This window comes from Neolamprologus brichardi, chromosome 3 (assembly GCF_056152115.1).
Source record: "Neolamprologus brichardi isolate AB-2024 chromosome 3, ASM5615211v1, whole genome shotgun sequence".
Classification (NCBI taxonomy): domain Eukaryota; kingdom Metazoa; phylum Chordata; class Actinopteri; order Cichliformes; family Cichlidae; genus Neolamprologus; species Neolamprologus brichardi.
The window spans coordinates 8,640,984-8,713,072 of NC_142106.1; the positions used below are offsets into that span (position 1 = coordinate 8,640,984).

The window sequence follows — 72,089 nt, forward strand, 5'->3', positions numbered from 1 at the left end:
ATAGTCAGTGCAAATAAAAATAATTATTTTAATTATTGCTGTTAAAACAATGTTGCTCATTTTCAGAGCTGCTTTTTAAAAATGCCAAACTAGAGGTACAGGAAAGAGAATGTTCGAGAGATCTTTCAATAGTTGCTGTTCAGCAACTGCTGTTGAAATGATTGTAGTATTAGAGGCATCATAGCGGTCCAGTTGTTAGTGCTGTTTGTGTGGAGTTGTTCTTTATGTTCACCTCAAATCAACCTGAGTGTCATTTCTCTTTAGTTCTGATCTCACTGCTGAGCTGCACAACAAACCAAGGTCAGTAACCTTCTTCTGTCACAGTTTGAACCTGATAAACTCTGACAAGTTTTACACATTTGGATTAAAACTTTCAGTAAAGATCTCAAAGACATCATCAGTTTTTCATTTGATAAAAACAGATCATCAGTTTTTCATTTTAACCCTCACAGCTCGTCTGACTGTGAGTCCCAGCAGCTCTCAGATCTTTGAAGGAGACTTTGTGTCTCTGAGCTGTGAGGAGGACGACAGCTCTGCTGGATGGACTCTGAGGAGAAACACAAACAGACAACAGAGGAGTCAGTGTGGAGATGGGTGGGGAAAACCAGCTGGTTCTTCCTGTACCATCACTTTGATGACACTTCATGACAGTGGAGTTTACTGGTGTGAGTCCAGAGAGGGTCCCATCAGTAACATGGTTAACCTGACAGTCACTGGTAAGCTGAGTGTGTGGAGTTAGTGTTGATGAAGCTGTGTGTAAATGGATGAAATGCTGTAGTTTGTCTCTGTGTTGAGGTGGATCAGTGATCCTGCAGAGTCCTGTCCTCCCTGTGATGGAGGGAGATGACGTCACTCTGCTCTGTAAAACAAAGACCACTCCCTCCAACCTCCCAGCTGCTTTCTATAAAGATGGCTCCCTCATCAGGAAGCAGCCTACAGGTCACATGACCATCCAGCATGTTTCCAGGTCTGATGAAGGCCTCTACAAGTGTGACATCAGCGGTCATGGAGAGTCTCCATCCAGCTGGATCACTGTCACAGGTGACACACTCACCTGTCTGTGTTTCTGCAGCTTTCAACATTCACAATAAACTAATGATTATTGTTTGTCTATTTAAGGGAAACCTCTTCATGTTGGGACAACATATTCGCTTCATGATGAAGTGTGTCTGATTGTATTGAAAGAAGATGGCAGCTTTGTGGACACCAGCTTCCTTTTTCACACAAAAGCCGGCAGTTCCTCTTATTCAGAGGTGTTAAAATGAGAAAAAAAGCAAAAACCTGCTGCTCTCTGTAAAAAAAACGTGTGATTTTTTTATAGACATTACAAATAATAAAGAAAATGTGCAGATTTCATACCTGCTGTAATTTAAATGTGTTTTATTTTGCAGAGATTTATACAACTGTGGTTTACTCAGCAGTGAGAGCTGAAGACGTCAGTATTGGAGACAAAACCATCAGAAAGAGGAGTCCAAGGTACAACTGCTCTTTAACAGAGACAACCCAACCGCACAAACTGTTTCCACACATCATGCTAAGCTAAGCTAACCACATCAATGCTCAGTCTTCGAGCTCAGACTTGTGAGCTCTCCGTGACAAATGATTTCCTGTTAAGTTGTCTAGTTCACTTAAAGAACCATGAGCAGCAAGATGTGAGCTTCATTAAATTCACCCTGTTGGTATTGAAACAATGCTGAACAACAACTATGATATTACGTTTTTATCAACTTTTAATACATTTTTATACAACAAATATCATCACAGTAATAATAATAATAATAATAATAATAATAATAATAATAATAATAATAATAATCATCATCATTGTGAGTCAAAAGCTCAGAAAGCAGAGTGCTCCAAACACTCTACCACAGTCTATTTTTATTTGTTGTTGTGTGTGAATGATGTCACAGAGGCAGGGTATCAATATGTCCATCTCAACCATTAAAGCCCCACCCACATGCTGTTTAATCAACCAATCAGAAGAGAGTTTTGATTAAAGGGACAGGAGGGAACACAGTTGGCTGCACAAAGGCCCCATGTAAAGAAGGATTATACTAAACTGTGAATCATGCAAAGCTACTGTAGTAGAAAAAAAAACATGCAGCTGGAAATTGGCAGAAAATGTCCACTTCAAATGTAGAAATACAGCATCTGTTATGTAATATCAGATTAAAGATACTCAAACTTACAGTGATGTTACAGACTGTTGTTACAGTGTTACAGTGATGATCAACAGTCTGAAGACAACCTGCACAAGAGCCAAAAGCCTCCATAAATGATATAAATGACTTTCTTGGCCTTTTCTGGGGGAAATGTACTAACGGAGTAGAGAAGGTCGTACAAAAAGGTCTCTGAGTTGGTAAAAATAAGGTGAATTGCTGTGAATATCTTATATCAGAACATCAACCAACATCTGAATTAGACTACAATGTTATTCATATGGAAGCTCTGTGTCACGGTCCTGGGTCGGTTCACCCAGCATTTTGAGTTTCTTATGTTTTGGTTTCTTTTTGCATTATGGATTAGTTCTTATTCTCTGGTGATACTGTTTTGATTATAATTATATTCTGATTCTTTAGTTATCCGATGATGATGATGATGACGATGATGATTATTTCTGGTTTAGGTTTTGTTATCTTGCCCTCATGTTTGGTTTAGGTTGCCTGTGCTTATTCTTCTCTGCCCGTATGTCCCTCTGTCTGTCCGTGACGTCATTATGTCTGTTTACGAGTCTGTGTCTCTGTCTGTCGTGTGCTTCCTGTTTTATTTTGTAGGTCTGTGTCAGTGCGTTCAGCTTTGTGCTCTCCCTTGCTGTGTCCCAATTCGGGGTATGCACGCTTGAAGTGTGCTACGTTCTACGCGTACTACGTACGGTGCGTACTATAAGTACGAGAAGTGCGGAAGTGAGAGGCTTGTGAAATGGGACGGTATATGCTTCGTCGCGCTGTTCAGGTTGCCTAGCAACCATGATACTAACCGCGAGACACGCTACATACAGCTTTGTTTGACAGAAATGAAGGAGAAAATTGTTTTGTTGGTCAATCATTTTTGTCATGACATCACTTTGATTAGTTGAGTATCTGAGGCTGAGACCACAGGACCGTAAAACATGATTGTTGGCCTTCATTTCTGTACTGAACAGTCATTTAAGATTAGCTAGTAAATAATAATTAGTTAATGTTGTTCATGAGACTAAAATTATCTCACTGTGGTAATGTAAATATAATATGGCCAATATTATAGTATTGTCAGATTATTATGAGATAGATAGATAGATCACTGACTTTCAGCTTGTTGTGTTTGTGGATATATGACTGACTTTATTTATCCATAAAATCATCAGATTCTCTGTAAGATTAAGGTCGACTATATGTATATTTAGAAGTAGAGGCTTTAAAACCAAGTTAACGCTGAAAGTACAAACATCACTAGTGTCACATAACTTTGCCGACATGTGTCCAACAGCAATGTTTTAATGTTCTTCATTATTAAACATTCGCACATGAATAAGTGACGTCATATTCAGTACTTACTTTTGACAGTTCACTCTTGGCCGCTCCCTTCTGCCGTATTTTGCGGCAAAATTATCCACACCCACCGCCGCGCTATGAATTGTGGGATATATGGGACCACGAAGCGTGCACCGGACCACGCTTGATATTTGGGGAAATCGACGGCGCATTTGGAGTATGCATTTGAAGTACACTTCGAATTGGGACAGCCGTTGTCGCGTGGCGGTGACGTAACCGCACTTAAAATGCGTACTTCAAGCGTGCAGACCCTGAAATGGGACACAGCTTGTGTCTTCCCCTACTCGGTGTCGTGACGTTAACGTCTGTTCACCAGGGCCGTGCAGAGAGGTTTAAAGGGGCAGGTGCTCAAAGTTAAAAAGGGGCACATTGAACCAGGCTGAATAACAACAACACACATTCATCAAGAATCTAATATGGGAAGGGCAGGGCTGTGCTGATCTGAGACTGTAGACATTAAAAAGTCCATAGGAGAGATGGTAGCTGATTAAACAAGTGTCATGAGATAATAACAAAATGCAAAGATTGGTGACAGCGCTTGGAACCATAAGGCAACAAAAAACTGTGAGAAATAAACTCGGCTCTGCCTGTGAATCACTCTTTGCTTCTCTTCTTCCTTCCATCCCATCATTTCATATATCACTCTCCACTTGCTGTCTATCTGAGAACAAGGCACAACTTGCTATTGCAATAAACTATAATCTAATTATCCACACCTAACAACTCCAGCACTTAATCTATAATAAAATGATGATAGAAAAATGTTATAGCACTGCCTTTAGTAGCCTCACACAGCTCCTACTGTTCCCTCCTCATGTCCTTACCAGGCATGTCTGGACAATGTTATATCATGAGTAATAATTTAAAAAAATCCATATACATAAAACACACACATGCACGCACACACAGTGACATTTTAGACCTTCTTCAGAATACTGTATATACTATGGGCATCATGGTGCTGATCCAGAATCCTTACATTATTATTTATTACTAGAGCTACAAGGCTAGTAATAGCTGGAGGGGCGTGATTGGGAGGAACGGCCTCCCTGATCTGAACCCGAGCGGTGCTTTGTTATTGGACTTCGGTGCTAATCACAGTTTGGCCATAACGAACACCTTGTTCGAACATAAGAGTGTCCATAAGTGCACGTGGCACCAGGACGCTCTAGGCCGTAGAGCGTCCTGGTGCCATTTATATAAATAAAAATATAAAATATAAATAAATATTTTTTTTTTAAAAAAGTTGCCTCAACAAAAGGGCACTTTGGGCACCCATCAGGAAAGGGGCGGGTGCTCAAGCCCCTCTAGCCCCCTCCTCTGCACGTGCCTGCTGTTCACCCTCATATCTTATCATATCAGGCATATAAAGGATAAACCATTTCACGCTGCACAGAGCTGAGCAGGAGGACAGGAACAGACTTAGAACATTTAATGGAAATCTGTGATTTGTATCTGAGCTGGTTCCCAGTAATGTCTGAACTGGGACTGTGTGTGATGCAGAGAGGTGGAGATTGGAGATCTTGATTGAACTACAAAGCTTGTAATTATGTTTCCTGTTGTTTGAACTGTGTGTGTTTGTGTTCAGACTTTAAATCAGAGCCAGACGTCGTCTACTCTTCACTGAAGTAGTCCACCAGTCCAACCACTGATGTCCAGCTGCTGGTCTCTAACTGGTCCCCCCAGCACCTCAGACCAGAGGACATCCACAGATTTTTACATGTCTTAAGCCTTTTTTTTTTCTCACTGAGAAAACCCATAGACCCATAGGACTCATATATTGCATCATGGATTTTTTAAAGTGTCCTTTAATAAGGAATCACAGCTTCATGGTTTTATAAAAATGTTTCATGTCTTCAAAAAAATGCTTTTTATGTGTTTTTTATGAGCCTCTTTTGTAGAAGTGAAATGAAAAAACTCAAAAAAATACATACAATACATGGAATTAAAAAAGCATTTTGCAGCAAATCTGCAGTAGGAAAATAAAAATGTGATTTGTATTTCTTTTTTTAATTTCTTAGCACTTATTCCCACAGCAAACGCCTTCCTTCTGAGGGTTTGTTCTCACTTGTTTTAAACATTGATGCTTCCTGATATATCTGGTTTCGTTATGATTTAATTATGATTATATCACCGTCAAATTTCAGCATATCCAGACAAAGCTGCTGAAGATGATTCACATACACTGATATTAAAGTATCACAGACCAACAGCAGACAGTCAAACAAAGCAGAAGTCATTTTGGGGGCCCAGGGTGAGGTGTGAACTGTATGTTCTCTTCATTCAAACATGGAGATTTGAATCTCTCTGTTTTAAATCTCCACTGCTTTTTCCAGCCTTAACATTTTTAGCAACATCATGTTTGTCTTTATTGCCAAGAGCGATTTAGTTTTGATGAAAGGGTGCAGTGCTAATTTATTAGCTAGTGTCAGATAGCTTGGTTATCAAGCTGCTTCCATAGACTGTAAGGAGTCAACAGAAAGGCACTGATAGCTGCTAAATAGAGCTTTGTAACATAAAAACAAGATCCTAGATTTAAACTTACCAGAACTGCTAATGTTTGTTTATGCAATGAGCCACATAGTATTGGTTACACATTTGCATTAAAAATACCCCCGAAGCACAAAGATGGTCCAGAGGTCCAATTGGCTGAGGTGAAGCCTAACAGACAGTTGGCAGTTACAGCAGCCTGTGTCCAGCCACCTCTCAAAGAGGCCACGCCCCTAATAATGCAAACTTTCAGCCTCATTAACATTTGAACAGGTGAGTTATAAAGGCGTGTTAGCTATAGAGACCAAATATATTTTTAATAGCAGGTTGTATACATTTTTATTTCTGCTGTAAAGTTGAACATGTTCACATGAGTGTCTATGGAGAGTGACTGACTCTATAAATCTCCAGTGGACATTAGAGGAACTGCAGCATTTGGTGCTCTTGGTTTGTTCAGTGTTGTAGTGGGAGGAGTCAGAGACACTGAGCTGGACGGAATTAAGATTTAATGTTAAATTAGGTTGACATTCAATTAGATTAAGATTAATTATGTCATAGAAGCAAAAGTAGCTGAATTTAAGAAACTGGTGATGATGTGTAAAATAAACCCAGTTTGGATTATGAGTAAATGATTTTACATTTAACAGCATGATGGTATCAGTCAAATATATATTAGTCTGTCTGTAGATGTTCACACCATGTTAAGTTCTGTGTGTTTGTCCTCTGTGGTTAACACTAACGAGTCTGTTTCTGAGAAAGAAAAAGAAGCTTCATCTCCTGGTGTTTGAACACAGAGGTGTTCATTTGAAATAGAGGAAGAAACACATGTGAGTTATTTGTAAGAGCATTTCTGTAAACTCACACAGATCAGAGACTGTTATCATATTTACTAAATATGCATTCAAAACTATTGAGCCAATATTTTCAACTTATATGCCTGAAACATTTTCAAATGATGAGCTTCCAACAATGAGTTAAACAGTAAGAGCATGTGGAGAGTTTGGAAAAATCACATTAAGAAAGAGTCATCAAACATTTGGATTCATTTTAATGAGCTCAGACTTGTTGAAAATGCAGAGGAGCTGGTTGTGAACTGAGCTTCAGTTTATTAAAGAGATTTTGTTCATCTGGATGGAGGTTTTTCAGTGGGAGAAATGCTTTGCCACTCATCCAACTTATTTCTCCGTCTCTCCAACCTTATAAACAGTACATTTTTATATCATTTATATATAATGACACTAGCACCACTGACTAACTTTTTGTGACTATCTCAGAGTGACACTAAAAACTCGTTCATGCATTTATTACTTCCAGGCTGGACGACTGTAATTCATTATTATCAGGAAGTCCTAAAAACTCCCTGAAAAGCCTTCAGCTGATCCAAAATGCTGCAGCAAGAGTCCTGACAGGGACTAGAAAGAGAGAGCAGATTTCTCCTGTTTTGGCTTCCTGTTAAATCCAGAATTCAAAATCCTGCTCCTCACATACAAGGTCTTAAATAATCAGGCCCCATCTTATCTTAATGACCTTGTAGTACCATATCACCCTATTAGAGCACTTCGCTCTCGCTCTGTGGGACTTGGATACAGTCAGTGTTTCTTTTTCACTCACTGTGTATTTATACCTCTCTACATTTAATTATTACTTATTATTAATCTCCAGCTCTCTTCCACATGGAGTACAAAATGTTCATCATACTTCACCCCAGCTGTTTTAATTGGGTTATATAAATGAAAAAGATCAGTTCATTATAAAGGCTGGAGTTTTAGAAACAAAGAAACAAATAACCTTTAAATAATTGATTTTTTGTTGCTCTTTGTTTGAGGTTTTTATGGCTGATGAAAAATTCTCACCATCCATCACTTATCCCAGCTTACCTGAAGTAAACATGAATCAATTTTAATTCTTTTTTTCACTTTATTAAAGTCGTAATAATTTAGAGAGCTTATATAAGATCTACATTCTTCGTATGATTTTCAGGTGTTGTCAAAAGTTCTAAACTGATCTACAGGTTACAGCACAAAACTTATTATTAATATACACACAATCATTTAAAAAATGGTGCACAGCTATGAATCATAGGATGCAGTTGCCTCCTGTTGCGTCAAAAAGGATGAAGCCTTGTTTCCTCTGCTGAAGGATGACATAAGCACTGAAGCACCTTTCTGTGGCATTGGGACAATTCAAACAGCTCTCATTATGGCTGCCACCCAACTAATAACAGGCCACTTGTCTTAGCTGGGAAACTTCCCAAGCAAGACTGAATATTCGACCGCACCCACAGGTTGCCATACACCCAGACTTGTTTTCACAACCAGGTTGAGAGCAGTGGAGTAAACATTTTCATTACAACCTGTTTAATAATGAAGACGTTTTTAGGCAAACATGTTTTATTGTGTCTTATTTTTATAGTGTGTTTTTACCCTTTTTAGCAAACCTTATTCAATAGTAAAAAAGCAGTGATTTGTGATTAAAAACAGGCTCTGTGATCATGTTATGTTAGGATTTTATTGTCTCCTGGCTGCTTTCAACCTGTTGTGTTTCTCACTGTCGTCACTTTGAGTTTGCAGTCACATAAAAGCTCGTTGTGGTATTTCATGTGGTCGTTTTGTGTCTCTTTTGTGGCTGAGGTCCTTCACCATCTTCCTGGCCTTGGTCCAGCACCGCCTGCTGTAGATTGAGTGCAGGTCAGGGAGCTCGGAGCGGATGGTGCGCTCAGCTGATCGCACGACCCTCTGTAGAGCTCGTCTGTCCTGCATGGTGCTGTTCCCGAACCAGGTTGAGATGTTTCCCGTCAGGATGCTCTCTATGGTGCAGGAGTAAAAGTTCCTGAGCACCTTGGAGGGCAGCTACAGGTTGTTTTACGATCTGTGACAAAATTATAAAAAAATCTATTCAATCTGGGAATTAACAAACTATAACTTAAGTGTGGCCTACAAAATGACTCAGAGCAATAAAATGTGTCCATCCTTCCAACCCGGTCAGGAAGATGAACATCCCAAAACAATGAACAGTCCCGGAGCTGAAGGACAAAAGCAACACACAGAATTATAAATGTGTCAAATGTTAAAAATAGTCACAATTTACATGCTTACTTAAGACCCTTCCTTAATAGAAACCACACCTAAACTAAGGCTACGTCCACACGAGCCCGGAGAGATCTGAAAACAGCGTTTTCGTCTGAAAATGCTCGGCGTCCCCACCATTGAGTTATGCATCCACATTGAGCACAAGTGTGAAATGCAAGGCCTGCCTCAGCTGGCGGGAAAATGTTGAGGAAAAGCACCGAGTTTTTTAAATGGACTAACAATGAGATGGAGTTGTTGCTGCGAGTAACACAAAAGTACAAAGTGGCAAAAGCGAGTGAGAGTTAGAGAGTTTGAAGAAAAGCTATCTGAAGCATGCACAAACTGATAGGGCTGTCAAAACTGAGAGCAAACAAAACAACTGCTGTACGATGCCCTCTGCTATCTACGTTTAATAGGTCACATGACTGCATCACATGACTAAAACGTGTCATTGTTTTCATTAGTGTAGACGTAGCCTAAGTCCTTGTTCTTATTTCTCTGCCTCACACACCTGATTTCATCTGAGCTCATCCTTTCACAGATCAAACAGGATCAGTTAGAGGTCAGAGGTCAACCACAGCAGGTTTAATGTGGCGTTTTTCTGTCTCTGTAGGGCTCTGAACTGTGAGGAGAGTTCAGCATATCCACAGGATCTTTCTGTTATCTGGATTCACACTAACATCATCAGTCAGGAGAAAAACAATCACACCAACCTGATTAGCAACTCGCTAAGTTAACCCTGGATTTTCCCCGGTGATGGCAACATCTGACCAACCACAGCCGTGGATCAGTGTACAGACAGCAGAGCGGCAGATGTTACAAAGGAAGATAAAATTACAATATCAGAAAGTATGAAGAGGTTAAACACACAATGAAGACTGAAAGTAAAACCCCTGCTGTAGACAGAGCAGCTGTGAGTGCTTTAAATGTTTATGCCAGTAAGATGGGAGAAGAGCTGCTATATCAATAAAGTTTAACCTGTTTGAAGCCTGGAATGAAAGCTGTGTAAGTTAACGGGCTCATCAATATCACATCTTAGATCAGATTAGTTGAAACTTTATTAATCCCTCGGGTGGGTTTAGGGGCGATTCTAGGATCAGAGCTTTGGATGGAGAGCTGCCCATCCAGTCAAGGTAAACTTTACTCGTCACGATGAGACGTCTTCCCCGTCTCTGTCAGTCCCTGCATCCTTAAATGTCTCCAGTTGTCCCGAGTTCTCTCTGACTGCCTCCTTGGTGCATTTAAACCCCTGTTCCTCTCTGTCCTCATCGTCTGTTGTCTTCATCTCCGTTATCAGTCATCATAATTTTACCATCTCTGTGCAAGTCTGTAAATTTCTTTATTAAATCATAAGATTTAATAATCCTGATAATAATGACTTGCAGTAGTCAAAAGTGTTGATATTAAAACCTAAGAATTTCAGGAAGTTTGTTTTACAAATAAAGCTCTGTGGTCTCTGTAGTTCCATCTTCTATAGACAGATGAACATCTATAGTCTCCAACCGTTAACCTCTCTGCTCTGTGTTGTTTTGTCTTTTAGATCAAAAAAACACCACGGAGGACACACAGAGAATGGATCTCTAGTCCTACTTGTTGGTCTGTCAATTTTTGCTGTGCTTCTTGTTACTGATTTTGTTGTTTTTCTGATCTACAGAAAACATAAAAAGAAGCAGAATCAGGATTCATAGCAGCCTCCTGTTGAATTGCAGGCTGTTTGAAATGTCTCAGAGTTTTTCTCCTGCTGCTGTTCAGACTCTCAGTGTTGTCAGTGAACATTCAGGTACAGACAGATGATCTGATCATCCAGCAGACAGACATCAAACACGTCCAGAGTTGGTTTGATGATAAATTTCTCTGATTATCATCAAACCTGTTCAGACTGTGTCAGTGTGTCTCTGTCTGTCAGAGACTCTGTGAACTACAGAGTTTGTTCATCTTCACAGTTTTTATAGGATTTGTTGATGGGAATTTCTTTTGGCTTCCAGCTGCTCATCTTATTGTACTTTTCTGTAGCATAGGTTTTCATATTTATGTCCTGTATTTGGAAATTACAGGATTTGTATTTTCAAACATTTTTTTTTCTGTTGATAGAGATTAAAAAAAAGTAACTTCAGCCTGTGAACACAAAATATTCCTTTATATAACTCATATTAAAACAAATTCAAGCCTCACAGAGATGAAAAAACTTAGAGAAACCTGCTGTATACTGTGGGTGTAGTTCAACACACAGTCAATCATTAGCTGGCTTGACAAACCTACATTAAATCTCCAGCTGCAGATGGTTTCAGAAAGGTTATCGATGTCTGTTCAGCTTTCTGCTCAGACTCCTGTCTGCATTCACATTAAACTTGTTTTGCAAGTCATGTGACCCTTCTTCCACACAATAACAGTTGTTATCTGTCACGGTTCTGGGTCAGGTTGACCCAGTATTTTGAGTTGTTATGTTTTGGTGTTTTTGCATTTTGGATTCTTTTCTTATGATGATGATGATGAATCTATGTTTCAGTTATTCTTGTTTAGGGATTATTTATTTTAATAATTATTTAATAAACCACCTTCACACCTTTACAAGTGCCTGCGTTTGGATCCTCCTTTATTATTTCCACACGGCTCACTCTACTCGCCGTGACATTATCAGATGGTGATGAGAAATATTTTAACTACTTAGCACACTCTCTGTGCTGCTGCTTATTTCTAAGGTGACGGCTGCACATTAGAGCTGTGGATCTTTACACTGGACCCCTTTAAACATTAAACTTTATGTCCCACAGCCTGATAACAGAGATGTGTAAATCACTTCAGTTTGTCTCAGGTGAAATTAGTTTTATTGATCGAACAGCTTTACCTGGTGTTTGTTCTGTGTTCTAGTAACTGCAATTTTTGTGTGTATGAGACTTGACAGCAGATTAGAATCAAGTACAGCAACATTTATACATTCTCCAAATAACATATGCACATGTCCATAACATTAAAACCAGAGATGGGCAGTAACGCGTTACTGTAATCCGATTACTTTTTTCAAGTAACAAGTAAAGTAAGGGATTACTATTGCAAAAACGGTAATTAGATTACCGTTACTTTCCCGTAGGAACGCTGCGTTACTGCGTTACTAAAACCGTGATTTTTTGCGAGAATGTCTCATGACAGTGACGTAAGCGAGTGCGACGTTCGTGACAACAGCTGTGTGCAGATCAACAATGGATCATATATCGAGTGCAGAGAGAGTATGAGCGTGCAGCGTTTAAAGCGTGGAAGTACTGACCTTACTTTGAGTTTGATTCCATAAAAAGTGACAAAAACATTAGTGTCCGTTGTGCGTGGGAAGAAAACTTCTTTTTACAGCGAAAAAAAACCCTAAACTTCCGAGCAAGCACCGAGTAGCTACGACGTAATGGGAAACTCACAGAGAAACTCGCGGATTCTTCCACTGACCGCTGCACACCTGCACCAGGATAAACCTCCGCCTACCCCACTCCTGCTTTACAGGTGAAAATAGAGCAACAGGACTGCTAGTCTTTGACTTTATTTATTTTCTGCTGTGTTTTACTTGCATCAATTTGAAAGACTGAGTGTAAACACACAAAAAAACATTATTTTATTTTATGTGCTGGAATGTGCAGAAAATAGGTTTAAATATTAAACAAATTTCTTCCAGTCAGAGAATGTTGCATATAATTAAATTTTTGCTTGATGCATAAAGTTAAAAGATTAAAACTAATAAAACAAGTTTTAAAAAGAGACATTTCCATTTGATTACATTTTGTATGATGATTATGCAGAAAAAGTAGAATTGGGCTGAAAGATCTATCACTTTATCACCTATTCAGGTTGTAAATCATGTTTTTAAAAAGTAACTAAGTAACTAAGTAATTAATAACTTTTGAAAATAAGTAATCAGTAAAGTAACGGGATTACTTTTTGGGGGAAGTAATCAGTAATTAGTTACTGATTACTTTTTTCAAGTAACTTGACCAACACTGATTAAAACCCACAGTCGGAGCTTTGTTTAGTGTTTAGTGTTGTCTAGTGTACGGCTTAACAACTCGCTCGTAGCAGAGAATCTCTGTCATGCTTAAAACCTGCTGCACATCAAAGAATCAGTGACGTAGATGAACTTATGATTGTTGCTCTTTATCTGTACATGTTGGTGGTTGGTTAACTTGGACGTGTGAGTCCAGAACAGTTCTGTTTGGTAACAATAAAGTCCATCGAATAAATAAATGTTCAGATGGTGGTGATTTTTTTTTACATTACTGTTACTGTAATCACATTACTGTTACTGTAATCACATTACTGTCATTTTATTATTGACAAAATATTAAAGAAATGTTGATGACCTGTTTATATCCATGTTAGTCTTTAAAGTCCAACATCTCCCTCTAGTGGCCATAAATAAACCATGTGGGAGGAAATACATTTATTCATTAACCAAACTACAAGATGTTGACACAAGGGGACAATCGATGTCTCCATTAAACAGATGGATAATTGTTGGCATTCCTGGAGTGGCTTCATCTCAGGAGGTAGAGCAGATCATCCACTAATTATAAAGCTTGTGAACTGATCCCTTGATGCTCCAGTCTGCATGCCAAATATCCTTGGACAACATACAAAACCTAAGTTTTTGTCTGATGCATCCATCAGTTTGAATGTTAGACAGAAAGCACTTAAGAGAGTAAAATTGTGGCATATAAGTACATATAAATATTTACCACAAAAACTCAGATTATGTTGAAAAACTACTCAATGATACATTTTTTTTAGCTTTTCTAGATAAAAGCTTCATGTTTGAATGTTTTTTTTTTAGTTGTCTTTTCACAAAGAAAAAACGTAGCCCTCCACCTCTGTGTTGGAACCAATAGAAAAGCTGGTGCTCAGAGGAAGACGGCTTTACTTGGCACTGGACTGGATGATGCCGTCATTCACCTCCTACATCGTTCCCTCTCTCACCTGGAGACCGCTGGGAGCACTGTGAGAATCATGGTCTTTGATTTCTCCAGTGCCTTTAACACCAATCTTCCCACAGTCCTGAAGGACAAGCAGGAGTGGACCATCAACGCACTACCTGGATTCTGGACCACCTCACCGACCGACCACAGTATGTGAGAACTTAGGGATGTATGGCGGACAGGGTCGTCTGCAGTACGGGGGCCCCACAGGGAACGGCTCTGGCTCCGTTCCTCTTCACCATCTACACTGCAAACTCCACCCAGTGCTTCCTGCAGTAGTCCTCTGATGACTCTGCAATAGTCGGCCTCGTCACTGATGGGGACGACAAGGAGTACAGAGACTTTGTGGACTGGTGCCAGCGGAACTACCTCCAGATCAACACTAATAAAACCAAGGAGCTGGTGGTAGACATCATCCCTGAGCAGCTCCTTCAGTGGCTGCAGCACCCTACTGGTGTTGGCCAGAGGGGCCGATGGCGCGATATGGCAGCCTCGCTTCTGTCAGTCTGCCCCAGCTGTGACTACCACTGTAACTTGCCTTCACCAGTGTGTGAATGTTAGAGTGAACCAATTGTAAAGCGCTTTGGGTGCCTAGAAAGCGCTATATACATGCAATCTGTTATTATCATTAAGAGCATTTCTTTAACCTCTGTCAGATCAAAGACTGCTATCATATTTACTAAATATGAAAATATACTTAATAACTCACTTCTTTAATGTTCTGTGCAATTAACTAACATTCGGTTCCTCACAGCTTCATTCAGCTGCTCTGAGGAAACTGAATGTTAACCATTCAGTTCCTCCTTTATCAGGTCTGTTTATCTCACATTTGACTTCATGTTAAACTATTTTAACATGAAGTTAAAATAACCTGAGCAGTAACTGAAAACACTCTGAGTGTTTCATATAAAGATTTGTGAGTGGCAGCAGTTTCATGTCTGTTCTCAGCTGTTCTGTCTGCAGTGACGTCCTCTGTGTGTGTTTTACTGTGCAGACACTGATCCAGCTGCACTTTACTCAGCAGTGAGTAAACACAGCAGGAACTATGTAGGTCCTCCAGAGTTGGGAGAAGCCATCCAGTAACCCTGTGGAGCTCCTTTTTCTGTGCAACAGCAAAACCACACACAGAAGCAACATGCTAACATGTGGAGCCATGGTATGGGGATCTTCTTGAGGACCCTCAGGAAAGTCTCTGCTGTGTCATCTTAACCAGCTCTGTGGTGTTTAGACCCTGGGTCATTTCTGCCTGAGGTAAACTTACAGAAACAGGAAGTCCTGACCCTCTCTTTGTGGTTCCAGCTGTCTGTTACTTTTCTTCTTGAAGTCAGTGATCAGGTGGTTTGTCCTGGACACTGTGGTGTCATCAGGGTTCATCAGATTATAGAGCAGGGGCTCAGCACACAGCTCTGTGAGGATCCAGTGTTGAGGCTGAGAGCTGCAGAGCTGTGTCGGTCCAGTGTGGGGACTAAGTAACGCGTTACAGTAACTACGTTATTATTGTGGTAACGAGCACGGTAACTAGTTATTATGACAAAATCAGGAACGTGTTAACCGTTACTGGGATTTAGATAAGGTCGTTATTTGTTACTTTGTGTGGTGGCTATCACGGAGCTTCCACAGATTCATTAACATTAGCAAGTGGTGGAGGCAGCAGGTGGAGGAGGGAAAGGGGAGGAGCAGAGACCCGAGGCGGCCGCCGGTCCGAGCGTCAGGTGAACTGAACTTCAGGTAAGAAGTTATGACCTGCAGTCTATCAGGGTCAGATATAAACCAAGACGTCGTCTACTCTTCACTGAAGTAGTCCACCAGTCCAACCACTGACGTCCAGCTGCTGGTCTCTAACTGGTCCCCCAGCACCTCAGAGCAGAGGTAATCCACATGTTACAGAGATTTTTATGTGTTTCACTTTCATTTCTCTCTCAATTCGACTCACACAAGTCAAACAATGTATTCTATAGTTTACTTACATTTTTAAAGTGCGCTTTACTGAAAAATCATCACTGTGTGTTTGATGCTGAAGAGTTTTACTTCCTTACTCAACAACAAATATACCAGGAAGCAGCTGACATTGGAAAAACAAACAAACAACAGATTTAAAAGTTGTCAGTTTCTGGTAGCAGCTTAAATGTTTTCATGAGTAGAAACAATTTTTTTCTCCTTTTTGTATTTGTTTGTTCAAAACAAAAACAGCAAAAAAGAAGAAGCCTAATTACAATGTTACAATTACCAGTAAACGAGGAGAAAAACCGGCTTCTGTCACCACGTGGTCGCCAAGTTTTGTTTTTTTTACTTCATTCTTCCTCCTGGAGGAGAAGCTCAGTATAAATCTGCTGCCATCTACTGGTTACACTGAGTGTTACAGCAGAGCAGCTGCTTTATAAATGAAAAAAGGACAAGAAACCAGCGTTACTCTGCCATCCAGACAGTGGCGGTCTCGTCTCTCTATATACTGGACTGTATGTAGTGGAGATGACAATAAAGTTTACTTTGACTTCAGCAGCGAGCAGGCGCACCGAGGGCTCACTTTTCATGTTCAGAATTTTGAAAAAACATCGGTGCAAATTATAAGTCTGTATCATAATGTCTGGTGTTTTCATGTTTGTTGGTTTGTTTTTATTTTCTTTTATTTTGAGACTTGGTTATTAGATGCTGCTCCAGCCAGCCAGTGAATCCCCCGCCGCCCCGCCCTCTCCTGTGCCGCAAGCAGAAGGCGCACCTCGCAAATGGAGTGCGCTCTTACTCCCAGCAAATGGGCGATAGAAAACCGATCAGTGCCTGTACCATTCCCAATAATCGCTGGCTGACGTCGGGGCAGCATGAGTACGAGCATTTTTTTTTTTTTTGCCGATGCCCGTGATGCCGCCCACTACCACGATGCCGCCCTGGGCAACCGCCCGTGTCGCCCGTATCTAAAACCGCTACTGGCAGTGTTTGCTTTATTTTAGACAAACACACCTCCTCCTGATTCTACCTCCATCACTCTCTCCTCCTCTTCTCTCTGTGCTGTTGCCTGTTGGATCAGTCTATGTTGTGGTTCTACTGGTGTTACTGGTTCTGCTGGTGAGACGATGTGTTCACAGGAAACTTGAAGGTTTGTACATATTCATTCTTATTCATTGTGGTATTTTGTTTCCATTCTGTCATCATAATTTGGTCCATTTAGATTCTTAAATCATAAAAGTGTTTACTTCAACTCATTTCAGCAGATGGAGAAGATGACATCACCAGTGACATCACATACAGTGTTGTGAAATCATCAAATCATCAACACCCTCCAGTCAAAGAAACCAGAGATGGAGGTTTGTGTGTTCACCCAGGTGTCATCCACATACCTGAACCAATGACTTGGTGGTGTTTCAGGGTAGGATAGCAAAGCCCTCTTTTCCACGTCTTCCATATACAAGTTGCCCACAATGGGTGAAACTGGGGAGCCCACGGCACACCCATGTTCCTGCCTGTAGAACTGACCCTTGTATGTGAAACAGGTGGAATTAAGACACAGTTTCAAAAGCAAGCACACCTGGTCCAACAGCCTTGTCTTGTTCTAACTACTTCAGACAGTCTGTCACCCTCGTCCTGTGACCACTTCCTGGGTCTCTTTCAGTCTTCAAATATAAAGTTTTTACAGCTTATAGATTTTAAGTTCTGCTCCAATCATTTGGGTAAAGATAATAAACACTTTGATGGCCTATAAGTGAAAGTGAAAACGTGATAAATGAATAATATAAATAATAAATAATAAATAATTATTTTTTTATTATTATTTTTTTGATAAGTGAAGTTCACTGAACTGAAAGGAAAATTTGGTTTGATGATGGTTGACATGTTTTCCAAATGGAAGTTTTTCCTCTAGTAAGGAGATACAGGTGCAGCAGAGCATTGCTGGAAGAAATGATCCCAAGGGTGGAATCTCCTGAGAAATCTTCAGAGACCCAGCGAGAAGTAGGGACCATAGCTGACAGCCCAGGCAGGGGTTGAGGTCAAAGGTCATGCTGTTTGGGGACCTACTGGTCATCATGAGAAGATTCTGGAACCACAGCAATGACCATAAAGCTGCATTGGATGGAGAGCTGTGCCACAGGGCTTTCCAGAGGTAATCACGAGGAGATTGAGGACAACAGATGGAGATCTGAAGGATGAGGGGAGCGTTCCAAGCTCCAATCGACCGTGCAGAGAGGAAGTTCAAGGATGGCATCATTATTCTGTGAACAGAAACCAGAAGCTATGGTGGTGACGGGGAATGACTGACAGCAATTTCCTATGAACATCACCTAATGCTGTGTCACTGTGCTATGCATACTTTGACACTCTGAAGAGGGTCTTCCTTTGTGTCATTGTTGTTGTCATTTGCATCATGAACAAGACTGCTGAAGTGACTCAACAGGTGGGGTTATAACGGCAGTAAAAGAATTGAATCCAATACCCTTTCCAAAAAAGGTTTTCTGCAGAGACGAAAGGACAATAGAGGAGTCATAAGTATCCCCCCACAGGAAGAATGCATGAAATGAGGTGATGAGGGTTGATAGAGGCCATAAAACAGGAGTGCTGACAAAGGCCTGCAGCCTTGAAGATAACTGAAAGCCACATTGACAAACAGCAAAACTAACTGGTATGTTTGTTATACCCATGTCTGCATACATTTGGACTCTGGTCATATGGACAGTGATAGAAACAACTGGAAGAGACATTTATGAAGCTCTGAGGAACTCAAACCACTCTGCATGTGTGATTTACACACCTGGAGGAGATGCACCACAAAGCTGGAATGATTTTGCAAATGTTCATTTCTATGTTTGACTATTAACATTCATTTGCTTACTTGGAGGGAACGATGCTCGTCACAGTTCTCTCCCTCATGCACGAGCAACACAAAGAGCTCTGGTGACTTGCGTCTTGTTTTTGCCATTGTAGTAGAATTGTCTTGGCGTTCCAGCAATAGGTCTGTGCTAGATGAACGTATCAGCAACCTTCAAACACGTGTGGAGAATTCATTATTTCTTTGAAAGATTTTTGACTAAAGAACAGAAAAAAGAAAGTAAGAGAAAGAGATGTCAGAGATGAGTGTCAGTAACACAAAAGTAACACTCAGTGTCATGCAGTGACTTTTACACAACCAGATCAGATGAACCAACTCACACTAAAACATGCATTTTGCTGCACTCTTTACACTTATTTCTTTTCTTTCTGCTCTTTTATATATTTTGTAAAACCACAAAATTTTTTTATATCAGCAGCAATTTTCCTCAAACTGCTGCATCACAGCTTTCATGCTCTGACCTGCATGTGAAATGAGATAAAAGCTCTTTATCAGTAACTTTTACAACTTCTGGCAGGTTAATGTCCGAACTTTGGAGTGAAACACACCCTTAGTTACAAGAAATAACACCACTGATTCTTCTGAGACTCACACTTATCGTTGGACCAAACTAGCAGCTTCCTCTGAGTGAGTCCTGCTACAGGAGAGAAAAGTGGAAAACTCCAACACTGCTGCTTCAAGCTGCTGACGCTCCACACACTGAATGTGAGTTTGAGCAAAAACACGACTCAAAGGAAGTTTCAGTGAAGGTGGTAGAGGAGGGAGGGGAGCCAGGACTGACTGTACTTCCTGTCTGCTGTTTTCAGCTTCACTCACAGACTCAATGGCTTCCAGATCAGAGGAGGATCTCTGCTGTCCGGTCTGTCAGGAGGTCTTCAGAGATCCTGTTATTCTGTCATGTAGCCACAGCTTCTGTAAAGACTGTCTGAAGAGATGGTGGAGAGAGAGACCAACACACGAGTGTCCAGTTTGTAAGAGAAGATCTTCAAGGGAAGAACCACCTTTAAATCTGGCTTTAAAGAATCTGTGTGAGTCGTTCTTACAGGAGAGAGATCAGAGAGCTTCAGAGGCTCTCTGCAGTCTGCACTCTGAGAAACTCAAACTCTTCTGTCTGGACCATCAGCAGCCAGTGTGTCTCGTCTGCAGAGACTCAGAAAAACACACCAATCACAGATTCAGACCCATCGATGAAGCTGCACAACAACACAAGAAGGAACTTCAGGAAACTCTGGACCCCTTAAAGAAGAAGTTAAAGGTTTGTGAAGAAGTTCAAGTGAAGTTTGATCAAACAGCAGAACACATTAAGGTCCAGGCCCGACACACAGAGAGGCAGATTAAGGAGCAGTTTAAGAAGCTTCACCAGTTTCTAGCAGAGGAAGAGGAGGCCAGGCTGGCTGCACTGAGGGAGGAAGAGGAGCAGAAGAGTGGGATGATGAAGGAGAAGATGGAGGCTCTGAGCAGAGAGATAGCAGCTCTTTCAGACACAGTCAGAGCCACAGAGGAGGAGCTGAGAGCTGAAGACGTCTCATTCCTGCACAACTACAAGGCTGCAGTGGAAAGAGTCCAGCGCTGCCCCCTGCTGGATGATCCACAGCTGCCCTCAGGAGCTCTGATAGACCAGGCCAAACACCTGGGCAACCTGACCTTCAACATCTGGAACAACATGAAGGACATGGTCTCCTACACTCCTCTCATTCTGGACCCAAACACTGCTCATCCAGAACTCATCCTGTCTGAAGATCTGACCAGTGTGAGACGAGGAGGAGAGAGGCAGCAGCTTCCTGATAATCCAGAGAGGATTGATTTGGACTACTCTGTCCTGGGCTCTGAGGGCTTTAACTCAGGGACTCACAGCTGGGATGTTGATGTTGGAGACAGTACAGGGTGGGGACTGGGTGTGTTAGCAGAGTCTGTGCAGAGGAAGGGAGACATACTGTCTGGATTATGGACAATATGGTTCTGTGACGGTGAATACTCAGCACTCTCACCATCAGCTGGTGTCACTGATCTCTCAGTCCAGAAGAAGCTCCAGAGGATCAGAGTGAATCTGGACTGGAACAGAGGAAAGCTGTCGTTCTCTGATCCTGATACTAACACACACATACACACCTTCACACACACTTTCACTCACAGGATGTTTCCATTCATTCACACTGATGATGAAGTGAAGGTGTGTCCGTTGAAGGTGTCAGTGTCAGTGCAGCAGATGAGTTGAGGATGATGATATTTCTAATGTTGTTTCCTGTCAGTGAATTGAAGCTGTTAAACTGCAGCTGTCCTCCTGCTGCCTCGTTGTTCCAAAGCTCTTTGTTTCTCTTTTAGTTCTCACTGTTTCTTTCTGTTTCTGCTGTCCACCTTTTCACATGGAAAATCATTTCACTGTTTCTCACTGAATGACTCCCCAAACTAGATTTGAAATTCTATCAAGTTTCTAATCATTACAAGTGATTCATGTTTCTATTTGATGTGTAAATGGAGATGATTTAGTTTGCTGGGATTTGGACTGACATGTGTTGAATGGGAGGAGCAGTTTGTTGTTGTCTTCTTGTCTGTTTATGACAACAATAAATCTATTGTTGAAACAATGATTCATGTTTAACTCCATATATGAAATGTTTCTGATCTTTGAATTCTGTTTGATTAAAGACTTTCTTCATGACACAAATGAGATTTCAGTGTATTAATAGAACTAAATAAGCTCAGAGTTGAAAGGCTGGAGTATTATGTACGTGCTTCACTGTCAGTATCTTCAGGGGGATTCAAAGGGAAACATCAAACATCAAAGATTTAAAAAATAATAAAGATAATAAACACAAAGGTCAAAGGTCAGAGTCACAGGAATTAGGAAACAGTTCAGTTTCTTCCGTTTGAAATGTTTCAGTTTCTTTGCTTGATCAGTTCACACTTCTCTCTGTGAACGACTTCAGTGCTTCGTCCATGACTCCTGAAGGTAAAGGGCCCAAAGAGCCAATCAGCAGCTCTGAAACAGGAAATATGACTCATGGAGAAGTTCACAACAGTTTCAGCTGCCAATTGTACTCATCACCATGGAGACTGATGCATCAAATCTAAATAAAGGCTGGATGGAGGCAGAGTGAGTGTTGTAGATGCTGCATTTTGAAGCCTCAGTGTTTAAATTGTGTCCACAGCCACGTAGACAGAGTGGGTGGATTTGCTTCTAGAAGGACTTTGTTGCAGCTCTACAGCAGGTATTTGTTGTTGGATGACATCACATTCAGCAGTGCTGTGACTTAGCCATAAATGTCAGGGCTCAGACGAGGCCCACACATGCGTGTTTGTCGGTACACACAGTTAAGATATGGAACATGTGAACATGAGACATATAAAGAGACTGAACAGATAAAACGTCCTTTATATCCATCAGTGACTTGATGGAGCTTCTTGCTGCAGTGTGTTTGGGTTTGGCTGATAACACTGGTCCTGCATGTTTCCTTCATGCTCTGTGGTAAAAGTGCATCAGTCTGCAGCTCTGTGGTCGTCCTTCTTCTTTTTCTCAGAAACATCCTGATTTCTTTGTTCTCACTGTTTTGCAGAGGTGTTAAGATTAAAAAAATAAAAACTGTGAAAAGTTGCTGCTATTTATAAATTTATAAAAAGACACAATTTAATGCTTTTAATAAGCTTAAAAGAACAGAATGAAATGTCTCCATCGCTGTAGTGTAATAATATCACAGCACTGTTGCAGTAATTTTAATGTGTTTATTGTACAGAGACTGATTCAGCTGTGGTCTACTCAGCAGTGAGAACTGAAGACGTCCGTTATGGACAAACAACCATCAGAACAAGGAGGCCCAGGTACAGCTGCTCTTTATCTTTGACTGTGGACAGAGACAAGCTAGCTGCTCCCCCTGTTTACAGCCATCATGCTAAGCTAAGCTAACCAAACCACATTGTGACTCAAGCCCAGAGCTCAGACTTCAAAGACATCAAACGTCTCATCTTTCTGTCGATTGATATGTTTATTGATTAGCATTCAAATATCTCAGTGAAGACAGAACAAAGATTTACCACAAAGCAAGAAAGCATGAGACAAGGCTAATCAAAAGGTATTGGCTGAAGCATTTGCTTATTACGCCAACCCTTTTAACAAAAGATCTTTTAGCATGCAGCTCCTGTACACAGGGCTCGAAGCAAATAATAAAATTCAATTCAATTTCATTTATATAGCGCCAAATCACAACAAATGTCGCCTCAAGGCGCTTCATAGATACAGAGAGAAAAGCCCAACAATCATATGACCCCCTATGAGCAAGCACTTTGGCGACAGTGGGAAGGAAAAACTCCCTTTTAACAGGAAGAAACCTCCGGCAGAACCCGGCTCAGGGAGGGGCGGCCATCTGCTGCGACCGGTTGGGGTGAGAGAAGGCAAACAAAGCAAAAACAAAACAAACAAACAAACAAACAAGAAAAAACACCACCACCTTAGTAAGTAACTACATCAAAGCAAAAGAATCAAGAGGTTTTCTGTTTTTTGTTTTTGTTTTTTTTTTTTTTGCTCTTTTCATTCTTGATATATATATTTTTCTAATACTCTATTTTTAAGCATATTTTTAAACAAGGAAAATGAACTGCACCAAATTAAATCACTGTCATAACTATTCCACAGGTTAACTCCTCTAACAGAAACACATCTCTGCTTTATATTTGTCCTTATCTTGTTTTTTTTAAAGAAATCTGTTCCCCTTAAGTCATATTGACTCTCTCTGACTTTGAACAGCTTCTGAGTACTGGGGCAAAGCAAGTTATTTTGTGCTTTATACATTATCTGTGCCATTTTATATTCAACTAAATCATAAAATTTCAGGGTATTCAGATTAATAAACAAAATGTTAGTTGGTTCTATATAGTTTGATTGGTTTATAATTCTTATAGCTCTTTTTTGCAACTTGAAAATAGGAAGAGTGTTCGTTTTATATGCATTACCCCATATCTCCAGACAGTAAGTCATATATGGAAGCAACAGAGTACAATAGAGTGTGTATAATGATTTTTTGTTCAGGACATGCTTTGTTTTATAGAGAATAACAATGGTTTTTGACATTTTTGTTTTCACATGGTTTATATGAGACTTCCAACTCAGCTTATCATCAATTATCACTCCAAGAAATTTATTTTCGTACACTCTTTCAATTTCAATTCCATTAACCCTGATTTTAGATACATTTTTCATTTGTCTAGTGCCAAAAATAATCAATTTTGTTTTCTTTATATTTAATGATAACTTATTTACATCAAACCAGTTTTTTAATATATTTAACTCCTTTTCCGCTGTAGTCAGAAGCTGTTCTAGGTTTTTACCTGAGCAATACAGAGTGGTATCATCAGCAAACAATACACATTTTAACAGTTTGGAAATGCTACATATGTCATTTATGTATAATATAAATAATTTAGGGCCCAGCACAGAGCCCTGAGGAACACCACAAGTTACCTTCAACTGCTTAGATTTTACATTATTGAATTCGACATATTGATATCTGTCATCCAGGTAACTTTTCATCCACTTGTATGCTAACCCTCTTATGCCATATCTCTCTAGTTTATTCATTAATATAGAATGATCAATCGTATCAAACGCCTTTTTTAAGTCTATAAAAACACCAACAGTATATTCCTTATTATCTATAGCATTAGATATCCCTTCTACAAGTTCCATCACTGCCATCGAAGTGGACCTTTTCACTCTAAAGCCATATTGGTTATCACTTAGGAGATTATGCTTCTCAATATATTTATCAAGTCTATTAACAAATAACTTTTCTAAAATTTTTGAGAACTGTGGGACCAGTGATATTGGCCTATAATTGGTAAACTGACTTCTCTCTCCGTTTTTATGGATTGGAATAACTTTTATACACCAGTTTGAAAGGACAGATTACAAATGTATGCGAAAGGTTGCACTATATATTCTATAATACTTTTAACTAATATCATGTCAATACCAAAACAGTCAGTGGACTTTTTATTTTTAAATGTCTTCACAATGTTAATTATTTCTCTATGAGTTACAGCACCAATAAACATGGAGGACACATTCTGAGTAATATGTTTATTTAGGTCGTTATTATTTCTTGACTCTGGAATTTCTTTTGCTAAATTAAAGCCAACATTTACAAAGAAATCATTAAATTCATTTGCAATGTCTTTAGTTTTATCAAGCACAATATCTTTATCTTTTTTAAAATAATCTGTATAATTCTTACTTTTTGAGCCCTTTTTGATTATACTATTTAATATCCTCCATGTTTCTTGTGTGTTACTTCTACTTTGCTCCAATAATTTGTGGTAATATTCTTTCTTACTTGTTCTTATAATATTTACTAATCTATTTTTATATAACTTGTACTTTATTTCAGCATCTTTTGTCCTCTGTTTTATGAATCTCTTATATAGATTATTTTTCTTTTTACATGCATCTTCTATCCCCTTTGTGATCCATGGCTTATTTGATCTGTGATGCTTTCTAGTGATTTTCATTAAAGGACAATGTTTTTCATATAGTGAAATTACAGTTGATAAGAATGCATCATATGCACTATTTGAATCTTCATTTGCAAAAACCTCATTCCAATTGTGTTCCTTTAAGTCCACCTGGAGGGCAGCAATGGCTCTTGTTGTTCTAAGTCGTATCATATCAAATATTTGATTCTTTTGTTTAGTTTTAATCCCAAAATAATTTTGAAAAATTGCGAAAACAGGAAGATGATCGCTTATATCAGTTATAAGAAGTCCACCTACTATTTCATAGTCAATTTTATTTGTGAATATATTATCTATCAATGTAGCTGTATCAATTGTTATTCTACTTGGTTTTATAATTACAGGGAAAAGAGAGTTACTATACATTGTATTTATGAAATCTGTTGTTTTCTGATGTCCATTTGGGTTTAGCAAATCTATATTAAAATCACCACAAATTATTTGCACTTTTTTATCATTTAGGTTGCTAAACATAGCAGCAAGTTTTTCATTGAATGTCTCAAGGCATGAACCTGGTGTCCTATAGATGCAACTTATAATTATATTGTTAGCTTTTTCAACATGGATTTCAATAGTGACACATTCCAATACGTTATCTATGGTGCTTGACATACATTCAATCAGACTACATTTCAAAACTTTATCTACATATAAGGCAACACCGCCTCCTTTTTTATTCACCCTGTTCATTGTAAATAATTCGTATCCTTCCAGTCCCATTTCACTAATTTTCTCATTATCGAGCCATGTTTCTGATATTGCAATTATATTAAACTTTTTTAACTTACTTAAACATTCTGTAATTTTAGAAAAATTTTTATACAGGCTTCTACTATTGAAATGTATGACCGTCATTAAGATGTGTATTAGCTAGCAGTTTTTTTTTCACTTTCTGTATATTTCAGTTACTAATAAGAAATAGCAAGGAGAAGCCTTGAGAGAGGATAAGGCTTTAAAGGATCTTCATTAAAAGCAAGAAAAGCAAGCCTTGTGTGGAAGATCTCGTCTATTTTGTTCGCTAGCTGTCTAGCTTCACATGGTCACGTGTCGTGAGGGCAGCATAACGTATATGATTAAAATTTCGATTATTAAATTTAAGTACCTGGGACACTTTATTTATGTGACTCTTGAAGGATAAGGTTGGGTCTAGAATGACCCCAAGATATTTACATTGGTACAATGACAACAAAATCTTTCATATTTTGTTGTCACGGTCATCAGATTTTGTGTATTAAACTCTTGGTTTAAATATATTTGACCTTTGAGTGCTGTTTGCTTTTTATTCTTTCTGTTTGACGTGTTTTATAAGTGTAGAAAATGTGTGTCTGAGTCTGCAGAGGAGCACTGGGCCATCAACGCTCAAATATTGTACTAACATATTTTGTTGGTGGACACAGCTGAAGCTGGTCAGGAACCAGTTACGTACCCTGGCCTCTATCAGACCATGAAGAGGTCAGCACACACAGAGAACTGACTACAATCGTTCCCACACAGTAACATACAGTGTGTCAGCACTGAGATCAGCTCATCTACACCTTCAGGTACTGATGTGACGTTCTGTATCGCGGCTTCGAAGCTTGTGTCGAGTAATTGAGGGGGCGTTTCCGCGATGCGCGTATCAAGGCTTGCTTCATTTATGGGAGGAGCTGAAAATGATGACGTCCGAAGCCTCGCTGCCCGGCTGTACCACGTGACTGGTTCCTGAAGTGGTTCGAACTTTGCCGCGAGATATGACAGCGATATGAACCCCTCAGACTTCATTCAAAATGTAGGTGTTTGATGGAGAGTTGTGGTTAGTGAGAGTTTGGAGAGAGTTTGGAGGTTTATGAGAGTGAGGAGAGAAAGTCAGGAGAGAATGGAGCCAGCTAAGAAGAGGAGGATGTCCTCCCCTGTGTGGGAACATTGTGATTTTATTCCTCCCAACAAGGTATGTAAATTTCTACAGAAGATGTATTTTCATAATACTGATGGTGCCATAAAACATATGTTAAGCTGTCTTTACTTTTTGTACAAGGTGAAGTGTTTGCTATGTGCCAGGGAGCTGGGATATAACAACAACACCTCATCCATGCTTAGGCACTACAGAGCTTTGCATGAGAATAACACCGATTGTGGAGCAAGACCAGGTGAGCCATCAAATGTCATGATAATATAGCATGCTGTAATGTTATTAAATGATATAACATTGATATGATGATATAATGATATAATGATATTTTAAGCATTTCCAAATAATCATTTTCCATACTGCCAGTATAAATATACACAGTATACTGCATCACTACAATATAAATGTTTTACACACTCCTTTTGATGTTGACATTTACAGGCTGTGTGCAAAAGGCCACACTCTTCCAATTCATGCCATCTAATATTTTTACGTCCAGTAGGTGTCCTACTAGAGCAAATTAAGCTTCAAGACGCTTTGTGCTGGGGTGAACCAATTGGATGAAAAGCTTCAGTACTTCATGAAGCTTCATCTGCCCATCACTACCTTCAGGTGACGCTCCTCACAGCTGCTGCTCGTAGTCTTTCTCCACAGTATCACAGGAGGTCTGTTTCATCGCTGTGTCAGCTACATATCAGTCATCTCCAGCTTCTCCTCCTGCACCATCTACAGATTTAACTCCTTCAGTGAATGTCGGGAATTCCCTTTCTCTACATTTCACAGCTCTGATGTTTCGGGTCTCGGTGTGTCACTCCTCAGACGGAGGTTGTTTCATAATCTTTCTGTGGTTTTATGAAACAATAAGGAAGAACAACTGATTGTTTCACAGTTGTGGGTCCATTAAATTGAATAACTTCTGTTTTTATAGATGCCTGGATGTTAAACTTAATTGTTACTAACTAAAAGGATGAATTTGTTGTTACTGAGTCGTATAAAGAAGGCTGAACAGACCAAAGAGTGTTTTCAGCCTCTCAAACTGATCTTTAACACAATTTTAAAACCTTTTATTTTAATTTCTGCAAACAGAATTCAGTAAAACCACAGCAGAAACTTCCTGTTGTTGGCTGCTTTCAGCCGGAAACTCTGCCTATGGTGCCAAAAACTAAGCATAAATTTAGAGGTGACGTTTTTGCTGTAGCTGCTCCGAAGTTGTGCAATGTTATCTTCCATGTTAGCCATGTTGGCCTCATTGCTTTCTGAATTTAAAACGCTTCTTAAAGCACGTTTATGTGCTGATGCCTTTAGCACTCTATTTTATATGATTTTATTTTCTGTTTATGTTATTTATATATGAACAACATATATGTGTGAACCCTGGTTTATGTTAAAGTGCTTTATCAGTAAAGGTGTTGTGGTATGAGTCTGACAACACTGATGAGAACACGTCGCCTTTCTTGCTTGTGGTTAGTGTGTCAGTCTGCACTGAAAGAAGATGGCGGCTTTGCTTTTAGCGCAGACACCTCACAAACCTATCCTTTCACTGATTGGCTCACAGCAAACTGTGACGAGCAGTTTATAAAAAATCCCCACTTACTGTGTGTGTGATGCTTCATTACAAATACTGTTTACACACAGTAAGCGCTGCAGTGATTAAACATCTTCTTCTTTGTCTGAACACAAAATATTTGATGATGAAACTCTGATGAGAAGTTTCCACATAACTAAAGCTGCTTCTTTCACACCGAGGATGAATTCAGGTGCTGCACCAAGGCCCAATATTGGATTAAAGGATTCTGAACTGTGAATTATTCCCAATCAGATTTTTGTGGAACATGAAGCTCAACTTAAATTTCCCACCCAGAAAGTTGGAGCACCAACTTCCCCTGAGTTAGCAATCCAAGATGGCAGCACTGAGTGTAAACAGCAGTAAAAGTGTAAACTTTAAATCTGTCCTGTCCCGTCTGTGTATTTGTGACTCACTAAATAATCCAAACACAGAGCAGTGACCAAGCTCTATTCATTAAAGTGTTTTATGAGGACAAATAAGTCAGTATTGTGCTGTTTGCTACTTACGGCTCTAAGAACCAAAATAAATCCTTTATTTTTCTCTCTTTTGGCTGTGACGTGTCTGGAGCACAGCATTAGTCTGATACCAGCTGCAGCACAAACTGCTTCAGTTAATAAAAGTGCAAGAAGGTGTTTGTGGTTCACAGCAGAGGTGCAGAGAGGAGAAAAAACAGTGAAACCCCAAATACTCCCCCACCCTCCTCGAACACAAGTGCAACCTCAGCATCATGGAAACTATTTAAAAACTGTAAACTATATAATGGATAAAAACTAAAGCAACCTTTCTATGTTCTTCCAAACTGCACAGCTCCTTAGTGCACAGAGCTCATTCATGTCAGCATTGATTGGTGACACAGCTCTGGAATAAAAACTGTTTTCCAGTCTGTTTGTCCTTGTTTTAATTGTTCTGTCTTCCTGATGGTAACAGTTCAAACATGAGCACAGTCCAATGAAGCCATGATGATGATATTAGACTTTTTGAGGCAGCAGGAACTATGTAGGTCCTCCAGAGTTGGGAGAATCCATCCAGTAACCCTGTGGAGCTCCTTTTTCTGAGCTACAGCCACTTTAGTGGTTGGTGGCTGTAGCTCAGGTGGCAGAGCAGGTCAGCCGCTAATCAGAAGGTCGGTGGTTCGATCCCAAGCTGCTTCCTGGCTGCAAGATACTAACCCCATTTTTGCCTACTGGTGGCGGTCAGAGGGCCCGGTGGCGCCAGTGTCCGGCAGCCTCGCTTCTGTCAGTGTGCCCCAGGGTAGCTGTGGCTACAACGTAGCTGCCATCACCAGTGTGTGAACGACTGAATGTAGTGTAAAGCACTTTTGGGTCCTTAGGGACTGAGTAAAGCGCTATTTACCATTCAAGCAATACACTAACACGTGGAGCCATGGTATGGGGATCTTCTTGAGGACCCTCAGGAAAGTCTCTGCTGTGTCATCTTAACCAGCTCTGTGGTGTTTAGACCCTGGGTCATTTCTGCCTGAGGTAAACTTACAGAAACAGGAAGTCCTGACCCTCTCTTTGTGGTTCCAGCTGTCTGTTACTTTTCTTCTTGAAGTCAGTGATCAGGTGGTTTGTCCTGGACACTGTGGTGTCATCAGGGTTCATCAGATTATAGAGCAGGGGCTCAGCACACAGCTCTGTGAGGATCCAGTGTTGAGGCTGAGAGCTGCAGAGCTGTGTCGGTCCAGTGTGGGGACTAAGTAACGCGTTACAGTAACTACGTTATTATTGTGGTAACGAGCACGGTAACTAGTTATTATGACAAAATCAGGAACGCGTTAACCGTTACTGGGATTTAGATAAGGTCGTTATTTGTTACTTTGTGTGGTGGCTATCACGGAGCTTCCACAGATTCATTAACATTAGCAAGTGGTGGAGGCAGCAGGTGGAGGAGGGAAAGGGGAGGAGCAGAGACCCGAGGCGGCCGCCGGTCCGAGCGTCAGGTGAACTGAACTTCAGGTAAGAAGTTATGACCTGCAGTCTATCAGGGTCAGATATAAACCAAGACGTCGTCTACTCTTCACTGAAGTAGTCCACCAGTCCAACCACTGACGTCCAGCTGCTGGTCTCTAACTGGTCCCCCCAGCACCTCAGAGCAGAGGACATCCACGAGCGATTAGAACATGCTGTAGGTATTACAGGTATTGCACTGCAGTGGTTTGTATCATATCTATCTAATAGACTCCAATTTGTGCATGTAAATGGAGAGTCCTCTTCACACACTGAGGTTAATTATGGAGTTCCACAGGGTTCAGTGCTAGGACCAATTCTGTTTACATTATACATGCTTCCCCTAGGCAGCATCATTAGAAGACATAGCATACATTTTCACTGCTATGCAGATGACACCCAGCTCTATCTGTCCATGAAGCCAGATAACACACACCAATTAGTTAAACTGCAGGAATGTCTTAAAGACATAAAGACTTGGATGGCCACTAACTTTCTGCTTCTTAACTCAGATAAAACTGAGGTCATTGTACTCGGCGCTGAAAAGCTTAGAAATATGGTATCTAACCAGATTCTTACTCTGGATGGCATTACCTTGGCCTCCAGTAACACTGTGAGGAACCTTGGAGTCATTTTTGACCAGGATATGTCCTTCAACGCACATATTAAACAAATATGTAAGACTGCGTTCTTCCATTTGCGCAACATCTCTAAAATTAGAAATATCCTGTCTCAGAGTGACGCTGAAAAACTAGTTCATGCATTTATTACTTCCAGGCTGGACTACTGCAATTCATTATTATCAGGATGTCCAAAAAACTCACTGAAAAGCCTTCAGTTAATCCAAAATGCTGCAGCAAGAGTACTGACAGGGACTAGAAAGAGAGAGCAGATTTCTCCTGTTTTGGCTTCCCTTCATTGGCTTCCTGTTAAATCCAGAATTGAATTCAAAATCCTGCTCCTCACATACAAGGTCTTAAATAATCAGGCCCCATCTTATCTTAATGACCTTGTAGTACCATATCACCCTATTAGAGCACTTCGCTCCCGCTCTGCAGGCCTACTTGTTGTTCCTAGAGTATTTAAAAGTAGAATGGGAGGGAGAGCCTTCAGTTTTCAGGCCCCTCTTCTGTGGAACCAGCTTCCAGTTTGGATTCGGGAGACAGACACTATCTCTACTTTTAAGATTAGGCTTAAAACTTTCCTTTTTGCTAAAGCATATAGTTAGGGCTGGACCAGGTGACCCTGAATCCTCCCTTAGTTATGCTGCAATAGATGTAGGCTGCCGGGGGATTCCCATGATGCATTGAGTTTTTCCTTTCCAGTCACCTTTCTCACTCACTATGTGTTAATAGACCTCTCTGTATTGAATCATATCTGTTATTAATCTCTGTCTCTCTTCCACAGCATGTCTTTCATCCTGTCTTCCTTCTCTCACCCCAACCGGTCGCAGCAGATGGCCGCCCCTCCCTGAGCCTGGTTCTGCCGGAGGTTTCTTCCTGTTAAAAGGGAGTTTTTCCTTCCCACTGTCGCCAAAGTGCTTGCTCATAGGGGGTCATATGATTGTTGGGTTTTTCTCTGTATCTATGAAGCGCCTTGAGGCGACTTTTGTTGTGATTTGGCGCTATATAAATAAAATTGAATTGAATTGAATTGAATCCACATGTTACAGAGATTTTTATGTGTTTCACTTTCATTTCTCTCTCAATTCGACTCACACAAGTCAAACAATGTATTCTATAGTTTACTTACATTTTTAAAGTGCGCTTTACTGAAAAACCATCACTGTGTGTTTGATGCTGAAGAGTTTTACTTCCTTACTCAACAACAAATATACCAGGAAGCAGCTGACATTGGAAAAACAAACAAACAACAGATTTAAAAGTTGTCAGTTTCTGGTAGCAGCTTAAATGTTTTCATGAGTAGAAACAATTTTTTTTATCCTTTTTGTATTTGTTTGTTCAAAACAAAAACAGCAAAAAAAAGAAGCCTAATTACAATGTTACAATTACCAGTAAAAGAGGAGAAAAACCGGCTTCTGTCACCACGTGGTTGCCAAGTTTTTTTTTTTTTTACTTCATTCCTCCTCCTGGAGGAGAAGCTCAGTATAAATCTGCTGCCATCTACTGGTTACACTGAGTGTTACAGCAGAGCAGCTGCTTTATAAATGAAAAAAGGACAAGAAACCAGCGTTACTCTGCCATCCAGACAGTGGCGGTCTCGTCTCTCTATATACTGGACTGTATGTAGTGGAGATGACAATAAAGTTTACTTTGACTTCAGCAGCGAGCAGGCGCACTGAGGGCTCTCGCTCACTTTTCATGTATAGATTTTTGAAAAAACATCGGTGCAAATTATAAGTCTGTATCATGATGTCTGGTGTTTTCATGTTTGTTGGTTTGTTTTTATTTTGTTTTGAGGAGGTTATTAGATGCTGCTCCAGCCAGCCAGTGAATCCCCCGCCGCCCCGCCCTCTCCTGTGCCGCAAGCAGCAGGCGCACCTCGCAAATGGAGGGCGTCCTTACTCCCAGCAAATGGGCGATAGAAAACCGATCGGTGCCTGTACCATTCCCAATAATCGCTGGCTGACGTCCGGGCAGCATGAGTACGAGCATTTTTTTTTTTTTGGCCGATGCCCGTGATGCGGCCCCCCACCACGATGCTGCCCCGGGCAACCGCCCGTGTCGCCCGTATCTAAAACCGCTACTGGCAGTGTTTGCTTTATTTTAGACAAACACACCTCCTCCTGGTTCTACCTCCATCACTCTTCCTCCATCACTCTCTCCTCCACTTCTCTCTGTGCTGTTGCCTGTTGGATCAGTCTATGTTGTGGTTCTACTGGTGTTACTGGTTCTGCTGGTGAGACGATGTGTTCACAGGAAACTTGAAGGTTTGTACATATTCATTCTTATTCATTGTGGTATTTTGTTTCCATTCTGTCATCATAATTTGGTCCATTTAGATTCTTAAATCATAAAAGTGTTTACTTTAACTCATTTCAGCAGATGGAGAAGATGACATCACCAGTGACATCACATACAGTGTTGTGAAATCATCAAATCATCAACACCCTCCAGTCAAAGAAACCAGAGATGGAGGTTTGTGTGTTCACCCAGGTGTCATCCACATACCTGAACCAATGACTTGGTGGTGTTTCAGGGTAGGATAGCAAAGCCCTCTTTTCCACGTCTTCCATATACAAGTTACCCACAATGGGTGAAACTGGGGAGCCCACGGCACACCCATGTTCCTGCCTGTAGAACTGACCCTTGTATGTGAAACAGGTGGAATTAAGACACAGATTCAAAAGCAAGCACACCTGGTCCAACAGCCTTGTCTTGTTCTAACTACTTCAGACAGTCTGTCACCCTCGTCCTGTGACCACTTCCTGGGTCTCTTTCAGTCTTCAAATATAAAGTTTTTACAGCTTATAGATTTTAAGTTCTGCTCCAATCATTTGGGTAAAGATAAGAAACACTTTGATGGCCTATAAGTGGAAGTGAAAACGTGATAAACAAATAATATAATTAATAAATAATAAATAATTATATTTTTTTGATAAGTGAAGTTCACTGAACTGAAAGGAAATTTTGGTTTGATGATGGTTGACATGTTTTCCAAATAGAAGTTTTTCCTCTAGTAAGGAGATACAGGTGCAGCAGAGCATTGCTGGAAGAAATGATCCCAAGGGTGGAATCTCCTGAGAAATCTTCAGAGACCCAGCGAGAAGCAGGGACCATAGCTGACAGCCCAGGCAGGGGTTGAGGTCAAAGTTCATGCTGTTTGGGGACCTACTGGTCATCATGAGAAGATTCTGGAACCACAGCAATGACCATAAAGCTGCATTGGATGGAGAGCTGTGCCACGGGGCTTTCCAGAGGTAATCACGAGGAGATTGTGGACAACAGATGGAGATCTGAAGGATGAGGGGAGCGTTCCAAGCTCCAATCGACCGTGCAGAGAGGAAGTTCAAGGATGGCATCATTATTCTGTGAACAGAAACCAGAAGCTATGGTGGTGACGGGGAATGACTGACAGCAATTTCCTATGAACATCACCTAATGCTGTGTCACTGTGCTATGCATACTTTGACACTCTGAAGAGGGTCTTCCTTTGTGTCATTGTTGTTGTCATTTGCATCATGAACAAGACTGCTGAAGTGACTCAACAGGTGGGGTTATAACAGCAGTAAAATAATTGAATCCAATACCCTTTCCAAAAAAGGTTTTCTGCAGAGACGAAAGGACAATAGAGGAGTCATAAGTATCCCCCCACAGGAAGAATGCATGAAATGAGGTGATGAGGGTTGATAGAGGCCATAAAACAGGAGTGCTGACAAAGGCCTGCAGCCTTGAAGATAACTGAAAGCCACATTGACAAACAGCAAAACTAACTGGTATGTTTGTTATACCCATGTCTGCATACATTTGGACTCTGGTCATATGGACAGTGATAGAAACAACTGGAAGAGACATTTATGAAGCTCTGAGGAACTCAAACCACTCTGCATGTGTGATTTACACACCTGGAGGAGATGCACCACAAAGCTGGAATGATTTTGCAAATGTTAATTTCTATGTTTGACTATTAACATTCATTTGCTTACTTGGAGGGAACGATGCTCGTCACAGTTCTCTCCCTCATGCACGAGCAACACAAAGAGCTCTGGTGACTTGCGTCTTGTTTTTGCCATTGTAGTAGAATTGTCTTGGCGTTCCAGCAATAGGTCTGTGCTAGATGAACGTATCAGCAACCTTCAAACACGTGTGGAGAATTCATTATTTCTTTGAAAGGTTTTTGACTAAATAACAGAAAAAAGAAAGTAAGAGAAAGAGATGTCAGAGATGAGTGTCAGTAACACAAAAGTAACACTCAGTGTCATGCAGTGACTTTTACACAACCAGATCAAATGAACCAACTCACACTAAAACATGCATTTTGCTGCACTCTTTACACTTATTTCTTTTCTTTCTGCTCTTTTATATATTTTGTAAAACCACAAAAAATATTTTATATCAGCAGCAATTTCTCTCAAACTGCTGCATCACAGCTTTCATGCTCTGACCTGCATGTGAAATGAGAGAAAAGCTCTTTATTAGTAACTTTTACAACTTCTGGCAGGTTAATGTCTGAACTTTGGAGTGAAACACACCCTTAGTTACAGGAAATAACACCACTGTCTGTAACTAAGTGAATCCACCTTAACACCACCTGTGTGTGTGTGACTGCATTACACTCCCACTGCTGGGAACCTGAACAAGAAGCAGAACAAAGTCTGAAATAGAAGCTGACAAACAGCTGCACCTCCGAGTGACACTTTATTTTATAAACTTCACAACAGGTTTCATGTTGTGACCTGTGGAGGTGAAAAGACACAAAACCTGTTTGACAGCTTTTGAGCTGCAGGCAGGATTGAAACACACCTTAGTTAAAAGTCAAACAGCAACATTTGTCTCCTCCCCTCACGTCACTCAAATGTGACAAACCAGGAAACAGGAAGTTCTTCGTCCTCAGTAAAGAGAGACGCACAGACGATCAGACTGAGCTCAGACCAAACTAGCAGCTTCCTCTGAGTGAGTCCAGCTACAGGAGAGAAAAGTGGAAAACTCCAACACTGCTGCTTCAAGCTGCTGACGCTCCACACACTGAAGGTGAGTTTGAGCAAAAACACGACTCAAAGGAAGTTTCAGTGAAGGTGGTAGAGGAGGGAGGGGAGCCAGGACTGACTGTACTTCCTGTCTGCTGTTTTCAGCTTCACTCACAGACTCAATGGCTTCCAGATCAGAGGAGGATCTCTGCTGTCCGGTCTGTCAGGAGGTCTTCAGAGATCCTGTTATTCTGTCATGTAGCCACAGCTTCTGTAAAGACTGTCTGAAGAGATGGTGGAGAGAGAGACCAACACACGAGTGTCCAGTTTGTAAGAGAAGATCTTCAAAGGATTATCCACCTTTAAATCTGGCTTTAAAGAACCTGTGTGAGTCGTTCTTACAGGAGAGAGATCAGAGAGCTTCAGAGGCTCTCTGCAGTCTGCACTCTGAGAAACTCAAACTCTTCTGTCTGGACCATCAGCAGCCAGTGTGTGTCGTCTGCAGAGACTCAGAAAAACACACCAATCACAGATTCAGACCCATCGATGAAGCTGCACAACAACACAAGAAGGAACTTCAGGAAACTCTGGAGCCCTTAAAGAAGAAGTTAAAGGTTTGTGAAGAAGTTCAAGTGAAGTTTGATCAAACAGCAGAACACATTAAGGTCCAGGCCCGACACACAGAGAGGCAGATTAAGGAGCAGTTTAAGAAGCTTCACCAGTTTCTAGCAGAGGAAGAGGAGGCCAGGCTGGCTGCACTGAGGGAGGAAGAGGAGCAGAAGAGTGGGATGATGAAGGAGAAGATGGAGGCTCTGAGCAGAGAGATAGCAGCTCTTTCAGACACAGTCAGAGCCACAGAGGAGGAGCTGAGAGCTGAAGACGTCTCATTCCTGCACAACTACAAGGCTGCAGTGGAAAGAGTCCAGCGCTGCCCCCTGCTGGATGATCCACAGCTGCCCTCAGGAGCTCTGATAGACCAGGCCAAACACCTGGGCAACCTGACCTTCAACATCTGGAACAACATGAAGGACATGGTCTCCTACACTCCTCTCATTCTGGACCCAAACACTGCTCATCCAAACCTCAACCTGTCTGAAGATCTGACCAGTGTGAGACGAGGAGGAGAGAGGCAGCAGCTTCCTGATAATCCAGAGAGGTTTGATGGATTTTTCTTGTCTGTCCTGGGCTCTGAGGGCTTTAACTCAGGGACTCACAGCTGGGATGTTGAAGTTGGAGACAGTACAGTGTGGGGACTGGGTGTGTTAGCAGAGTCTGTGGAGAGGAAGGGATACATACTGTCTGGATTATGGAGAATAGGGTTTAATGGAAGTCAATACTACAACCACTCACCATCAGCTCCTCTTACTGTTCTCTCAGTCCAGAAGAAGCTCCAGAGGATCAGAGTGAATCTGGACTGGAACAGAGGAAAGGTGTCGTTCTCTGATCCTGATACTAACACACACATACACACCTTCACACACACTTTCACTCACAGGATGTTTCCATATATTCAGACTCTAGCTGGTAAACTGAAGGTGTGTCCGTTGAAGGTGTCAGTGTCAGTGCAGCAGATGAGTTGAGGATGATGATATTTCTAATGTTGTTTCCTGTCAGTGAATTGAAGCTGTTAAACTGCAGCTGTCCTCCTGCTGCCTCGTTGTTCCAAAGCTCTTTGTTTCTCTTTTAGTTCTCACTGTTTCTTTCTGTTTCTGCTGTCCACCTTTTCACATGGAAAATCATTTCACTCTTTCTCACTGAATGACTCCCCAAACTAGATTTGAAATTCTATCAAGTTTCTAATCATTACAAGTGATTCATGTTTCTATTTGATGTGTAAATGGAGATGATTTCGTTTGCTGGGATATGGACTGACATGTGTTGAATGGGAGGAGCAGTTTGTTGTTGTCTTCTTGTCTGTTTATGACAACAATAAATCTATTGTTGAAACAATGATTCATGTTTAACTCCATATATGAAATGTTTCTGATCTTTGAATTCTGTTTGATTAAAGACTTTCTTCATGACACAAATGAGATTTCAGTGTATTAATAGAACTAAATAAGCTCAGAGTTGAAAGGCTGGAGTATTATGTACGTGCTTCACTGTCAGGATCTTCAGGGGGATTCAAAGGGAAACATCAAACATCAAAGATTTAAAAAATAATAAAGATAATAAACACACAGGTCAAAGGTCAGAGTCACAGGAATTAGGAAACAGTTCAGTTTCTTCCGTTTGAAATGTTTCAGTTTCTTTGCTTGATCAGTTCACACTTCTCTCTGTGAACGACTTCAGTGCTTCGTCCATGACTCCTGAAGGTAAAGGGCCCAAAGAGCCAATCAGCAGCTCTGAAACAGGAAATATGACTCATGGAGAAGTTCACAACAGTTTCAGCTGCCAATTGTACTCATCACCATGGAGACTGATGCATCAAATCTAAATAAAGGCTGGATGGAGGCAGAGTGAGTGTTGTAGATGCTGCATTTTGAAGCCTCAGTGTTTAAATTGTGTCCACAGCCACGTAGACAGAGTGGGTGGATTTGCTTCTAGAAGGACTTTGTTGCAGCTCTACAGCAGGTATTTGTTGTTGGATGACATCACATTCAGCAGTGCTGTGACTGAGCCATAAATGTCAGGGCTCAGACGAGGCCCACACATGCGTGTTTGTCGGTACACACAGTTAAGATATGGAACATGTGAACATGAGACATATGAAGAGACTGAACAGATAAAATGTCCTTTATATCCATCAGTGACTTGATGGAGCTTCTTGCTGCAGTGTGTTTGGGTTTGGCTGATAACACTGGTCCTGCATGTTTCCTTCATGCTCTGTGGTAAAAGTGCATCAGTCTGCAGCTCTGTGGTCGTCCTTCTTCTTTTTCTCAGAAACTTCCTGATTTCTTTGTTCTCACTGTTTTGCAGAGGTGTTAAGATTAAAAATAAAAACTGTGAAAAGTTGCTGCTATTTATAAATTTATAAAAAGACACAATTTAATGCTTTTAATAAGCTTAAAAGAACAGAATGAAATGTCTCCATCGCTGTAGTGTAATAATATCACAGCACTGTTGCAGTAATTTTAATGTGTTTATTGCACAGAGACTGATTCAGCTGTGGTCTACTCAGCAGTGAGAACTGAAGACGTCCGTTATGGACAAACAACCATCAGAACAAGGAGGCCCAGGTACAGCTGCTCTTTATCTTTGACTGTGGACAGAGACAAGCTAGCTGCTCCCCCTGTTTACAGCCATCATGCTAAGCTAAGCTAACCAAACCACATTGTGACTCAAGCCCAGAGCTCAGACTTCAAAGACATCAAACGTCTCATCTTTCTGTCAAAACACAAAACAAAAAGATTCCTTGTAAAGTTGACCTTTTCCTTAAACTGTCCATTATAGCGTGGTCTTCCTACTTATCTTGACACAATACTCAGTCACGTTGCCTGCTGCAAACTTAAAAGAAGTCTGACGAATGAAGTGAAATTGTGCTCTAAGCAGAAGTGATTGTGAGCGTGTCTGAGGTCACGGTGTGTGTGAAAAGGTATCCAGCTGGGGCAGACATGATTCTGCAGGTCACCTGCCCAGTGGACAAAAAGAAATAAAATAGTTGTGTGGATGACATATGAATGATAATACAAAGAGTGTTTGGTGTTTCTCAGCCTGAAACAGCTGTAATGCTACTTTCTGTTTTGGAGAAAGGACAGTTAAAAAAAACAGAGAGAGAGATGTGTGTTGTTTTAAGCAGTGATGAGAATAATGAAAATGTGCTGAGAGAGCAACACAAAAGTATAAGTACAGGGATGAAGCTCTTTACAGGAAGGGTCAGAGCAGACTCTACCTGCTGAGGCGGCTGAGGTCATTTGGAGTCCAGGGAGCACTTTTAAAGACCTTCTATGACTCTGTGGTGGCATCTGTCATTTTTTACAGTGTTGTATGTTGGAGCAGCAGTTTATCAGCAGCTGAGAGGAAGAGGTTGGATAAACTCATCAGGAAGGCCAGCTCTGTTCTGGGATGCACCCTGGACCCAGTGCAGGTGGTGGGAGACAGAAGGACTCTGGCCAAAATAACATCTCTGATGGACAGAGTCTCCCACCCCATGCATGTAGATGTTGCTGAACTGCAGAGCTCCTTCAGTGACAGACTGCTGCATCCTTGATGCATGAAGGAGCGTTTCTGCTGGTCCTTCCTCCCTGCAGCTGTCAGACTGTACAATCAGAACTGCTCCCAACAAACACAGATGTTTACATCAGCGCTGTTTCTTGCTCTATTTTATCAACCGATTCACACTATAACCAGGGTTGCCTCTTATCTGTATTTAATTTAATTTAATTTAACAACAGTATGGTACTCAGTTTTTGGTAACCATTGTCCTTCATGTAAATATGTAAGAATTGTGTATGTTTCTGTTCTGTGTCTTGTGTACTGTTTGTTTGTATTTGTGTTTTCTTGCTGCTGTTACACCCAAATTTCCCCTTGTTGGACAATTAAAGGATTATTCTATCCTTGTGATATTTAATCCATCATCTCCCTGTCAAACAAAATAGATTTTGAATTGTGTTTCTGTCAGGAAGCCCCACTTCAACTCTTGGAAATCGTCTCTTCTAAATCAGACCATCCAAAGTGGACTATATAGATAATAGAGTCATCCCTCCAAATTGATATAACAACACTCGTGGTAAAGTTGTGGACAGGAAGAATACCTGACCAAGATTATCTTGCAATGTTTTGCAGCCGCCAGTCAAGCCGGTAGATAAATTTGGTCTGTGATTGTCGCAGTTGGCTGTGTGGCTGGCAGGAGGACGGACCCAAATGCAGGACTCTCATATGGGAATTTAACTGAAAAGGCAGCTTTATTGTAGGACCACAACGGGAGAAGGGAGACTCTCTCTTCAAACGCTAGCTCCACAGCTGCCATCTAGCAAAGATACCGGTCTGGCACAACTTCCTCCCACATTTCCGGTTTACGTGCTTCAAAATATGCAATTTTGAGACGCGATGGATTTTTCTTGGACACGTGTTGAGGTGCGAATGTGTCACGCGTCAAATTAGGGGCGTTTTCGTTCGCGTCTATCGCGTTCGGTGTGAACACACCGTAAGAAGCACTAAGAGCATGGGTCTCCAACTGCAGTCCTCAAGGGCCGGTGTCCTGAAACTTTTGAATGCGTCCCTGCTGCAACACACCTGAATAAAATGATTAGGTCATTAGCAAAACTCTATAGAACGTGACTCATGCTGAGGTGTCAAATCAACCTTTTGATTCATGTTACAGCAGCTCATGAGTGAATGAACTAAATAAAAGTATTTTTAGAAGTACATTTTTCCAAACACTTCCATTGACTTACATTTATTCAAATTTACTTGAGTAGGGTTAGGGGTTCCACCTCTGCATGCAGTCAAGTTCTACCCATATGGAAAAGATATATATAAATCTGATAAAGTTTGTATCTGTCTTGTGTGAAACTTGTATGAAAAGCATACAAGAGTGAAAACAGATATAAGATCTCTTGAAAATTATATAATGAAACTTGAATGTTTTGGATACTTACTAAAACAATATATGAAAGTAATGAGAAAGTGGCCACTTTCATGAGTAAATCATATAAGCCTTATATGATTCACTATATGAAGTAGGCCACATCTGATGCTAATCTTTTATAAGTTTTCTTTTCCATATGGGTTTGCATGGCCTCTGCACCTGTCCCTCCTGCACTTTCCTGCTCAGTGTTTCGGATGTTTAGTTACTCCTCGGCCTCTTTAGCAATAAAGACACTTTTAATAAATCTAGCCTATTTGTAGCTCTGTACTGAACACTTGGCTTCACAAAAAACTGTGGCTGTGCAGCCGAAGGTAGCGTTACCTCTGGCAGATTGTCCCTGACAGCCGGGAACATGAGGAGGAAGCGTAGTCCTAAACAGAATCCCCCGGTACACAACAAACCCGTTCATGTGTCTAACAGTTGTTCACCACTCAGCAGCACACCCACCGGGAATCAAAGCAGTGATTCTGATCTGCGACATGTGAAGCTAGAGACACCAGTAACCACAGTCTTCTAGGGGCCGTAGTGTGGTGGGCCAGGAATACCAAAATCAATTAATTTAATCCACCATTAAATAATTAATTAAATGTTACATTAATTAATTAAAATTGGAATTAATTAATTAATTAATTAAACATTACAATAATTAATGAAATGCCCATTCATTTCATTTAAAATGTCAATAAATTATTCATTCAATTATTTCCAATTTTAATAAATTGACACATTTACTTAATTATTTAAGTTTATTTATGTATTTATTTAATTCATTTTGGCAGTCCTGGCCCTGCGGCTGTCTTCAAGAATTTATTTTATCTGTCAGCCTCATCCATCAGGTGGCCAAGTCAGGGGGCGGGGTTCACACTGATCGAGTCATAACAATTGCTTTTGCCTGGTGGCCGTTGTTTAGTGGGTACTCCCAGTGGAAATGCCCCCCCTCTTTCCTCCTTGTATAAAAAGATTTTAAATGTTAGTTTTAATTCAAAATTAATGCTTAACAAAGTTTAACACAAATGAACACCAGATAACAAAGAAAACGAATGGTTAAGCCTAACATGCTCAAGTGAGACATTAAACTTTACTAAAACTATGCAGTTATGAAACGTAACTTTAACCTCAGCCAAACCGATTTGCTCAATTGTAAATAAAACAGCGAAGTAAACATGACCCAACAGACAAAACCTGAGGGAATTATGTCCTGTGTTTAATCACTGAGAGCTAAAACTCAGCGGAGGTTTTAAAGCTGTGTGCCGGTGACCGGATATCAGCCGCTGATAAAGTTGGCTCGTGGTTCGAGTACTCTAGTTGTCTCAGTGTCCATCACCTCCTTTTAAATCTCGTTTGTCATCTTTAACACAGGTCAGTCACTCTGAATGAAACACAAGCTCCAGCAGCTCTGTGCTCAGGAAACAAACTACATTTACTTATCTTACTTATCTAGCCAAAAACCAAAAATTGGCCCGTGTATAGCATCCTGCTATGCGATTGCATTTGTCCCTGACCACCAGAATCCCTCGTTAACTTTTATCGAGTGGAAAAAAGTTGGCGTTCATCCTCCAGCTTCACTGTGCTAATGTTATGCTAACATAGCTGTGTCGCTAGCAATCACGTAGCACATCATTATATACCAGGTAGTCCAACTTCAGTAACCCTGCAAACGCCACTGCTGTTTAGTTTCCTGTCTTCATTTATGTTGGAAGTGATAGCAGAGCTGTACGTTTGAATTAGTTTCAAAAATCTCTCAGTCAGAACATGGTGTTACCGCGCCAGATCCACGGTCCCGAACCGTAGTAAAGAAACTCTGGCAGTTACTTGAAAGTTCCGTAACTGGCTCGTAGCCAGTAACAGCTTACTATACAGGTCAACTCTGCTAGCAAAAAGATCGAAGGAGGCGTAGGAAACTGCTTCACCTAACTTTATTTCTTCTCCAAGGCACGAACACCGCGTACAGTGGGCTGAAACAGTCTACTCACAGCGAGCATCGCCGACACAACTCTGGCTGTCGAGGGAGTTATTATATTCCTTTAATTTATTTTCTTTCCGTCTCTTCTGTAGCTAACCGTTACTTTTTTTCTTCTCCGCTCTCTCTCCACACACCCACACCAGCAGTCCCGCTACACACATCCCAAAATACATTTCCCATCAGGCTTCACCCTTAAAGGGCCATGCCTGTAACAATGGTATGAAATGTTTAGGTGTAAACTGGCGAGCTAACTTCCTGTTAACTTCTAACTCCGTTAAATTTAATAACTTCTTTTTTCATGGGTGCCTGGATGTTAAACTTTGTTTACACCTGGTAAAGCAGCAACGCTGATGATTTTATTAAAGATGAAAGAATTTACACCGTTTTTTAAAAAAAATTTAAATAATCGTTTTCTTATTTTCAAGTGTGTGTGAAGCTGACACCATCATGTCATCTTTGGCTCCTCCAGCTGAGACACACCTTCACAGACACACAGCCCCTCCCCTCACTAACAGCTGGATCACTGTCACAGGTGACACACTCACCTGTCTGTGTTTCTGCATGTTTCAACATTCACAATGTGACAACAACCAAATGACTGTTCAGTGGCGGTCCTAGCCTGTTTGGCAGGCAAAACATATTAAGGATTGTACATTAACATAAAGCTGTTGTACACACACACATATGAAGAGAGAGAGTATACATAGTATGCAAACGGCTACCAAACAGCCATCATAATACGTCATACAATGAGAACAGGACAAATCAACAACTGACAATGACTAATTAATATTAAAATCTGTAACATAATGTTTGGAGTTTAGTCTTTTGCTGTTACTATTTTTACCATTTCTTCTTGGAGCAACTGTAACGCACATAATTTCCTTAGGGATTAATAAAGTATTCTGATTCTGATTGTTTCAGGATGACCTGCCATTATCCAATCACACATCTGCTTACCTGCATCTTTTGCTCGTTTCTCTTCCTCTTCTTTTCTCTTTTTTCTAAACTGAGTGTAGCTGACGCTGAAATGTTTGTGTGGGTTGCCATGACAACACCAAAGCGCGTCTGAGATCGTTATTGTTTTCTGTTTGTTTTCTTTATTTGCTTCTCATGCTTGTGTACATTTGCATTTGCAAAAGATAATCTATGAATCCAGTGATACATCTTTCTTATAAGAAATGTTTCTGTTAAAAAATTATTGTGAAGTAGTCACTTCCTTTGAGTCGCGGGAACCGGAAGTTGTGCGCGGGAGAGACAAGACAGAACGGTAACACGGCGGACTTTTTTTGGAATGTACAACTTTTCTACTGCTGGATTTTCAAGGCGTACACGGTAAAAATCATTATGCTGTTATTTGTTTAATACTTGTGCACTTTGTGAAACGAAATAAGTGGCTGAGATGAATATTATATGTGCTATTGATATTATTTTACTTGTTTCTAGTTTTCACGGTGCTCCATGATTGTGAGAGGAATAAAAGAATTGTGGACATCAGTACGAAGCGTGGATTCTTTCGACCAGAGTAGAAACAGTGAAAATGTGGCCCAATCCATCTGGAGGCTTCGGTGTACAAAGCTCTTCTCCTCCTGCAGCAAGCTACAGGCTTCGGTGTGCAAAGCTCTTCTCATTCTGCAGCAAGCTACAGGCTTCGGTGTACAAAGCTCTTCTCCTCCTGCAGCAAGCTACAGGTCTCGGTTTGCAACGCGCTTCTCCTCCTGCAGCAAGCTACAGGCTTCGGTGTGCAAGTTCTTCTCCTCCTGCAGCAAGCTACAATTATCGGTTGCTTCTCATCCTGCAGCGAGCTACAGGCTTCAGTGGACACGTTGCTTTGCATTTTGTAACAACCAATCGGGAGCTGCAGATTCAGCGGACACTCCAAGAAGCGGTTTCAGGCTAAAGCGTGAGTCCTCAGGCTATATTGCGCAGTTATTATACCTTATGAGTTGATGGATAGAACATGAGCTACAAATTTGCTATAATGGACAAGAAATTAATAGTGTTCAAATTTCAGACTGTGTAAAAAAAAAATAAAAAAATAAAAAAAAGGGACAATCTGTGAAAGTTCTGGAAATTGTTGTTTTCTTACCTATTGTTTGCAAGCTTCATGAAGGCTGAAATTGAAGATTTATTTGCTGTCATACGTAAGAATCTAAATGCCATTTTAATAATTCTCCGCCTATTACATCCATTCCATTCTTGTAATTACCTTAGATATCTTGTCTTCTTCATAAGATACCCCCTTTAAAGTCTGAAAATGTCTAAAGATGGTCATAGTCACCCTGATGTTATGTTAGAAGTACAAGATGCAGTTGATTTGGAAGAGGAAAAAAGTGTAGTGTCCGAGAAATCTGAGACAAAAACAAGAAAATCCTCTCGTGAAAGGCGATTAACGCCAAAAATGCAGGAACTGAAAGATCAAGCGTTAACTCAAAAGGAGAAGAGGTTCAAAGCAACATATGAGAAATGGAAAAGCAACGTAAGAGACATTCGCACAAGGTTAAAGCAAGTATGCTCTGAGAGTGACATGTATGATATGATGGATGAGGCTGAGAAGCTAGAGTCTGAATTAAAGGAACAGTATGACAGAATTCGACTCCAAACCTCACCAAGTCAAGAAATTCGAAGAAAGATCGATGCATGCTCAGCCGTGACGGCCGACTTGCTGCAGCTGATGAGAGTGCGTCTGACTGAAGACGAAGGTGAGTTTGACACGGTGGCAGAAAGATCAAGGCTACGTATGCTACTTGATAATGAATACGCTAGGTCCATATATGGATCCACAGCCTCCAGAGTTACTGCACCCAGCTGTCACAATTCTAACCATCTCTCAGAGTCACCTAGCATTTCAGCTATGAGGGCGGAAGTGGCTGCTCAGCTGGCTGCAAAGAGAGCCGAAATTGATATGGAAGCTGCCATCGAAGCTCAACGTCAGCAGTTGAGAAAACTTGAAAATCAGAGGGACATTGATGTAATTCAGGCAAAGCTAAATGTCTACACTGAAGAAGAGGGAAGGGATGGGACACGCAGTCCTCCATTCAGCAAAGTGAGTGATGCTCACCCCTTCGCTCACCACATCCCAGATCAAGAACGGCAGGTTGTGCAAAACGAGACATCATTGGTCCAATCGCTACAAGAGTCATTAGCTCTCACTCGCTTGCCAACTCCAGAACCTTCTGTATTCTCGGGCGATCCTCTGAAGTTTACAGAATGGAGCATAAGCTTCAAAGCCCTCATAGAGAGACGATGCTCTGACCCTGCAGACAGGCTATTCTACCTGCAAAGGTACATAGCAGGTGAGGCAAAATCCTCTCTTGAAGGCAGCTTCTACAGAAAAGATGAAGAAGCCTATCAACAAGCATGGGATAGGTTAAATGCTAGATATGGCCATTCCTTTGTAGTGCAGCGGGCTTTCAGAGAGAAGCTAAATGGGTGGCCGAAGATTGGTGGAAAGGAATATCTGAAGTTAAGAGAGTTCAGTGATTTCCTCCAAACATGTAGTAATGCCATGCCTCACATAAAGGGCTTACAGGTTCTTAACGACTGTGAGGAGAATCAGAAAATACTAGTCAAGCTTCCTGATTGGGTTACATCTAGATGGAACCGTTATGTCACAGAGCAGCTAGATCGGGGCAACGACTATCCAAGCTTTCATGAGTTTGCTTCCTTTATCTCTAAGGAGTCACGCATAGCATGCAATCCAGTGTCATCCTTACATGCCTTAAGGCACTCTTCAGAGGCACCACCAAGAGAGATGAAGCGTTCAAAAGCAAACACGTTTGCCACAAATGTGAAACCCCCAATTCCATCAAGCTCCACCGCCAAATCTGACCCTGGTGAAATCAAGTTGGGAGATGCAGGGAAACCAAAGAAATGGACCACACCAACACAAAATTCCAATAATGGCCAGTGTATTTGCTGTAGTGAGAACCGTTCCATACATAAATGCAAGAGGCTTATGGACATGTCTGTAGAGGATAAGAAAAAATGCATACTTGAAAATAAGTTGTGTTTTGCATGTCTAACAAAGGGTCACAATTCTAAAGACTGTAGAAACAGGTCCATGTGTGGCATATGCAGAAAGAGTCACCCAACGCCATTGCATGAAGATCGTTCTACAGCAGCATCAACACAAGGCGCAGTTGAAGAAAGTACGTCGTCATTATCATGTTGTGTGAGTGGAGGTGAAGGTGGGAGTACGTCGATGATAGTCCCAGTGTGGATCTCAACACTTAGTGCTCCGGACACTGAAACCCTAGTGTATGCACTATTGGACACTCAAAGCAGTCACACATTTGTTGATCAGGAGGTGTGCGAAAAGCTACAAGCAACAATGGAACCAGTGAAACTTAAACTTTCCACCATGATGGGGAGAGACTCAGTCGTGAAGAGTCAAAGAGTATGCGAGCTCAAAGTTAGAGGATTTTCCTCTAATGTTTCCATCAGTTTGCCTCCTGCCTACACAAGGGACTTCATTCCTCTTGACCGCACACATATTCCCACTTGTCAGACAGCCAACAAATGGAAACACCTTGTAAGCATGGCCCAGGAGATACCCCCGTTGATGGACTGTGGTGTTGGATTGTTGATTGGATACGACTGCTCCAGAGCATTAATTCCAAGAAGGGTCATCACTGGGGGCGACTATGAGCCTTATGCTATTGAGACGGACCTTGGTTGGAGTATTGTGGGAAGCGCACCACAGTGTGTGCAGGCTAAAGATGTGACTGGTTTTTGCCATCGAGTGTCTGTCAGAGAGGTGCCACCCATAACACCATTTGCTGTCATCAAGGCCCTGGAGTCCGATTTTGCAGACACAAAACCTGGTGACAGAAGCATATCTCAAGAAGATATTTCCTTCCTGCAGATCTTGAAAGACAGAATCCAACAAAATAAGAATGGTCACCTGGAGATGCCTCTCCCTTTCAAAGCACGTCCGCATCTCCCAGACAACAAAAGGCTGGCGTTAGTACGGCTGAAGCATCTAAAGAGGAAGCTGGACAGAGATCCCAAATTCAAAATAGACTACGTGAGATTTATGGAAGGTGTCTTCAAGGATGGAGATGCAGAGAAAGTGGAAAACCAAGCAGAGCTGGGGAAAGTCTGGTATATCCCACATCAAGGAGTTTACCACCCCAGAAAACCAGGCAAAATCAGAGTGGTTTTCGACTGCTCTGCAAGGTATGAAGGCACCTCCTTAAACGACCATCTGATAACAGGACCTGACCTCACTAATAGCCTAACAGCCGTGCTGTGCCGCTTCCGTAAACATCCCATTGCAGTCATGTGTGATGTGGAGAAAATGTTCCACAGGTTTCATGTGAACGAGGATGATAGAGACTACCTGTGGTTTCTCTGGTGGGAAAATGGAGACACAAACTCTGAACCCAGAGAGTACCGCATGAAGGTTCACCTGTTTGGAGCATCATCCTCCCCTGGCTGCGCCAATTATGGCATGAAACACCTTGCCAGCCAATGTGAGAAAGAGTACCCCTCCGCAGCTAGCTTCATCCAGAAGCATTTCTATGTCGACGATGGTCTCATAAGTGTAGAGTCGGTGGGTAAGGCAATTGAACTGGTCAAAGAAGCCCAAGCCGTGTGTGCCAAAGGAAAGCTGCACCTTCACAAATTTCTCTCCAATAGCCGAGAGGTCCTTGACTCTGTTGATGTTGCAGAGCGTGCTACAGAGGTAAAGAATGTTGATCTTAATCACGATGATTTACCAGTTCAAAGAGTGCTAGGTATAAGGTGGAACATTGAAAATGATAGCTTCTCCTTCAAGGTGTCACTTGGGGAGAAACCAGCAACGCGTCGAGGGATTCTCTCAATTGTGGCCTCCTTGTATGACCCTTTGGGGTTTCTTGCCCCAGTCATTCTTGAAGGGAAAAGAGTGCTGCAAGAGATGTGTCAGAGAGGCACAGGGTGGGATGAGCCACTACCCAAAGGCTTGAAGTTAAGGTGGGAGACTTGGATGAAGGATTTGGAGAACCTGGAAAGAATTGAAATTCAAAGATGCTTCATACCTGACAGCCTTGGTGAGATTCAGAGAGCAGAGCTTCATCATTTCTCCGATGCAAGCAGTAAGAGCACTGGCCGTACCTCTTACATCAGAGTGGTAAGCAGAGAAAGGGTATTCTGCTCCTTGGTCATGGGCAAGGCGAGGGTTGCACCAACCAAAATAGTTACCATACCGAGACTTGAGTTAACTGCAGCAGTAACCTCGGCAACTGTGAGCAGCATGTTAAGGGAGGAGCTAGAGCTCAAGATTGATGACAAATATTTTTGGACAGACTCAAAGGTCGTGCTTGGTTACATCAATAATGAAGCAAGAAGGTTCCACGTGTTCGTGGCAAACCGCGTGCAGAGAATTCGAGAAACCACCGATGCACGGAAATGGTATTATGTTGACACAGGAGAAAACCCTGCTGATCATGCCTCGAGAGGCCTCAAAGTAGCTGACCTCATCAAGTCAAATTGGTTCTCTGGTCCCAGCTTTCTATGGGAAAGAGAGATAGCCACAAAACAGGCTACTTCAGATTTGCTGGTGGGGGACCCAGAGGTGAGGACTACTCAGGTGTTGAAGGTTGATGTAGCAAGGCAGTTTGACATCCAGAAGCATCTGCTGCGGTTCTCAAGATGGACTACAGCTGTCAACGTCATTGCTCGTATCCAGCGGCTGGCAAAGAGGATCAGGACTGCTGAGCCTTTAAACGTGGAAGAGAGAAAGCAAGCTCCACAGACTCTCGTCAAGCTTGCACAACAAGATGCTTTTCAAGAGGAGTTAAACACGCTCAGCCAGAAACTAGGAAGACTGCCTTGCAACCACCAACTCTTTCAGCTAGACCCATTTCTCCAAGATGGCATAATGAGAGTAGGAGGAAGACTGAGGAAGGCATCTGTGCCTCTCGAGTTAAGACACCCAGTGATCCTTCCTAAAGATGGTGCTGTTACAAACCTCATCATTGCACACCATCATACCAAGATACAACACCAAGGCAGAGGACAAACCCTCAATGCACTGAGAGCCAATGGTTACTGGATCGCTGGTGGAAGTAAGGCTGTAGCCCAATACATCAGGCAGTGCGTACAGTGCAGGAGAGCCCGCGCGCCACCAGAGGAGCAACGGATGGCAGATCTACCTAGTGACCGTGTTGATCCCACACCACCATTCACTTATTGTGGTATGGACTGCTTTGGTCCTTTTCACACCAAACAAGGTCGCAAAGACCAAAAACGGTACGGCCTCCTCTTTACATGTTTTTGCTCAAGGGCAGTGCATATAGAGATGTTGGAGGATTTGACGACTGAGGCGTTCATCAACGCTTTGCACTGCTTCATTGCCCTTCGTGGAGCTCTTAGGCACATTAGGTCTGATCAGGGAACTAACTTTATGGGGGCAAGAAACGAGATGGCAAAGGCTCTGAAAGAACTTGATAAGGAAAGAGTGACTGCATACCTAGCAGAAAATCAGTGCGACTTCCAGATGAATACGCCCCACTCTAGTCATGCTGGAGGCGCATGGGAGCGTCAAATCCGGACAGTGAGAAGCGTACTGGGCACAGTCCTTGCCTGCAGTGTGGGAAGGTTGGATGATGCTTCATTAAGGACATTCCTTTATGAAGCCATGTGCATCGTGAATAACCGCCCTCTCACTGTTGATAACATCAATGACCCCAAAAGCTTGGAGCCACTCACACCGAACCACTTGATCACCATGAAATCCTCAATCCCACTTCCTCCTCCAGGTAAATTTGTCAAGGAGGACCTGTATGCTAAGAAACGGTGGAGAAGGGTCCAGTATCTGACTGAGCAATTTTGGCACAGATGGAGAAAGGAATACCTGGCCAATATTGCTCTGAGACAGCGATGGCATACACCAAGACGTAATGTGGAGGTGGGTGACATTGTGATTCTCAAAGAGGAAGATGTTCCTCGCAATGAATGGAAACTCGCTAGGGTTGTGGAAGCACATGAGGATGATGATGGACTTGTACGGAAGGTGACAATCCAGACTGGTGATCGGAAGTTAGGAAAGGGAGGCGAACGCCTCGTCCAACCCTCCATCATTCAGAGACCCATTCAGAAATTAGTGGTCCTGTTGAAAAACAGCTAAAATTGGGAAAATGCCATTCATTGATTAGATTTCCCTTCTAAAATAGAAGTTGTCATTATGCTGTACTTCATGCACATGTTATGGAGATGTAAATTCTACTGTTCATATTGTTGAATTCATTTGTTGAGAAAATAATATTGTTTATGTCAATGCAAGAGTGTTTTAAAACAACAACATGGTTCTTGGGAATTACCATTGATTTAATGAGCAATGCCAGTGTATTTACGTTCACAGTTGTAATAATCAAAGGTAATTGGTGGGAGTGTAGCTGACGCTGAAATGTTTGTGTGGGTTGCCATGACAACACCAAAGCGCGTCTGAGATCGTTATTGTTTTCTGTTTGTTTTCTTTATTTGCTTCTCATGCTTGTGTACATTTGCATTTGCAAAAGATAATCTATGAATCCAGTGATACATCTTTCTTATAAGAAATGTTTCTGTTAAAAAATTATTGTGAAGTAGTCACTTCCTGTGAGTCGCGGGAACCGGAAGTTGTGCGCGGGAGAGACAAGACAGAACGGTAACACGGCGGACTTTTTTTGGAATGTACAACTTTTCTACTGCTGGATTTTCAAGGCGTACACGGTAAAAATCATTATGCTGTTATTTGTTTAATACTTGTGCACTTTGTGAAACGAAATAAGTGGCTGAGATGAATATTATATGTGCTATTGATATTATTTTACTTGTTTCTAGTTTTCACGGTGCTCCATGATTGTGAGAGGAATAAAAGAATTGTGGACATCAGTACGAAGCGTGGATTCTTTCGACCAGAGTAGAAACACTGAGGACCTGATGGCTTTGAACTTTACTTGTCCATCTTGGTTTTAATTTTGCACTCCAGTATGAACACCCATCCCTCAACCCCAGGATCACCACAACATGATCTAACACACCTACACCTTAGTTCACAGATTCACTTTGTCTAAGGTTTATTTCTGAGATTTCACACAACCCAGGACTCAAATCATGAATACATAATGGGCTTGGATTTACAACATTATGAATGAAATGTGCTCTATTTGGAAGCAGCCGGCCCCCCTCCCCTTTCGACGGGTTGTGTGTGAGGCTTTAAATCATCAAACTGTAAATTATAAATTGTTTTTGATCCCTTTACCCCAAGTCCTAAAGTGTATATTTATTCTCTTACTCTTCTTATATTTATTGTTTGTTTACTTGCACTGCTGTAACTGGAGCCTCGTCGTCTCGTCTCTCTATATACTGGACTGTATGTAGCGGAGATGACAATAAAGTTTACTTTGACTTCAGCAGCGAGCAGGCGCACCGAGGGCTCTCGCGCTCACTTTTCATGTATAGAAGTTTGAAAAAAAACATCGGTGCAAATTATAAGTCTGTATCATAATGTCTGGTGTTTCCATGTTTGTTGGTTTGTTTTTATTTTGTTTTATTTTGAGACTTGGTTATTTGACGCTGCTCCAGCCAGGGAGAGAATCCCCCGCCGCCCCGACCTCTCCTCCCTGTGCTGCAAGCAGCAGGCGCACCTCGCAAACGGAGGGCGCTCTTACTCCCAGCAAATGGGCGATAGAAAGCCGATCGGTGCCTGTGACATTCCCAATAATCGCTGGCTGACGTCGGGGCAGCATGAGTACGAGCATTTTTTTTTTTTTTTTGCCGATGCCCGTGATGCCGCCCCCCACCACGATGCCGCCCCGGGCAACCGCCCGTGTCGCCAGTATCTAAAACCGCTACTGGCAGTGTTTGCTTTATTTTAGACAAACACACCTCCTCCTGGTTCTACCTCCATTACTCTCTCCTCCTCTTCTCTCTGTGCTGTTGCCTGTTGGATCATTCTATGTTGTGGTTCTACTGGTGTTACTGGTTCTGCTGGTGAGACGATGTGTTCACAGGAAACTTGAAGGTTTGTACATATACATTCTTAATCGTTGTATTTTGTTTCCATTCTGTCATCATAATTTGGTCCATTTAGATTCTTAAATCATAAAAGTGTTTACTTTAACTCATTTCAGCAGATGGAGAAGGTGACATCACCAGTGACATCACATACAGTGTTGTGAAAGCATCAAATCATCAACAACCTCCAGTCAAAGAAACCAGAGATGGAGGTTTGTGTGTTCACCCAGGTGTCATCCACATACCTGAACCAATGACTTGGTGGTGTTTCAGGGTAGGATAGCAAAGCCCTCTTTTCCACGTCTTCCATATACAAGTTACCCACAATGGGTGAAACTGGGGAGCCCACGGCACACCCATGTTCCTGCCTGTAGAACTGACCCTTGTATGTGAAACAGGTGGAATTAAGACACAGTTTCAAAAGCAAGCACACCTGGTCCAACAGCCTTGTCTTGTTCTAACTACGTCAGACAGTCTGTCACCCTCGTTCTGTGACCACTTCCTGGGTCTCTTTCAGTCTTCAAATATAAAGTTTTTACAGCTTATAGATTTTAAGTTCTGCTCCAATCATTTGGGTAAAGATAAGAAACACTTTGATGGCCTATAAATGAAAGTGAAAACGTGATAAACAAATAATATAATTAATAAATAATAAATAATTATATTTTTTTGATAAGTGAAGTTCACTGAACTGAAAGGAAAATTTGGTTTGATGATGATTGACATGTTTTCCAAATGGAAGTTTTTCCTCTAGTAAGGAGATACAGGTGCAGCAGAGCATTGCTGGAAGAAATGATCCCAAGGGTGGAATCTCCTGAGAAATCTTCAGAGACCCAGCGAGAAGCAGGGACCATAGCTGACAGCCCAGGCAGGGGTTGAGGTCAAAGGTCATGCTTTTTGGGGACCTACTGGTCATCATGAGAAGATTCTGGAACCACAGCAATGACCATAAAGCTGCATTGGATGGAGAGCTGTGCCACAGGGCTTTCCAGAGGTAATCACGAGGAGATTGTGGACAACAGATGGAGATCTGAAGGATGAGGGGAGCGTTCCAAGCTCCAATCGACCGTGCAGAGAGGAAGTTCAAGGATGGCATCATTATTCTGTGAACAGAAACCAGAAGCTATGGTGGTGACGGGGAATAACTGACAGCAATTTCCTATGAACATCACCTAATGCTGTGTCACTGTGCTATGCATACTTTGACACTCTGAAGAGGGTCTTCCTTTGTGTCATTGTTGTTGTCATCATGAACAAGACTGCTGAAGTGACTCAACAGGTGGGGTTATAACAGCAGTAAAATAATTGAATCCAATACCCTTTCCAAAAAAGGTTTTCTGCAGAGATGAAAGGACAATAGAGGAGTCATAAGTATCCCCCACAGGAAGAATGCATGAAATGAGGTGATGAGGGTTGATAGAGGCCATAAAACAGGAGTGCTGACAAAGGCCTGCAGCCTTGAAGATAACTGAAAGCCACATTGACAAACAGCAAAACTAACTGGTATGTTTGTTATACCCATGTCTGCATACATTTGGACTCTGGTCATATGGACAGTGATAGAAACAACTGGAAGAGACATTTATGAAGCTCTGAGGAACTCAAACCACTCTGCATGTGTGATTTACACACCTGGAGGAGATGCACCACAAAGCTGGAATGATTTTGCAAATGTTAATTTCTATGTTTGACTATTAACATTCATTTGCTTACTTGGAGGGAACGATGCTCGTCACAGTTCTCTCCCTCATGCACGAGCAACACAAAGAGCTCTGGTGACTTGCGTCTTGTTTTTGCCATTGTAGTAGAATTGTCTTGACGTTCCAGCAATAGGTCTGTGCTAGATGAACGTATCAGCAACCTTCAAACACGTGTGGAGAATTCATTATTTCTTTGAAAGGTTTTTGACTAAATAACAGAAAAAAGAAAGTAAGAGAAAGAGATGTCAGAGATGAGTGTCAGTAACACAAAAGTAACACTCAGTTTCATGCAGTGACTTTTACACAACCAGATCAGATGAACCAACTCACACTAAAACATGCATTTTGCTGCACTCTTTACACTTATTTCTTTTCTTTCTGCTCTTTTATATATTTTGTAAAACCACAAAAAATATTTTATATCAGCAGCAATTTCTCTCAAACTGCTGCGTCACAGCTTTCATGCTCTGACCTGCATGTGAAATGTGATAAAAGCTCTTTATCAGTAACTTTTACAACTTCTGGCAGGTTAATGTCTGAACTTTGGAGTCAAACACACCCTTAGTTACAGGAAATGACACCACTGATTCTTCTGAGACTCACACTTATCGTTGGACCAAACTAGCAGCTTCCTCTGAGTGAGTCCAGCTACAGGAGAGAAAAGTGGAAAACTCCAACACTGCTGCTTCAAGCTGCTGACGCTCCACACACTGAAGGTGAGTTTGAGCAAAAACACGACTCAAAGGAAGTTTCAGTGAAGGTGGTAGAGGAGGGAGGGGAGCCAGGACTGACTGTACTTCCTGTCTGCTGTTTTCAGCTTCACTCACAGACTCAATGGCTTCCAGATCAGAGGAGGATCTCTGCTGTCCGGTCTGTCAGGAGGTCTTCAGAGATCCTGTTATTCTGTCATGTAGCCACAGCTTCTGTAAAGACTGTCTGAAGAGATGGTGGAGAGAGAGACCAACACACGAGTGTCCAGTTTGTAAGAGAAGATCTTCAAGGGATGAACCACCTTTATGTCTGGCTTTAAGGAACCTGTGTGAGTCGTTCTTACAGGAGAGAGATCAGAGAGCTTCAGAGGCTCTCTGCAGTCTGCACTCTGAGAAACTCAAACTCTTCTGTCTGGACCATCAGCAGCCAGTGTGTCTCGTCTGCTGTGCCTCAGAAAAACACACCAATCACAGATTCAGACCCATCGATGAAGCTGCACAACAACACAAGAAGGAACTTCAGGAAACTCTGGAGCCCTTAAAGAAGAAGTTAAAGGTTTGTGAAGAAGTTCAAGTGAAGTTTGATCAAACAGCAGAACACATTAAGGTCCAGGCCCGACACACAGAGAGGCAGATTAAGGAGCAGTTTAAGAAGCTTCAGCAGTTTCTAGCAGAGGAAGAGGAGGCCAGGCTGGCTGCACTGAGGGAGGAAGAGGAGCAGAAGAGTGGGATGATGAAGGAGAAGATGGAGGCTCTGAGCAGAGAGATAGCAGCTCTTTCAGACACAGTCAGAGCCACAGAGGAGGAGCTGAGAGCTGAAGACGTCTCATTCCTGCACAACTACAAGGCTGCAGTGGAAAGAGTCCAGCGCTGCCCCCTGCTGGATGATCCACAGCTGCCCTCAGGAGCTCTGATAGACCAGGCCAAACACCTGGGCAACCTGACCTTCAACATCTGGAACAACATGAAGGACATGGTGTCCTACACTCCTCTCATTCTGGACCCAAACACTGCAAATCCAAAACTCATCCTGTCTGAAGATCTGACCAGTGTGAGAGGAGGAGGAGAGAAGCAGCAGCTTCCTGATAATCCAGAGAGGATTGATGATTACATCTCTGTCCTGGGCTCTGAGGGCTTTAACTCAGGGACTCACAGCTGGGATGTTGAAGTTGGAGACAGTACATGGTGGGCACTGGGTGTGTTAGCAGAGTCTGTGCAGAGGAAGGGAAGCATACGGTCTGGATTATGGAGAATATTTTTCAATAGAGGTAAATACTCAGCAGACTCACCACCAGCTCCTCTCACTGCTCTCTCAGTCCAGAAGAAGCTCCAGAGGATCAGAGTGAATCTGGACTGGAACAGAGGAAAGCTGTCGTTCTCTGATCCTGATACTAACACACACATACACACCTTCACACACACTTTCACTCACAGGATGTTTCCATACATTAACACTGGTTATGAAGTGAAGGTGTGTCCGTTGAAGGTGTCAGTGTCAGTGCAGCAGATGAGTTGAGGATGATGATATTTCTAATGTTGTTTCCTGTCAGTGAATTGAAGCTGTTAAACTGCAGCTGTCCTCCTGCTGCCTCGTTGTTCCAAAGCTCTTTGTTTCTCTTTTAGTTCTCACTGTTTCTTTCTGTTTCTGCTGTCCACCTTTTCACATGGAAAATCATTTCACTGTTTCTCACTGAATGACTCCCCAAACTAGATTTGAAATTCTATCAAGTTTCTAATCATTACAAGTGATTCACGTTTCTATTTGATGTGTAAATGGAGATGATTTCGTTTGCTGGGATATGGACTGACATGTGTTGAATGGGAGGAGCAGTTTGTTGTTGTCTTCTTGTCTGTTTCTGACAACAATAAATCTATTGTTGAAACAATGATTCATGTTTAACTCCATATATGAAATGTTTCTGATCTTTGAATTCTGTTTGATTAAAGACTTTCTTCATGACACAAATGAGATTTCAGTGTATTAATAGAACTAAATAAGCTCAGAGTTGAAAGGCTGGAGTATTATGTACGTGCTTCACTGTCAGGATCTTCAGGGGGATTCAAATGGAAACATCAAACATCAAAGATTTAAAAAATAATAAAGATAATAAACACACAGGTCAAAGGTCAGAGTCACAGGAATTAGGAAACAGTTCAGTTTCTTCTGTTTGAAATGTTTCAGTTTCTTTGCTTGATCAGTTCACACTTCTCTCTGTGAACGACTTCAGTGCTTCGTCCATGACTCCTGAAGGTAAAGGGCCCAAAGAGCCAATCAGCAGCTCTGAAACAGGAAATATGACTCATGGAGAAGTTCACAACAGTTTCAGCTGCCAATTGTACTCATCACCATGGAGACTGATGCATCAAATCTAAATAAAGGCTGGATGGAGGCAGAGTGAGTGTTGTAGATGCTGCATTTTGAAGCCTCAGTGTTTAAATTGTGTCCACAGCCACGTAGACAGAGTGGGTGGATTTGCTTCTAGAAGGACTTTGTTGCAGCTCTACAGCAGGTATTTGTTGTTGGATGACATCACATTCAGCAGTGCTGTGACTGAGCCATAAATGTCAGGGCTCAGACGAGGCCCACACATGCGTGTTTGTCGGTACACACAGTTAAGATATGGAACATGTGAACATGAGACATATGAAGAGACTGAACAGATAAAACGTCCTTTATATCCATCAGTGACTTGATGGAGCTTCTTGCTGCAGTGTGTTTGGGTTTGGCTGATAACACTGGTCCTGCATGTTTCCTTCATGCTCTGTGGTAAAAGTGCATCAGTCTGCAGCTCTGTGGTCGTCCTTCTTCTTTTTCTCAGAAACTTCCTGGTTTCTTTGTTCTCACTGTTTTGCAGAGGTGTTAAGATTAAAAATAAAAACTGTGAAAAGTTGCTGCTATTTATAAATTTATAAAAAGACACCATTGAATGCTTTTAATAAGCTTAAAAGAACAGAATGAAATGTCTCCATCGCTGTAGTGTAATAATATCACAGCACTGTTGCAGTAATTTTAATGTGTTTATTGCACAGAGATTGATTCAGCTGTGGTCTACTCAGCAGTGAGAACTGAAGACGTCCGTTATGGACAAACAACCATCAGAACAAGGAGGCCCAGGTACAGCTGCTCTTTATCTTTGACTGTGGACAGAGACAAGCTAGCTGCTCCCCCTGTTTACAGCCATCATGCTAAGCTAAGCTAACCAAACCACATTGTGACTCAAGCCCAGAGCTCAGACTTCAAAGACATCAAACGTCTCATCTTTCTGTCAAAACACAAAACAAAAAGATTCCTTGTAAAGTTGACCTTTTCCTTAAACTGTCCATTATAGCGTGGTCTTCCTACTTATCTTGACACAATACTCAGTCACGTTGCCTGCTGCAAACTTAAAAGAAGTCTGACGAATGAAGTGAAATTGTGCTCTAAGCAGAAGTGATTGTGAGCGTGTCTGAGGTCACGGTGTGTGTGAAAAGGTATCCAGCTGGGGCAGACATGATTCTGCAGGTCACCTGCCCAGTGGACAAAAAGAAATAAAATAGTTGTGTGGATGACATATGAATGATAATACGAAGAGTGTTTGGTGTTTCTCAGCCTGAAACAGCTGTAATGCTACTTTCTGTTTTGGAGAAAGGACAGTTAAAAAAAACAGAGAGAGAGATGTGTGTTGTTTTAAGCAGTGATGAGAATAATGAAAATGTGATGAGAGAGCAACACAAAAGTATAAGTACAGGGATGAAGCTCTTTACAGGAAGGGTCAGAGCAGACTCTACCTGCTGAGGCGGCTGAGGTCATTTGGAGTCCAGGGAGCGCTTTTAAAGACCTTCTATGACTCTGTGGTGGCATCTGTCATTTTTTACAGTGTTGTATGTTGGAGCAGCAGTTTATCAGCAGCTGAGAGGAAGAGGTTGGATAAACTCATCAGGAAGGCCAGCTCTGTTCTGGGATGCACCCTGGACCCAGTGCAGGTGGTGGGAGACAGAAGGACTCTGGCCAAAATAACATCTCTGATGGACAGAGTCTCCCACCCCATGCATGTAGATGTTGCTGAACTGCAGAGCTCCTTCAGTGACAGACTGCTGCATCCTCGATGCATGAAGGAGCGTTTCTGCAGCTCCTTCCTCCCTGCAGCTGTCAGACTGTACAATCAGAACTGCTCCCAACAAACACAGATGTTTACATCAGCGCTGTTTCTTGCTCTATTTTATCAACCGATTCACACTATAACCAGGGTTGCCTCTTATCTGTATTTAATTTAATTTAATTTAACAACAGTATGGTACTCAGTTTTTGGTAACCATTGTCCTTCATGTAAATATGTAAGAATTGTGTATGTTTCTGTTCTGTGTCTTGTGTACTGTTTGTTTGTATTTGTGTTTTCTTGCTGCTGTTACACCCAAATTTCCCCTTGTTGGACAATTAAAGGATTATTCTATCCTTGTGATATTTAATCCATCATCTCCCTGTCAAACAAAATAGATTTTGAATTGTGTTTCTGTCAGGAAGCCCCACTTCAACTCTTGGAAATCGTCTCTTCTAAATCAGACCATCCAAAGTGGACTATATAGATAATAGAGTCATCCCTCCAAATTGATATAACAACACTCGTGGTAAAGTTGTGGACAGGAAGAATACCTGACCAAGATTATCTTGCAATGTTTTGCAGCCGCCAGTCAAGCCGGTAGATAAATTTGGTCTGTGATTGTCGCAGTTGGCTGTGTGGCTGGCAGGAGGACGGACCCAAATGCAGGACTCTCATATGGGAATTTAACTGAAAAGGCAGCTTTATTGTAGGACCACAACGGGAGAAGGGAGACTCTCTCTTCAAACGCTAGCTCCACAGCTGCCATCTAGCAAAGATACCGGTCTGGCACAACTTCCTCCCACATTTCCGGTTCACGCGCGTCAAAATATGCAATTTTGAGACGCGATGGATTTTTCTTGGACACGCGTTGAGGTGCGAATGTGCACGCGTCAAATTAGGTGCGTTTGGGGCGTTTTCGTTCGCGTCTATCGCGTTCGGTGTGAACACACCATAAGAAGCACTAAGAGCATGGGTCTCCAACTGCAGGCCTCAAGGGCCGGTGTCCTGAAACTTTTGAATGTGTCCCTGCTGCAACACACCTGAATAAAATGATTAGGTCATTAGCAAAACTCTATAGAACGTGACTGCATGCTGAGGTGTCAAATCACCCTTTTGATTCATGTTACAGCAGCTCATGAGTGAATGAACTAAATAAAAGTGTTTTTAGAAGAACATTTTTCCAAACACTTCCATTGACTTACATTTATTCAAATTTACTTGAGTAGGGTTAGGGGTTCCACCTCTGCATGCAGTCAAGTTCTACCCATATAGAAAAGATATATATAAATCTGATAAAGTTTGTATCTGTCTTGTGTGAAACTTGTATGAAAAGCATACAAGAGTGAAAACAGATATAAGATCTCTTGAAAAATTATATAATGAAACTTGAATGTTTTGGATACTTATTAAAACAATATATGAAAGTAACGAGAAAGTGGCCACTTTCATGAGTGAATCATGTAAGCCTTATATGATTCACTATATGAAGTAGGCCACATCTGATGCAAATCTTTTATAAGTTCTCTTTTCCATATGGGTTTGCATGGCCTCTGCACCTGTCCCTCCTGCACTTTCCTGCTCAGTGTTTCGGATGTTTAGTTACTCCTCGGCCTCTTTAGCAATAAAGACACTTTTAATAAATCTAGTCTATTTGTAGCTCTGTACTGAACACTTGGCTTCACAAAAAACTGTGGCTGTGCAGCCAAAGGTAGCGTTACCTCTGGCAGATTGTCCCTGACAGCCGGGAACATGAGGAGGAAGCGTAGTCCTAAACAGAATCCCCCGGTACACAACCAACCCGTTCATGTGTCTAACAGTTGTTCACCACTCAGCAGCACACCCACCGGGAATCAAAGCAGTGATTCTGATCTGCGACATGTGAAGCTAGAGACACCAGTAACCACAGTCTTCTAGGGGCCGTAGTGTGGTGGGCCAGGAGTACCAAAATCAATTAATTTAATCCACCATTAAATAATTAATTAAATGTTACATTAATTAATTAAAATTGGAATTAATTAATTAATTAAATAAACATTACAATAATTAATGAAATGCCCATTCATTTCATTTAAAATGTCAATAAATTATTCATTCAATTATTTCCAAATTTAATAAATTGACACATTTACTTAATTATTTAAGTTTATTTATGTATTTATTTAATTCATTTTGGCAGTCCTGGCCCTGCGGCTGTCTTCAAGAATTTATTTTATCTGTCAGCCTCACCCATCAGGTGGCCAAGTCAGGGGGCGGGGTTCACTCTGATTGAGTCATAACCATTGCTTTTGCCTGGTGGCCGTTGTTTAGTGGGTACTCCCAGTGGAAATGGGAGTACCCACTAATGTACCTCACTGTGCTAATGTTATGCTAACATAGCTGTGTCGCTAGCAATCACGTAGCACAACATTATATACCAGGTAGTCCAACTTCAGTAACCCTGCAAACGCCACTGCTGTTTAGTTTTCTGTCTTCATTTATGTTGGAAGTGATAGCAGAGCTGTACGTTTGAATTAGTTTCAAAAATCTCTCAGTCAGAACATGGTATGAAATGTTTAGGTGTAAACTGGCGAGCTAACTTCCTGTTAACTTCTAACTCCGTTAAATTTAATAACTTCTGTTTTTATAGATGCCTGGATGTTAAACTTCATAGTTACACCTGGTAAAGCAGCAACGCTGATGATTTTATTAAAGATGAAAGAATTTAGACCGTTTTTAAAAAAAATTAAAATAATCGTTTTCTTATTTTCAAGTGTGTGTGAAGCTGACACACATGAGCAAATCTGTTGATTTCATTTGAAAGTTAATATGTCTATGTGGCAGGAGGAATGTTATTCCTTGGTTCAACCCACTTTCAGCCTGGCGCATTAGGGGGCGCTAGTATAAATAGTGGCCATTTGAGCATTCCTGGATCGCTTACCTGTGATCTCCTTTTTGGTCACCTGACTTCCCCTTGGTGTTGCAGAGATCATTCTGAAGCCTCCATCGCGGCTGGTAGGTGTTTACTCATTGTAGTGTGTGCATTACCTTACTTGGTGGTAAACAGATATTGTTTTTAGGTCATAGCTGTGGAAGCCTCCTATGAGCCCCTGTTCATGTTTCATGACACGGGTTTACTCGGTACGTAATTTAATTTCGTCACGATCCCTGCCTTTTATTGTTTGTTTTATAGTAATTATCATGGTTTGCAGGAAGTGTGGGCCTTAGTTTTACGCAACGCCACGCTAACTGAGGTGCTGCTGCTTTGCTTTGCTTTTACCGTCTGTTCCCGTTGCGAAGTTTCTTTTCCTGCTGCTGTCAGCTTTTTAAAGTGGACGTCAGCGTGGACAGCGGCCATATGCACGCCGGTTATGGGAGTCAGCTGGCGTACATATTGACTGACCGTATGATTAACTTGTAGTCGGGCAGACGGCTAGTTGGAGCAATACGGCGATTCAGTTTGCTCCAGATTTTAAAGTTTTATCCAGATTGTACGTTTTGATTTGTAGTTTGGATTTTTGTTACACCACTGGTGGGAGGCCCTTTTTATAGCTGCAGATCACCAGTGTGGTCCTGCAGTAGGGTGATCCCCCAGCGCTACATTAGTTTTGTTGTAATATATTAAAGTTTTCTTTGGTTCTTTTATTCAGATGCGGAGTGCCGACGTAGAGGAGACTAGGGTGCCTTGGTGGTGGGATCCTTTGAGTGTACACACCTGCCTTGTTTAGTTATTAGTGTGTGTGATTTTTGTGTTGCACTTGTGTCGTGGTGTGTTTTCTTTTTTTGAGTTGGTGCGTGGCATCCCTGCCCCTCCACTGGTAAGCCTCAGCTCTGAATATATTTTTAAGCATATTTGGACATGGATTTTTATGACTGTGCTTTTATACGGTGTTTTAAATAATTGTTAATAAATTGTCAATTTGTCTTATTATTGAACCTCGTCTCTGTACTGAGTATAACAAACCTAACTGCCTTCGTGGTGATTAGTGTTACTGATTATTCTCTGGGTGAAATTCCCAGAGTGGCGTTGTCTTTTAAAACTGAAGCGTATTTACTTTATTCTAACCGTTCAATACTCGAGAATCACTTTACTGACTCGTGAATCATGATTCACAAGCCCAACTGACTCATCCCTGTGTCTGTTAGCAAACTAATTCGCTTAGTAGAAATATATCTAGCTTATAATTAAAATTGAGGGGGGGAACAACAGCCAGTTTATTAACAAAAGTATTTCTGCTCTGAACTGGAAGAAAAAACCCTGAGTAGAAGCTCACATCAAGAAAATAGCTCCTCGGTTCACAGTAGCATCGCTCTGCTAACATGCTAACAGGACATTTGAGCTACTCACCCCCTCCCTCCTGTGCTAAATTTTTTGCACTCTCTGGTCAACTGACTCAGTGAATCAAATGACTCAAAAACCCGATTCACTTTGGTGAGTGACTCATTAAAACTCGATTCAGTAAAAAGAATCAAATTTACCATCACTACATCACGTCATCTTTGGCTCCTCCAGCTGAGACACACCTTCACAGACACACAGCCCCTCCCCTCACTAACAGCTGGATCACTGTCACAGGTGACACACTCACCTGTCTGTGTTTCTGCAGGTTTCAACATTCACAATGTGACGACAACTTAATGACTGTGTTCAGTGGCGGTCCTAGCCTGTTTGGCAGGCAAAACATATTAAGGATTGTACATTAACATAAAGCTGTTGTACACATATGAAGAGAGAGAGTATACATAGTATGCAAACGGCTACCAAACAGCCATCATAATACGTCATACAATGAGAACAGGACAAATCAACAATTGACAATGACTAATTAATATTAAAATCTGTAACATAATGTTTGGAGTTTAGTCTGTTACTGTTGCTATTTTTACCATTTCTTCTTGAAGCAACTGTAACCCACATAATTTCCTTAGAGATTAATAAAGTATTCTGATTCTGATTGTGCCTCTGCCATTCCCAATATGCGCTGGCTGATGTTGGGGCAGCAAGAGTACGAGCATTTTTTTTTTTTTTTTGTTGCCGTCCCATGTTGACCGGGTCAACGCCCCGGGCAACCGCCCATGTCGCCCGTATCTAAAACCGCTACTGCATCCAGAGGAAATATCTGGCTGTGCATCATGTTTGGTTGTTGAGATTTTTACAGTAACCTCAGTTTTCTGTGAATTCCTTCCTTTTCTTTTGGATGTTCCCTTTACTGGTCTCCATAGTGACTCGTCAGCCTCCATCCCTGCATCCTCCTCCTTTTAACCAACCCTCTGTTGTATTTCTCTTTTCCTCCTGCCTGCAGCTCCATCTTCACCACCCTTTGTCCAGGATATCCACTCTCCCTCCTCTGCACACGTCCAAACCATCATAACCTTTCCTCTCTAACTAAAGTCATCCAGGCTTTTACATCTTTAAGATGTGGCTGTAGTTTAGCTAGCTTGATGTTTTTCTATTAGTATGTTGACATGGGTGGACAGTTCCAACCTGCACTGAACTCTGTTGTAATTGTGATGGTTTTATAATTTCATTTTCTTAAATTTCACACATGGCATCACATCTGAGTAGTGTTTACCTGCCTCGTCCATCTTTGTCACAGCTGCAAAATGAAATTACCATGACAACATCTCAGTACAGCCAGATAAACACCTGATACAGGGGCTTCATTTAAGAGGTAACAAAGTACAGGTTAGGTGTCAAAGGTTACTTATTAAAAACTAAAATGTGTTTTCGACCCGACTGTTGTGCAGTTTTCTCTCAGTGGGAAAAGTAAAGAATGCAATGATCTGCACATCTCATAAGTTTACTTACAGTTAAACATGTAAAACATATCAAATCTTTAAACTGAGATTCCTTTTGTGTTTCATATAATAATTCAGCTTATTTTGAATTGATGGTACCAACATGTCGGGAGCTGTGGTTCCAACATCCAGGCAGGAAGTGGTTTAAAAAGGGCAAGCAGCATAATAAGTAAATAAACAGACCTTTTGTGAACCACTAAAACATGTATGAAGGGCCATGTGGGCGTATGTGCTGCCCTCTAGCTGCCGAGACTACTTCAGAGCCGCCACCTTTGGCGTTATTAATTTGCAGTTCTTTTCTACTTTGTAATTCGTGTTCTCTTTATCGGTAAACTGACACAGCACTTGACTCTGTAATTCTTACCTGGATGATAACTGGAACCTGTACGACTTAATAAGAAGAGGTCGACGTCCACTTAGTGTGACACTTTTTACTGTGGAAACAAAAACAAACAAGCAAAGAATAAAGAAATAAAAGTTAATAAACACTGAATCTGAACTCTTCATGTGATGTCAGGCTCTCTGAAAACACTGAACATAAAATGTTAAAAATATAACGATGTTTATTCCTTCTTATTTAAACTTCCAGACTTTTGTGTGACCTGCATGAAACCTCAGTTCACAAAATCACCAACAGGGGACAACAATGAGCTGACCTCATGGGCCAAAAGGTCACATTGATTATGAAATCGCTCCAATGCAACATTTTTCCATCTGTTCAGATGCAAAATAACTTGTCAGTGTTGTGTAACGATTCTTCATCCCCAGCAGACGAGAGAAACGCTGTAACAAGAAGGTTTTACCGTCTGTGTCAGTTTCACTTCCTCCTTCCTGTGACGGTGTGAGGCCTGCATCAGCACCACACTGCAGCAGCAATGACTGATAACACAAACACTCAGACAAACATCCTCAGCAGCCTGATAACACAATGTGAAACTACCCACAACTGTGAAACAATCAGTTGTTCTTCCTTATTGTTTCATAAAACCACAGAAAGATTATGAAACAACCTCCGTCTGAGGAGTGACACACCGAGACCCGAAACATCAGAGCTGTGAAATGTAGAGAAAGGGAATTCCCGACATTCACTGAAGGGGTTAAATCTGTAGATGGTGCAGGAGGAAGAAGCTGGAGATGACTGATATGTAGCCGACACCGCGATGAAACAGACCTCCTGTGATACTGTGGAGAAAGACTACGAGCAGCAGCTGTGAGGAGCGTCACCTGCAGGTGTAGATGAGCTGATCTCAGTGCTGACACACTGTATGTTACTGTGTGGGAACGATTGTAGTCAGTTCTCTGTGTGTGCTGACCTCTTCATGGTCTGATAGAGGCCAGGGTACGTAACTGGTTCCTGACCAACTTCAGCTGTGTCCACCAACAAAATATGTTAGTACAATATTTGAGCGTTGATGGCCCAGTGCTCCTCTGCAGACTCAGACACACATTTTCTACACTTATAAAACACGTCAAACAGAAAGAATAAAAAGCAAACAGCACTCAAAGGTCAAATATATTTAAACCAAGAGTTTAATACACAAAATCTGATCACCGTGACAACAAAATATGAAAGATTTTGTTGTCATTGTACCAATGTCAATATCTTGGGGTCATTCTAGACCCAACCTTATCCTTCAAGAGTCACATAAATAAAGTGTCCCAGGTACTTAAATGTAATAATCGAAATTTTAATCATATACGTTATGCTGCCCTCACGACACGTGACCATGTGAAGCTAGACAGCTAGCGAACAAAATAGACGAGATCTTCCACACAAGGCTTGCTTTTCTTGCTTTTAATGAAGATCCTTTAAAGCCTTATCCTCTCTCAAGGCTTCTCCTTGCTATTTCTTATTTGTAACTGACACATACAGAAAGTGAAAATAAACTGCTAGCTAATACACATCTTAATGACAAACTTAAAGATTAGCCTAGCTTAACACGTGCGTTACATTAGCATCACAGTTCACTCCAGGTAAACACATATAAAAGTTGTTTCTGAACATATTAATACTCACAAAGACGAACGTAGACAACAGCATCACCATGCTGCCCCAGGGGGCCGTCCACTAAATGGTTATACTGGTTATAGTTTGTTTCATTAACTAAGCTGCAACACTGACAGCAGACTGAAGTAGAGTCGACGTTTTAAATGATATTTTTAATTGATTTGTTGTGAATGAAGTCATAAATGTCAGGATGTGCTTTATCGATTATCACAGAGAAACTCAAATATCATGTAATCATCTCAGTTAACCTCAAATTATGTCAAAACAACGTTGCTGGTTTCTTAACTTTTGAAAGCACAAAAGGTTTTATGTGTTTCTGTGTGTTACCCTTAAAAAAAAACAACTTAATTTTAAATGTTTTGCAACAAAAGAGGAACTACAGAGTGTCTAAGTTCATATTCTGGAATAAATTTATCACATGAATCATTAAGAGGTTAGAAATCCACCAATAACTCTGTACAAATAGAGGAAGAAACAGACTCAGAGGAAGAGGGCGGGCTTTACTTGGTGTCAGTGAGAGAAATGAAAAAAAGCTCAAATGAGTGAGAAGGACGATGAAGGAAACATCTGTGCTGTGTCTGCTCTGTAAGTAGAATCTCTGTGTTTGTTTGAATTCTTGTACTTTGACTGTCTGCTCTCCTGATAACTGATGATGGAGGAGAAGACATGAAAAACAAATCAGGCTGAATTCAAGTTCAAAACACCACGAGGACCAACTGCAGGTCTGAAGTTTCACAGAGTTACTGATGAATTTATGAGTGAAAAGATGAAATAAAATGTTTGTAAAACAAAGACCACTCCCGCCAACCTCCCAGCTGCTTTCTATAAAGATGGCTCCCTCATCAGGAAGCAGCCTACAGGTCACATGACCATCCAGCATGTTTCCAGGTCTGATGAAGGCCTCTACAAGTGTGACATCAGCGGTCATGGAGAGTCTCCATCCAGCTGGATCACTGTCACAGGTGACACACTCACCTGTCTGTGTTTCTGCAGCTTTCAACATTCACAATAAACTAATGATTATTGTTTGTCTATTTAAGGGAAACCTCTTCATGTTGGGACAACATATTTGCTTCATGATGAAGTGTGTCTGATTGTATTGAAAGAAGATGGCAGCTTTGTGGACACCAGCTTCCTTTTTCACACAAAAGCCGGCAGTTCCTCTTATTCAGAGGTGTTAAAATGAGAAAAAAAGCAAAAACCTGCTGCTCTCTGTAAAAAAACATGTGATTGTTTTTATAGACATTACAAATAATAAAGAAAATGTGCAGATTTCATACCTGCTGTAATTTAAATGTGTTTTATTTTGCTGAGATTTATACAACTGTGGTTTACTCAGCAGTGAGAGCTGAAGACGTCAGTATTGGAGACAAAACCATCAGAAAGAGGAGTCCAAGGTACAACTGCTCTTTAACAGAGACAACCCAACCGCACAACCTGTTTCCACACATCATGCTAAGCTAAGCTAACCACATCAATGCTCAGTCTTCGAGCTCAGACTTGTGAGCTCTCCGTGACAAATGATTTCCTGTTAAGTTGTCTAGTTCACTTAAAGAACCAAGAGCAGCAAGATGTGAGCTTCATTAAATTCACCCTGTTGGTCTTGAAACAATGCTGAACAACAACTATGATATTACGTTTTTATTAACTTTTAATACATTTTTATACAACAAATATCATCACAGTAATAATAATAATAATAATAATAATAATAATAATATCTGTGAGCCAAAAGCTCAGAAAGCAGAGTGCTCCAAACACTCTACCACAGTCTATTTTTATTTGTTGTTGTGTGTGAATGATGTCACAGAGGCAGGGTATCAATATGTCCATCTCAACCATTAAAGCCCCACCCACATGCTGTTTAATCAACCAATCAGAAGAGACTTTTGATTAAAGGGACAGGAGGGAACACAGTTGGCTGCACAAAGGCCCCATGTAAAGAAGGATTATACTGAACTGTGAATCATGCAAAGCTACTGTAGTAGAAAAAAAACATGCAGCTGGAAATTGGCAGAAAATGTCCACTTCAAATGTAGAAATACAGCATCTGTTATGTAATATCAGATTAAAGATACTCAAACTTACAGTGATGTTACAGACTGTTGTTACAGTGTTACAGTGATGATCAACAGTCTGAAGACAACCTGCACAAGAGCCAAAAGCCTCCATAAATGATATAAATGACTTTCTTGGCCTTTTCTGGGGGAAATGTACTAACGGAGTAGAGAAGGTCGTACAACAAGGTCTCTGAGTTGGTAAAAATAAGGTGAATTGCTGTGAATATCTTATATCAGAACATCAACCAACATCTGAATTAGACTACAATGTTATTCATATGGAAGCTCTGTGTCACGGTCCTGGGTCGGTTCACCCAGCATTTTGAGTTTCTTATGTTTTGGTTTCTTTTTGCATTATGGATTAGTTCTTATTCTCTGGTGATACTGTTTTGATTATAATTATATTCTGATTCTTTAGTTATCCGATGATGATGATGATGACGATGATGATTATTTCTGGTTTAGGTTTTGTTATCTTGCCCTCATGTTTGGTTTAGGTTGCCTGTGCTTATTCTTCTCTGCCCGTATGTCCCTCTGTCTGTCCGTGACGTCATTATGTCTGTTTACGAGTCTGTGTCTCTGTCTGTCGTGTGCTTCCTGTTTTATTTTGTAGGTCTGTGTCAGTGCGTTCAGCTTTGTGCTCTCCCTGTCTCGTCAGTGTAATCAGCGTCAGCCGTGTCTCCCAGCTGTTTCCTCTTCGCTCCGTTCACCTCTTGTATTTAGTGTCTGTGTCTTCCCTACTCGGTGTCGCGTCGTTAACGTCTGTTCACCCTCGCTTCCTCTGTGTGTTCTGTTTGCCAGCCAGCCTACCTGCCTCGTTATTCTGTTCTTCCAGTTTAGTGTTTTTCTGTTCTGCTTCTTACCAGCAATAAAGCTGTGTGTTTTGAGTTACTTCCGCCTCAGTGAGTCCTGCATTTTGGGTCCTCTCTTCCTGCCTGCCTACACACAGACATGACACTCTGTGCTTTGTATCTGAGCTGGTTCCCAGTAATGTCTGAACTGGGAGTGTGTGATGCAGAGAGGTGGAGATTGGAGGTCTTGATTGAACTACAAAGCTTGTAATCATGTTTCCTGTTGTTTGAACTGTGTGTGTTTGTGTTCAGACTTTAAACCAGAGCCAGACGTCGTCTACTCTTCACTGAAGTAGTCCACCAGTCCAACCACTGACGTCCAGCTGCTGGTCTCTAACTGGTCCCCCCAGCACCTCAGACCAGAGGACATCCACAGATTTTTACATGTCTTAAGTCTTTTTTTTCTCACTGAGAAAACCCATAGACCCATAGGACTCATATATTGCATCATGGATTTTTTAAAGTGTCCTTTAATAAGGAATCACAGCTTCATGGTTTTATAAAAATGTTTCATGTCTTAAAAAATATGCTTTTTATGTGTTTTTTATGTGCCTCTTTTGTAGAAGTGAAATGAAAAAACTCAAAAAATACATACAATACATGGAATTAAAAAAAGCATTTTGCAGCAAATCTGCAGTAGGAAAATAAAAATGTGATTTGTATTTCTTTTTTAAATTTCTTAGCACTTATTCCCACAGCAAACGCCTTCCTTCTGAGGGTTTGTTCTCACTTGTTTTAAACATTGATGCTTCCTGATATATCTGGTTTCGTTATGATTTAATTATGATTATATCACCGTCAAATTTCAGCATATTCAGACAAAGCTGCTGAAGATGATTCACATACACTGATATTAAAGTATCACAGACCAACAGCAGACAGTCAAACAAAGCAGAAGTCATTTTGGGGGCCCAGGGTGAGGTGTGAACTGTATGTTCTCTTCATTCAAACATGGAGATTTGAATCTCTCTGTTTTAAATCTCCACTGCTTTTTCCAGCCTTAACATTTTTAGCAACATCATGTTTGTCTTTATTGCCAAGAGCGATTTAGTTTTGATGAAAGGGTGCAGTGCTAATTTAT

At 41.3% G+C, this 72,089-nt stretch overlaps 3 protein-coding genes across 6 annotated transcripts; all 3 read left to right on the forward strand.

Annotated features, from left to right (window-relative positions):
* Positions 1 to 19,667: 19,667 nt before the first annotated feature.
* Positions 19,668 to 21,071, forward strand: LOC148103373 (nuclear factor 7, brain-like). 2 transcript variants are annotated; one of them, XM_087839114.1, is made up of 3 exons: positions 19,680 to 19,916; positions 20,103 to 20,369; positions 20,403 to 21,071. In XM_087839114.1, exons 1-3 carry the CDS (start codon positions 19,680 to 19,682, stop codon positions 21,069 to 21,071), a joined length of 1,173 nt encoding a protein of 390 aa, XP_087695240.1. The 2 variants fall into 2 exon arrangements, with proteins under 2 accessions (XP_087695241.1, XP_087695240.1); XM_087839115.1 differs by having other exon boundaries at positions 19,668 to 21,071.
* A 15,442-nt stretch (positions 21,072 to 36,513) lies between these two features.
* LOC148103374 (nuclear factor 7, ovary-like) lies at positions 36,514 to 37,928 on the forward strand. 2 transcript variants are annotated; one of them, XM_087839117.1, is made up of 3 exons: positions 36,531 to 36,767; positions 36,954 to 37,220; positions 37,254 to 37,928. In XM_087839117.1, exons 1-3 carry the CDS (start codon positions 36,531 to 36,533, stop codon positions 37,926 to 37,928), a joined length of 1,179 nt encoding a protein of 392 aa, XP_087695243.1. The 2 variants fall into 2 exon arrangements, with proteins under 2 accessions (XP_087695242.1, XP_087695243.1); XM_087839116.1 differs by having other exon boundaries at positions 36,514 to 37,928.
* Positions 37,929 to 56,359: 18,431 nt separating this feature from the next.
* Positions 56,360 to 57,785, forward strand: LOC148103375 (nuclear factor 7, ovary-like). Of its 2 annotated transcripts, XM_087839119.1 has the most exons (3): positions 56,360 to 56,596; positions 56,783 to 57,049; positions 57,083 to 57,785. In XM_087839119.1, exons 1-3 carry the CDS (start codon positions 56,360 to 56,362, stop codon positions 57,749 to 57,751), a joined length of 1,173 nt encoding a protein of 390 aa, XP_087695245.1. In that variant the 3' UTR covers positions 57,752 to 57,785. The 2 variants fall into 2 exon arrangements, with proteins under 2 accessions (XP_087695245.1, XP_087695244.1); XM_087839118.1 differs by having other exon boundaries at positions 56,360 to 57,785.
* Positions 57,786 to 72,089: the final 14,304 nt, after the last annotated feature.

Coding starts and splice junctions, on each gene's coding strand:
- LOC148103373 (XM_087839115.1), top strand. CDS start 19,680: ATGGCTTCCAGATCAGAGGAGGATCTCTGCTGTCCGGTCTGTCAGGAG.
- LOC148103374 (XM_087839116.1), top strand. CDS start 36,531: ATGGCTTCCAGATCAGAGGAGGATCTCTGCTGTCCGGTCTGTCAGGAG.
- LOC148103375 (XM_087839118.1), top strand. CDS start 56,360: ATGGCTTCCAGATCAGAGGAGGATCTCTGCTGTCCGGTCTGTCAGGAG.